The sequence below is a fragment of the Lampris incognitus genome, chromosome 8 (genome assembly GCF_029633865.1).
Source record: "Lampris incognitus isolate fLamInc1 chromosome 8, fLamInc1.hap2, whole genome shotgun sequence".
Taxonomy (NCBI): Eukaryota; Metazoa; Chordata; class Actinopteri; order Lampriformes; family Lampridae; genus Lampris; species Lampris incognitus.
In genome coordinates, this window is record NC_079218.1 from 41689187 (window position 1) to 41760474 (window position 71288).

Genomic DNA, 71288 nt, shown 5'->3' on the forward strand with positions numbered 1-71288 from the left:
GATAGATCAGACGTCACTTCCGGTTCCTATCTCTAGAGCGGGATATGTGACGTGTTTCTGACTGCAAATCGAAGCTGGCCTTACGTTACATTATGCAAACCACTGAATTGGATGACTGTTTTTTTCAAACAGAGAAATCCTCATTATCTCAATGCGCAAACGTTGAGACTTGGAAGAAACAAAATTAGCTGAGTGGCCAAAGATATAAGTTTCTGTTGAAAAGATTCTTTGATGTTTGAATTTTGGCTATTTGGTAACGTCTACTCCAATTGTTTGTGGCAACTTCAGTGACACACGGGGGGGGGGGGGGATTAGTGCAGACTTTTTAGAAGTCTACCGGCTTTTGATGGAGACTGTTCTCTCACAGAATTACACTCACAGTTGCCTCCTAAGACAAAGGATGAGCAATAGGCCTACTCATATTCAGCCTCCCATGTTCTCCATCTTGCTGGGCTCAGACTGGATAGGCCAAAGCGGTAAGCAAAGTGTGTTTCTTCAGGTCAGCATGTATCCAGTTACATTGTGTATAACTACCACATGTATTCAGCTCTCAATAGCCATTTCTGTCCAAAAATAATGATGCAACAAAATAACTGCAACTGATATGGCAAATGATTACCTGCCACAATAAAATAATGAATTGGAACGCTCTAGACAATATGTGCTCGTGTATTAGAAAAACGTGTATTCTTTAATACATTTCATTTTAGTTCTGCTTGAACATCTTGTTCCCTCTGATGAGAAAAAAAAACTAATGAGATATTACGTTTCTGCCATAGAATAATGACAATGAATTAACAGTTTGCTCAAATGTATGCGTGGTATGCGTGTGCGAGCGCAGGATGTACCCGTTTGTGAAATAATAAAAAAAGTATAAGCAAGAGCAAAAATTTCTGTGGCTTATCCTGCCACTTTCTCTGTGGTGTTAAATAGATAAGTTTATTTAAAATCACAGAGAAAGCATCAATAAACAGGAATCTGACTTGTATATTCTTAAAGTCGTACATATTTTAAACAACTCCTAAACACACAATCATAACGAGAATCCAGTAAATTCTACATATGAACCTAAAGGGGATTTCAGAGAGAAAGAGAGAGAAGGGGATAGCTAATAGCAGGGTGAAGTCTTTTAACACCTAATCTGATCCATCCTGTTGTCCTGTTCTGGTGCGGCTGTTATCATTCAGCGTCTATCTATTAAACATTAACCACACACAATCTTCCATTTGGGTGTTTCCACGCCATGTTTTTAGCTCCCTGTCTGTCCAAAACATTCTACTGATTTGAATAACAACAAACAAGCAGTGAGTCGACAAATAACATTCATTTAATGTATACTCCCTTTCATACATGTTCATTTAATGTATACTCCTTTCATACTTCTCCTAATGCAAATAGCTTAATTATTATCTGATTAAATGCCTGTCAGTCTATTTGAGTTTATAACACTGGCGCCGGATGAGTGTGTGGATGGAGCTGCCAGGGAAGAGGAAAAGAGGAGGGCCAAAGAGGAGGTTTATGTATGTGGTGAGGGAAGACATGCAGGTGGCTGGTGTGACAGAGGAAGATGCAGAAGACAGGAAGAAATGGAAACGGATGATTCGCTGTGGCGACCCCTAATGGGGGCAGCCAAAAGTAGTAGTGGTAGTAGTAGTAGTAGTAGCCGGACGAGTGTGTGGATGGAGGGTGGCGTTTGGGTTGTACCACTTTCACGGTTATTGACCTCCTGGAGGGGATTATGCATTTGGTCGTGTGAGTGTTCAGTGGCGGCTCCTGCCAAATCTCTCAAGGGGGGGGGGGGTTGTTGTGATGATGGCTAAGGTAACCCGTTCAATGGGTAAATTAACCTAAGTCAACTAGCTCAATTGACATTGTCACATTGCATATACAATTTGTTTTCTTCTGGTAACCTCACGTAGCAATTCCACCAGTACCCACTAGAGGACAACATAACAAAAGGATTGTTCCTTGGGCTACAATACTGTACAGTGTACAATATTTGTGGACAGCTACATCCAGGAGTTCATTGTAAATGTCTTGAATTATAAAAAAAAATGTTTTGGCTCTACAATGACTGAACAGATATGAGAAATTAACCTACCCTCCAGTTCTCCACAAATATGACTGGTGCTATGTCCCACTTTGAACCTCTAGACCAGGGTTCCCCAATTAGTTTTCCCTAAGGACCAAAATAATGTCATGCATGCCAAGTCAAGGGTCAAAACGTCCGGTGATTTTTTTCCCATTGCGCCAGCAAAAGTTGTTTTATGTGCAGATGTTGTTGTTGGGACCCATGGGCCCGGTCGGGCCCAGCTCGAAAAAAAAACACGGAGCCGCCACCTTGTGGACCCACCACATGTGGAGATGAGCATTGGGGTAGGGTACATTGCAGCCTGGGCGGCAGGCAAAGGAGGGGACCGGGGCGTGCCGACTTCCGGCATTGCAGATTGGTCCTCGAGGAGTGGAATGTCACCTCTCTGGCAGGGGAGGAGCCTGAGCTGGTGCGGGAGGTAGAATGGTAAAAACTAGATATAGTTGGGCTCACCTCCTCACATAGCATGGGCTCTGGTACCAAACTCCTGGAGAGGGGCTGGACTCATTACTTTTCCAGAGTTGGCCAAGGTGACAGGCGCCGGGCAGGCATGTGGATACTCACAAGTCCCTGGTTGAGCACCGCCATATTGGAGTTCTCCCCGGGGAATGAGAGGGTCGCCTCTATACGACTGCGAGTCGCTGAGGGGAAGGCTCTGACTGTTGTGTGTGCTTATGCACCGAACAGCAGTTTGGAGTATCCGCCTTCTTGGAGTCTCTGGGTTGTGTCCTGGATAAAGCTCCGCCTCGGGACTCTATAGTTCTGTTGGGGGACTTCAACGCTCACGTGGGCAACGATGGAGAAACCTGGAGGGGTGTGATTGGGAGGAACAGCCTCCCCGATCAGAACCCAAGCGGTGCCTTGTTATTGGACTTCTGTGCGAGTCATGGATTGGCAATAACAAACACCATGTTTGAACATAAGGTAGTTCATAAGTGTACTTGGTACCAGAACACCTTAGGCCGAAGATGAGCAGAGCTGTCAACTGATCACCACCTGGTGGTGAGTTGGCTCAGATGGCAGAGAAGGCTGCCGGACAGACCTGGCAAACCCAAACGTGTAGTGAGGGTGAAATGGGATCATCTGGCGAAGGCCCCTGTCCATGAGGTCCTCAAGTCCCACCTCCGGAAGAAGTTCACGTGTATCCCAAGATAGGGGACATGGAGTCTGAGTGGGCCATGTTCAAAGCCTCTGTTGCAGATGTGGCAGGCAGGAGCTGTGGTCATAAGGTCATCGGTGCCTGTTGAGGCAGCAACCTAAGAACCCGCTGGTGGACACCGGCGGTGAGGGAAGCCGTCAGGCTGAAGAAGTAGGCCTTTCAGGCTTGGTTGGCCTAGGGGTCTCCTGAAGCAGCAGACAGGTACTGGGAGGCCAGAAGGGCTGCAGCTTTGGCGGTCACAGAAGCAAAAACTCCCACAAGTGGAACAAAGGAAAGTGCCTAGCTAAAGGCTCAGTATGTTCCTACTGTCAAAGACCAAATCACTGGGTGGCTGTGTGTCGCAAATGTGCAGTAAATTCAGTGGGTGTTGAGCCAAGTCTGGATTCGCTAGATGATGAATTTTGCACATAAATCTGACATAGACTGATAGTCCTGGAAAGTATGGAAAAGTAAACTTGGAAATTCTGTCTCAGGAGGTGCAGTTCAGGATCGACACACGTGCCAAATGCAATACACTGACCTTAGACAGATACCAGTTACTCATACACACAGGGGTGCTAAAATGCTCTACCACAGTACTTCGCTCTTATTCCAACCACAAGCTAAAGCCTCGCTGCAGTTGATCTACTGATCAAACACAAGAAAAGTGATGTGATTGCAGAGTTTGAAATTGTGGACATTGCACAGGAAAATGTACTCAGTGGTGATACAGCTGAGGCTTTAGGCCCGATTGTTCATCTGGACTCACTAAAAAACACTACTGAAAAAAACGAATCGAGCAGTACGGATGTCGCCATTCCAACACAGAGTGTATCAGCTTGACTTGATGAGTTCCCAGAACTAACACGCACCACCAGGATCGTCCCAGGTACATACACAATCAAAATTGATCCAGATGCAAAGGGCGGGGTCCATTCTGTCCACCGCCGAGCAGCCGCACTCAGAGAAAAGATAGTGGAGAAACTACATGAGATGGAGAAAGATGGTTGCATCACTAAAGTTGACCAACCTACAGAGTGGGCAAGCTCTATGGTAGCCGCAGTGCATAATGGCAAGATAAGAATCTGCATAGATCCAAGTGATTTAAATAAAGTCATAAAGAAGGAGCACCACCCCATATGCACCATAGAGGAGGTTGTTCCCACAATACCTGGTGCCAAAGTCTTCTCAGTCCATGATGCTAAATCTGGATTTCTTCAGAAAACACTGGATGAAGCATCATCCTTTCTCACGACCTTCAGTACACCAATAGGAAAGAACAGATGGCTGAGACTCCCATTTGGACTAAAATGTGCACCAGAAATGTTCCAATGTATCATGGAGAAAATGCCTCAAGAGCATTGGAGGAACCGTCAGCACGATGGATGATATTCTCACAGCAGCCCCCACAGTGGAGGAGCACGATGCAATCCAACACAGAGTAGTTGAGAGAGCAACGAGCTACAATCTGAGGCTCTGCTTCGACAAATGTCACATTCGTCAAGCAGCAGTGCCATATGTGGGACATCTAATAACAGCAGATGGACTGAAACCAGACCCAGTGAAAGTTGAGGCAGTACGGTGCATGTTGCCGTCAACAGACAAAGACGGTGTCCGCCGCTTTTTGGGCTTTGTAACGTACCTGTCAAAGTTCATACCAAACCTCAGTGAAGAGGATGCTCCACTGCATCAGCTCCTCATGAGCAATGTGGAGTTTGCATGGCAGCCAGCACAGCAGTAACGTGCCATCTAAGAGCCGTAACATGCATTGATGGATTCCAGTTGCCCTGATACCGCTTTTCCATGGTCACAATGTCCTGGTGAAACCATGTTCACCAGGTTCATCACTGACTTCACCAAGATCAGCAGGGAAGAAGTCCAAGTGTGAATGCAGAATATGAATTTTCAATTACATGTTGCACTTCACGGTGGCGCAGTGGTTAGCATGGTCGCCTCACAGCAAGAAGGTTCTGGGTTCGAGCCCCGGGGTAGTCCAACCTTGGGGGTTATCCCAGGTTGTCCTCTGTGTGGAGTTTGCATGTTCTCCCCGTGTCTGTGTGTGTTTCCTCTGGGTGCTCCGGTTTCCTCCCACAGTCAAAAGACATATAGGTGAGGTTAATCGGCCGTACTAAATTGCCCCTAGGTATGAATGTGTGTATGTGTGTGTGTGTGTGTGTGTGTGTGTGTGTGTGTGTGTGTGTGTGTGTGTGTGTGTGTGTGTGTGTGTCGGCCCTGTGTGATGGCCTGGCGGCCTGTCCAGGGTGTCTCCCCACCTGCTGCCCAATGACTGCTGGGATAGGCTCCAGCATCTCTGTAACCCTGAGAGCAGGATAAACATCTCTGGATGGGTGGATGGATGTTGCACTTCATGGTTTTCTATGCTTTAAGCCATCTTGTCAAGCAGCTGAATGTAGTTTGGTGCTCTGTAGCTGCCAGGGAAATTCTGAACATCTTTTTTCTGGCCCCACTGGCAGATCTTCTAACTCCATGTCATTGACGGTCTGTTTGATTTGTAGACCAACAAAAATGCCTACCTTAATCTTAATCAGTTATTCTTGGAAATGTCTGTCTCAAATAGCGAAATCCATCACCTTCTTTGTTCACTGCTTTCACAAAATTTTTCGTCGATCTGAGTTTTATATGAAGCGGAGGTAGAAATATCTTTGTTGGGTCGACAAGTGGTTTATGCACCACACTTTTCTGCCCTGGAACGAAATGTTTATGGAGCGGCCAGGTCATGTAATGGGACTATTTAGCATAGCTATCCCATTCACAAAGGAAAAAACATCACTTTGTATATCCGAGCTGCATTCATAGTAGTTGTGCAAATATCACCGCTAGATCACCACAGATGTTCCAGTCGTAACTGTTGTTCTGCATGTGTTTCAACAACAATTCCACGTTATTGTAGGTTTCTTTCATGTGTGCTGCATAGCCAGTGGGCACTGAAGGGTGGACATTGCCATTGTGTAACAGGACAGCTTTCAGGCTTAACTTTGACGAATCTATAAAAAGATGCCATCGTTGTGGGTCATGCCCACAACCCAAAGCCATGAACAATCCATCAATGCAGAAAACAGAGCAGAAAACAGAGGTTGTCAACCTGCATAAAGAAGTTTGTCAAATGTTCTTGATGTTTCCGAAAGATAGAAATTTTTGTACCTGGTGACAGCAAACCCCCCCATCCTTGTAATCTTGAACCAAGTAAGTCCTGTGTAACCCACTCTTGGTTGACGTAGGTGCTCTAGAATAAACTAGGTTCGTAAGGAGTAAGGTATGAGGTAAGTACAATAACCATGACCACAACTGATTTCAAGGTTACTACTTTTATTTTGCAACCTTGTATGTAAATTATGCAACAACATATATACATGTACAATAAATAGAAAATAATAAACGGGCCCAAAAATAAAATGCTGTGAATGTCTCTTTGTATGAATTTTAAAGTGTCCAAAGTCTTGAGTCGAAGGTGGAATCCGAATCTGACCCGTTGGGATCAGATCTAGTCAAGTCAGTTTTGTCTAAGAGCTCTTGGAATCTGAGAATGTCTCAGGATGACGTGCACGTACGTGTCACTGTGCCACTCAGTCTGACTGGCACAGTCCTACCACAAGGCCGATGGTGGTCAAACTCCTGTTCTAGTAGGTTGATCCGCAATCCTGGAAATCCAATTTGGGTAGCTCGCCATCTATTGAGATTGGGATTGTCCCTGTGGTGGTTCTTGATGGAATCAAAAGACCTGACCTGTACAGAAACAGGTTCAGCTCTTCTCTATTCTGTTTGTTGTACAACACAATCACTCATTCTAAATTCAACAATGTACTGCTGAACACAATACATTCATGTAAGTATTCAATTCAAATACATATTATCAAATTATATAGTAATATCTAATATATAAACTATATTATCTGGGACTATTCAACATACTGCTAAATGGTGATCCATAACCATGCATGGCAACAGTATGGCAACAGTTGGCTACGTTAACCAACATTAGCTAGGTCCAACAACACACACTGAATTAATTTCCGCCTATTTCCGATTGCAGTAATATGCAAATAGTACTATTAAATTCACTCTTTAACCTTCCCAAACGGTTCCAGTTCCAACGTACAACATCTTATAAACATACTACATTAATTACTTATGACATATTTGCACGAAATTAACTTAAAACGATCCACCATACTAACGTGACGATCTAGCAATGAAAAACAGCTAGCGAGCCTAGCTTAGCCTTAGCTTACCGAGTCCCAGCAAGGCACACACAAAAGAAAAGATGAAACCGAGGTTTCCAGCGTCCTTGCGTTCTGCGGTTTATATACTTCGCTTTACTATTGAATACAATACTTTCTAATTCGTTTCTCAATCGTTCTGCTCAACTCTGTTGGCAGAAATTAAACTCGCGTTTATTTCACCAGCAAGCGACACTCTGGTTCAACCGGCTCAAACCGGATCATTCATGTGCAACTAGAAAATGTACTTCCTGCTTTCAAAATAAAAGTCCTTCATTATTTACGAAGGAAAAAACGTCTGAAATCAATAAGTAGCTCAGCTATAATGCAACTGGCATAATATAAAATTAAATCACTCCTCAAATCATATGAAAATATTAACCATAATCTTTAGTCATTAAATTTATTTTGTTTAACCATTCATTCTGTAAACCCAAATACTTCACTGGGTTACACCTGCTTTAGCGTTTGACAAATCTAAGTCCCTGACCGGGTCATTTAATTCTGACTGTGTTATCAGGTGAGGATAACCAGGCATAAAGCATTCAACATCTGGATCAGTGTCATTTCCTTCATCTGGTTCATGCTTCGTGGCATCTTCATCTGCCTTATCTGGGCTCCATGTCTCTGGTGTCTTCGGTACTGGCAAACTGTCATCATGTGGAACTGGTCTCGCAGATTGGGGTATTCAATAGATTTATTATTTTTAGTAGAGAAGCCAGATACATTGGTCAGACAGAAGTAAGAGCCAGTCACGTGATTCTTCTGTTCTCGCCATGTCATTGGGTCTGCAAATGGCACTGACTTCTGAGCACCTCTGAGCCAAGCTCTCAGGTTGACTGCACATGTTGCACAACAAATGTGAGGAGCCCAGGGTTTCTCTTGGTCACCAATTTCACATCCGAAGTAGAGCTCATAGGTTTTCTTAATAAGTGCAGTCATGACGCGTCTTCGGGCCTTAAGCGTATGCTCACCAGAAACAGAATATATTACAGCTGTTGCAACATTGACGAGCCATTTCTGCTGTACTAAATCTTCCTAAAGACAATAAATCATATTGTTGAGTATTCTCACTATGCTGTTGCCTGAAGAACATGTGCATTAACATACTTCCAAACAGCATCTGTAAATGTGAGCAGCTTTTATAACCTGTCTGCCAGCATCTAACCTAAGTATGCCCAAGCATGTCTAAGACAACTTTTGCATAGCACCTACATGCCAAGCATGCCCAAGCATGCTTGGACTGACCAAAACAGCTTTCTCTGTGGGCAATATACTAGTAGACTTAAGATATGACAGGAAATCACAAAAACAGGTTATATCTATAAAATGGTATGGGATAGGAAAATCCATCTATCCATCCATCCATTATCTAAACCGCTTATCCTGCTCAGGGTCATGGGGATGCTGGAGCCTATCCCAGCAATCACTGGGCGGCAGGTGGGGAGACACACTGGACAGGCAGCCAGGCCATCACAGGGCTTACACACACACACACACACACACACACACACACACACACACACACACACACACACACAACACATTCACACCTAGGGATAATTTAGTACGGCCATGATGTTAAACTGATCATCAGTGTAGCATGAAGGAAAATGTTAAGGTGATATTTATGATCAGCAGCCCAAAATCCATAAAATACACCCAAAAGTGTTCAGGAAGCAAAATCTTTGTTGTCCAGTGTTATCTATTCTTGAGCTCCTGGATTTCAGTGCCACTTTCAGCACTGTTGACCATGATATTTTATGGAGAGATTAGAAAAATGGGTCAGCCGGGGTCATCTGGGTAGCATAGCGGTCTATTCCGTTGCCTACCAAAACGGGGCTCTTTGGTTTGAATCGCCATGTTGCGTCCAGTTTGGTTGGGTGTCCCTACAGACACAATTGGCCATGTCTGCAGCCGGGAAGCCGGATGTCGGTATGTGTCCTGGTTGCTGCACTAGAACCTCCTCTGGTCGGCCAGGGAGCCTGTTCGGGGGGGAGGGGGAACTGCGGGGAATAGCGTGATCCTCCCACGCGCTACATCCTCATGGTGAAATTCCTCACTGACAGGTGAAAAGAAGAGGCTGGCGACTCCACGTGTATCAGAGGAGGCATGTGGTAGTATGCAGCCTTCTCTGGGTCGGCAGAGGGGGTGTAGAAGCAGCTGGGACAGCTCGGAAGAGTAGGGTAATTGGCCAAAGAATACAATTGGGGAGAAAAGGGGGGGTGAGTCAGCCCATCTGGCTCGGTTCTGAACTGGTTCAAAGCCTACCTACAGGACAGGCAGTTCTTTTCGTCCATTGGAGACTTTGCCTTGGACAAAGTGGGTATTGTGTGTGCGTGTGTGTGTATACCTCAAGGTTCGATTCTTGGACCATTACTGTTCAATCTCTATGAGCTCCCACTCGCACATGTCATAGAGAAACACAAAATAATTTATCATAATTATGCAGATGATTCACAACTGTCCATACCCCTATCTCCTGATGACTTAGATCCCATACATTTCCTAACTCAGTGCATTGATGATATTAATCTATGGATGTCCGAGAACTTTTTACAACTGAACAAAAACAAAACAGAAATACTAATTTTTTGCTGCAGACTCAGGGACAGGGAATTGCAGCTCATCTCTGTTCTCTGTCTCTGGAGCGCAAAAGTGAAGCTAGAAATCTGGGTGTAATCACAGACGGCGATCTACATTTTAAAAGACATGTCAATTATCTCACAAGATCAGCCTTCTACCATCTTAAAATCATTTCAAAACGAAGGGGCTTTCTATCAAAATCAGACTCTGAGAAATTAATCCATGTATTTATAACAAATAGACTAGACTACTGTAATGGTCTATTCACCAGCCTCCCAAAATCAGTTGTGCGGCAACTACAGTTAATTCACATTGTGGCAGTAAATGTTCTCACTGATCTAAAAAGTATGAGCGCACATTACACCTGCTCTTAGTTCTCTGCATTGGCTCCCCGTCAAAACTAGAATGGATTTTAAAATTCTGTTACGTGTATACAAAGCTCTAAATGGCCTTGCACCTCGCTATATAAAAGACATGCTAATCAAATACAAACCAGCAAGAATTCTCAGGTCCAATGGCAGTGGTCTCGTTCTAACTCTAATCCCTCGTACTACCTCTAAAGCAGGGCAAGCTGCCTTTTGTATTTACACCCCAAGTAGATGGAATGCCCTGCCTGAGGACCTGAGAGAGGCCCCCACACCGAACACTTTTAAAAGTAGGTTTAAAAACCTTGCTTTTCACAACAGCCCGTGGCTAAGTTCTTGGTGTGTGTTTGTGTGTGTGTGTGTGTGTGTGCGCGCGCGCGCAGAACGCCATGTTCAGTAATACTGAAGGCAGCACGTGAGCCAAGGTGAACGAGGGCCGATACAGAGAGACACCGGAAACCATCAATGGTGTTGGTAAGAGTGCTCAACAAATGAGGAGCAGAATATTGAGACAGATGTAGGAAACAAAAACTTTAATACATTGCAGTGCAAGCCTGTTTCGTGCGTCACGCACTCATCAGCTGCCAATGTGGCAAAACAAAACAGAAGAAAACAAAAAAAACAGCAAATAAATACTATGCGGCAAGGCACGGGGCGATGTAGTATTTATTCGCTGTGTTTTGTTTTGTTTTTTTATCTTTGTTATTTGGCCACCCTTGTGATGGCCTGGCGGCCTGCCCGGTGTCTCCCCACCTGCCGCCAAATGGCTGCTGGGATAGGCTCCAGCATACCGCGACCCTGGGAGGATAAGCGGTTCGGATAATGGATGGATGGATGGATGGATGGGTGTTTGGCCACCTTGGCAGTTGATCAGTGCGTGACGCACGATACAGACTTGTACTGCAATGTATTAAAATTATTTCCTACACACACATATATATATACATATATATATATATAGTAGCAAATTCGGGGAGCCAATCACAGCAACTGCCGCAGCCGGGACGCGAACCCGTATCACCCGCACCGCGGGAGACATCGCTAACCGCTGGTTAACGTTGTCGCTTACGGAATGAGAGACACGGGTTCGCGTCCCGGCTGTGGCGACGGTCTCCCAAACTGCCCCCCGAATTTGCTACATTGGTGTCAGAAGTAGGATGGGGAGACGGTAAGGCCATCGGAAGCGTAGGCGCCCAGAGGCGTGAAGGAGCAGATATGCTTAAGCGCGGGGACGCGCTTCCCGAAGGAGGGGGGTAATGTAACGTGCACGGATAAGTAGACACGTTGGCCGCTGGCTGACGGGTCTGACCCTTTAGTCGAGCGGTCAGCGATGTCTCCTGCGGTGCGGGCGATACGGATTCGCGTCTCGGCCGCGGCAGTTCCTGTGGTTGCCTCCCGAATTCGCTACAATATATATATAAATAAAAGACGGCGCAGTGGTTAGCACGGTCGCCTCACAGCAAGAAGGTCCTGGGTTCGAGCCCCGGGGTAGTCTAACCTTAGGGGATCGTCCCGGTTCGTCCTCTGCGTGGACTTCTTATGTTCCTCCCCATGTCTGCGCGGGTTTCCGGTTTCCTCCCACAGTCCAAGACACGTGGGTTAGGTGAATCAGCCGTACTAAATTGTCCCGAGGTGTGTGTGTGATGGCCTGGCGGCCTGTCCATGGGGTCTCCCCACTTGCCGCCCAATGACTGCTGGGATATATATATATATATATATATATATATATATATATATATATATATATATATATATATAGCGAATTCGGGAGGCAACCACAGGAACTGCCGCGGCCGAGATGCGAACCCTTATCGCCCGCACCGCGGGAGACATCGCTAACCACTCGACTAAAGAGTCAGACCCGTCTACGTGTCTACTTATCCATTCAAGTTACAATATGTGTGTGTGTGTGTGTGTGTGTGTGTGTGTGTGTGTCCGCAACACCCCATAGAATAATTGTGATTACTTTATCAAAGCTGTTTATGGATCTTCGACTGGGCAACATGCGCTGGGCGCCGTCTTGCTACCTTACTGACAGTATGCGTGAGCCACCGCCAACTACAAGGAACCAAAACTAATTTGCACGCTCGTACGCACACAAAAAACACAAACAAGTAAAGCATTCGGACGGTTTCCAGTCGGTGGAAGAAAAAAAAACAACACAGACTCCAAGAGGCAAGATATCACAATAAAACCAAAACATTAATGGCATAAGATGGTAGTAATGCTGTCTTGACAGAAGTGAAGCCTATGTGGTTGATGTCCGCCCAAATTCTGGCCCCCCCCCCCCTTTATAAAAGCCGTTCCAGCGCCGTGGGCCGAAGAAACATATTTCCACATCATACATCATCCCTCACAAAGCCTCCACGGGTAGTTTTCTACAACCTCTCCGCTGCTGCGCTTACTGCACCACCACTCCTGTAGCCAGGATCACACAACCACCCATTTATCGGTCGCTTTGTGACGACACCGTAACACAGCCGATTTCCGGGAGAACGCCGAGAGGCACGTGTCGACTTCGAGGCCGAGTCCAGGTTTGATCAGGTGGGACGCGGAGGAGGAGCCTCGGTCTGACTGAAGGAAGAACGACCTCGCTCCTGCGGGACGGAGAGCGCCAGGCAGGCAGGCAGGCAGGCAGGAAGGAAGGAGGGCCCCAGAAGTGTCAGAAAAGTTAGCGCTTGGTTCACCAAAGTTGATGGACGACAGAAACGCGTCTACCTACCGCAATGTCATCACCAACTGGGGTCGTAAAGAAGCGATAGAAGAATCCGGGGCGAAGAGGTAGGTGAAACCAGATCCAGTTTATTCAGTTCCCCTGTCACAGGCCTGTTCAGCCAGCTTGGATGCTGCTGGAATGTGGACTTGTCATTCAGGGTAAGTTAGGGTTATTTGACAAGCGTCTCGTTTTTATGGCCGGGTTTTGAGTCCTGTAAGGCTGAAATGCTTAGTTAAATCAGACAAACAGTATTAAAAAGGTCCCGGGCAGACAGATGCTGACATGCTGACTGCACGCCGACTACACTTTTCCACAGGATGAGAGCAGTTTTCCATGTCATTTCACCCGCGCGCCTTCAGTCTAACAGCCTCCACTTCTACCTTCACATCAAATCCATTTCCTAACCCCAACCCCCGCCACCCCCGCCACCCCCGCTGTCCTGGAATTCTGTTCTGTTCTAATTAAAGCTCAATATAGTCAGCGAATTGTTCTTTAATGCCTCGGAAATTCACTAACTCTCCCTCTGAGCTGCTGAACTTAACCAAGTCTGGGCTTGTCCCCCATCTTCAGGCAGACTTGTATAACATTTATTACATGATTGTGTGCGTGTGCGTGTGTAGGAAAACCACCTGTGGGTTTGTAACCCTCCTCCGAGCTCATGTTGAAATGTCTCTGTTACAGTAAGCAACGGGGATTTAGGATAAATTAAGGACTGTGTGTGTGTGTGTGTGTGTGTGAGAGAGAGAGAGAGAGAGAGAGAGAGAGAAAATCAGAGAATGTGCGCATATGTGTGCCATGTCTTTCTGTTATTGTGTGTATTATTAAACAGAGCACGGAGCAGGAAGAAATGTAGAGTCTCCAGGAGCTGCAGAAGCGGTGTTGTTAATTATAACCAGTTGTGTGTAAGGGCATGCCTCTGTGTGTGTGTGTGTGTGTGTGTGTGTGTGTGTGTGTGTGTGTGTGTGTGTGTGTGTGTGTGTGTGTGTGTGTGTGTGGGTGTGTTACGTCCAGATGGCACAGCAGGAGGAGCCTCTGTATGACTTCCCCGAGCCCGCCCGGTTGTCTCAGAAAACGGGGATAGGGCATCCTAGAGGAGGCTCTCTGAAGAGCGTCAGCGTGTTGGACCGCCTCCTGCTAACAGTTCCTGTATGGCTGCAGCTGTCAATCAACCCTGCCACGGCACTGCACATACTGCAAAGAGAGCCACCTGGGGTTAGAATCCCCCCCACCCCCACCCCACCCCACACACACACACACACACACACACACAGACAAGGAAATACAACCATACTGCACCCACACACAAATGACAAACTAAGACAAACACAGGTGTGGGTATGAGACTGGTGCATGCATAGTGGACCTGTGCACAAACTTATATTCATAGACAGACAAACGAGCAGACACATACGCTTAATCTATCTCTCTTGCCCTCCCTCATTCTCTCTCTCTTTCTCGCTCTCTCTTGGGTGTCTCTCTTTCCCTCATTCACCCTCCCTCTCTCAAACATACACCCTCAGATGTCTTTATGCATGCTCAATAATCCAGGCAAGGAAATCACAGAAAGTTGAATCAGTTCATCTGGACACAACATTTATTGACTTCTTCAGTGTCCGCTGACTGCAGGTGTCCCCACCCTTATAAACAACACAGTGGCGTAACGGCCGAAACCAACGATCGCTTTCATATGCAAACTGAGGTGACCATTAACTAGAGTTGCAATGGCCGTGTGTACTATTCACAGAGGACTGGGGAATAGTTGCAACCCCAGCACTGTAAAATGGTGACAGATGTACCCTTAGCGCCCCCCCCCTCTCAGTTCAGGAATGGTCAATCCCTCTTCACATAGATGGCCTCTGTGACTCCCCGTTCAAACCAGCGTTCAGGAATCAGGAACGCTTTGTCATTTCACTTCATGTACTTGTGTACATGAAGTGAAATGACAAACTTCATGTACTTGTGTACATGAAATGAAACGAAATGCCGTTTCCCCCAGCCCACAGCAGTACAACACAAAGACAAAAACACATCCCAAAACTACAAGAACACACATATCCAAACTAACACATATATCCAAACTAAACAAAAAAATCACTGTCCAAGGGAACGAACACCAGCCAGGGTGACACTCGGAACTGCCGGTCTGCATGGATTAGCAGTTAGCTTAGCCTGCCCCGCTTCCGCGTCCTGTCAGACCGCCCTCGGCGTTTCCTCCTCGGGCGGAGTTCCAGGCAGGGGTTGTGGTCCCCGGGCCCGCTGGATGAAGCAGACCAAACTCTCTCAGCCAATTCAGCGCCAGCTCTCCCAGCCAGACATCCCCTACACCCCTCCCTGCACTCCTCACGACGACATCAAAAAGACCACAGTCAACGCCAGGTGAGGCCGCCACCAGACCGCCCTCGGTGTTATCGAACTGCCGGTCTGCATGGGCTAGCAGTTAGCTTAGCCTGCCCCACTCTCCCAGCCATCAAACAAAAAACAAAACTTAGACACAGATGTGGACAAAGACACTGCATGTTCCTCCCTACCAAGGATGCACACATCCACATTCTTGAAAGAGTGGGTACTTAGAGACAGTACTTAAGGGTTGACTCTCATCAGCCACTGGAGCACAAACTAGGAGTCATCAGGACGCTGTACCACTGAGCTGACAACGTCCCCACCGACACAGCGGCTGGGTAAGGGGAGAAATCCCACATTAAACGGGCCCTGGTTAAGTGTGGTTATCTTAACTGAGCATTTGTAAGTCCCGGGAGGATTGCTGTACTTGCACATCGAGGAAACCAAACAGACGCTCTCACAACACAGAGGAGCTAATGCGTCAGGCCAGGACTCCGCAGTCTACACCCATCGAAAGGCCAGTGGCCACTCTTTCAAGGATGAGGATGTGCACATCCTTGATAGGGAGGAATGCTGGTTTGAACGGGGAGTCAAGGAGGCCATCTATATGAAGAGGGAACAACCATCCCTGAACCGAGGGGGGTGGGGGGTGGGGGGCTAAGCATATCTGTCACCATCCAACCTAGTTTGCCATGCTAGGTCGTTATGCCACTGTATTGTTTATAAGGGTGGGGATACCTGCAGTCAGCTGAGACTGAAGATATCACTTCGATGTATATATGTTTGATGAGCTGTTTCCTGTTGCAGGCGTTCCTGGTGCGCAAGTCTCGCACATCCCAGAGAGATGTGCTGTGTGTTCGTCTGGCAGATGACAGCGTTCCATCCTTCGTCCAGCAGTTCGGCATCCGGGAGGAGCACTCCAGTAAGGCCCTAGCGTCTCCACACACTGACCCTGAGCAGTAGAGAGAGAGAGAGAGAGAGAGAGAGAGAGAGAGAGGACACAGATCAGGAGTGAATCTGCCTTCTTCATGACAGACCTATGGAATAAAAACTATGGGCGACCAAGGATTTTCATGTTGGGCTCAGATTGTTGCATTCACAAAAGGCCCGTTTTATCGTTGCTATAGTTACTGTTATGCTCTCTATCATACGAATGTGATGCGGTATTTCGTCACACCTAGCCACTGCCATGTTCGCCTGGTTGGCATTGCGCTTTATAGACGCTGGACATTAATAATCTTATCAAAGCACTTCTGCAAATTACGTCAGTAGCAGCCCTGATGTGTATGACTTGACAAAGAGCAGGTGAACATATGTTAGCCCATATTAACATATTTGAATTTTTATGGCACCTCATTCTACCAGTCCACCGGTGTTGTAAATTCCAGTACTGACTGGCTTATATAATTATAATAATATTAATAATAATACATTTTATTTGTGGGTTGCCTTTCAGAGCACTCAAGGACACCTGACAGAACACAGTTAAAAAACAAGCAGCACTGTATCAGACAGCATACAATCAAAACAGATAAAATCATCATCTGCACAAAACTCAATGAAGCATGGATCAGCCTGAATATGCCAGTTTGAAAAGGTGCGTTTAGTGATGGGATTTGAAGGTTGAAAGAGAGTCGATGTTGTCAATGTCTTGTGGGAGAGAGTTCCATAGGTGGGGGGCAGAATGACTGAAGGCTCTAGACGGGTGGTAGTCAAGCGGGCCAATGGTGTAGTGAGTTGGAGAGCAGAAGAGGATCTGAGAGTGCGGGAGGGTGTGTGGATATGAAGGAGTTCAGAAAGATATGAAGGAGCTAGGTCATTAAGGACCTTAAATGTGAGGAGCAGGATCTTGAAGTCAATACGGTATTTAACAGGGAGCCAGTGGAGTTGCTGAAGAACAGGAGTGATATGATCTATGGAAGGAGTTCTGGTAATGATACGGGCAGCTGAATTCTGGACCAACTGAAGTTTATGAAGATACTTGAGGGGAAGGCCAAGGAGAACAGAATTGCAGTTGTCAATACGGGATGTAACCAGGGTGTGAATGAGTATGGCGGTGCTGTTAGGTGTAAGTGATGGGTGAAGACGATTAATATTGCGTTGGTGGAAGTATGCAGACCAAGTCACATTGTTGATGTGAGCTTCAACAGATAACATGCTGTCCAAGATGAGTGTCTTTATGTGCCTTTCAGATTGACTCTTACTGATGAGATTGCTGCGATGGCTCCGTTTAGTGGTCCTAAAGTATCAACAGTATGTTCAGAACCCCAGTAAGGGTTAGAGATGGTAAATTTACAATTGCTTATACTCACCACCCACCTCTCCTAATTCTCCCAGCTTTCTGTCTGGAGACGTCTGCCATCGGTTTTCCAGATCTCCCAAGACTCATTGCCTTCTACTGTGTCAGCAGGTAAGAGCTTCACTCTTGTCCTGTTCCTCTTGCCCATTTTCCTTCTCTGTTCGCTCCTCCTTGTCTCTATTTTTTCCCCTTTTTCTTTACCCTTGACCATCCTCATCAAACATCAATCCCATTTATATCTTCTTGTTTGCATTTACTTACACCAGTAGTCCCCATTTCTACTACAATCTTGTCCAAAAAATTGTCTTTGTCTTTCCCTGCATTGATAACTGACAATGTGCATCAGCTCATGGGAGTTGATATGAATGTATGTTTGTGCGTGTCAGAGATGTTTTACCTTTCCCTCTGGAGCTCCCTGAAGCCATTGCGAAGGCAACGTCCCATAAGGAGCTTGAGTCCATCTCACATATGGGAATAGGTAGGTGCACATTTTCTGATCTTCTGTGATCTTCTGTGATCCACATGGGCTCAGGAGATGAACGCAGCCTTTACAACACTGATTGTAATAAGTATGTTATGCAATGTAATGATTCAAGTAATGGCATAGGGCTGGGTGATATGGAAAAAAGTATCATAGGGAATTTGATATGATATTGATATGTATTACAATATTTGCTTTCATTTGCAAAAAGACCTTAATGAAGAATCTAACTTAAGTCCATCACACTGAACTGTTAGGTAATGTAAACTATAATACCAAACCAAAAATAGTTTTCACATAATACTCCCTCAAATATTCCAAACCTCATTTTGTGAGAACAGTTAGGTAATAGATTCGTGTTATCATTAATTTAGTCAACAAAATTGTGTATCAGGATATGACAATATCCAAATTTCATCTCAACACAATACCATTGAAAGATGATGAATGGTAATATTTAACTTATTGTCCCTATCATGAAATATAACTAATTGGTGGTTGACTGAACTTTTTTTTTTTTTTTTTTTTTGCTGTAAAGAGTTTTGGAGTTCCCAGCTGAACTTCCGTGGGCCACGAGAGCCTCCCAAAGTGCAAAAGAATGAGAAGAGGCCAAAACCTTCGGCTGCACACCCACCCATCTCCACCTCAGTGACGAGCTCTGCCAATAAGCTCAATTCGACCGCTGAGCCTGATCAAACCAACCAGCTCCACATGACAGGGGAAACGGATACGGCCACTATCCAGTCAAATCCCATTCCCACCCTGTTCGAGGAGTTCTGTCCAATCAGGACCCGCAGCCCCAGAGAGCTCAACTGTGGCCTCCGCCTGGGTGCGCTTTGCTTCCTCAACCCTCTTTTCCTTCAGTCCCAGAATGCCTTGCACAGGCGGCGCATGTTCAAGGGCAGCATCAAGGTTCGCGTCTCCACTGAGACTTCGAGCTCCCTATCTCCCCCTCTGGCTCCCCCTCCCCCACCACCCCTAATGCCCAAGACCAAAGGGAAGTGTAAAGCAAAGGGACGGGATGAGTCCAAATCAAAGGAAGGTTCCTGTGCCTCCGAGTCTTGCACCCCAGCTGGCTCAGGTCATACCTCTCAAAATGATCCTGCATCCCAGCTTCAACAGCTGCTACAAACCCAAGATGTCCAGGCTGAATCCCAAAGCCTTCACGTCCAGGTTCAACCCCAGCCCTCTCTGCCCCCGTCTCAGATACAGGGGCAGGTGGAACCAGGTCAATTTAAGGCCGTAACAGAGGCAGAGGAGGTTTTAGCTCAGGTGACGACCAAAGCAACAGCGGAGCATCTCCCAGAAAACACAGACTATAAGCAGCCCTCTCCAAGGATCAGTATATCCCACTCTCCTTCCCTATCTCCTTATCTCTCTCCCTCCATCTCGCCAAGAGCGTCTCCCTTGTTATTTCCAAAGGTCTCTTCACACGACTCTCCCAGTGACCCTCTCTCACTCTCACCTTACCAGTCTCCTTCTCCTTCTCCCAAAGTCCCTTTCTCCCTTTCTCCCTTCATCTCACCCTCTACTTCTCCTACGGTTGAGGAGGCCTATCACACACCTAGCACTTTTCTGAGAATGGGATTGAGAAGCAAAGAAGAGGGACGTGGGGGGGAAGGAGGAGGAGAAGAGGATGGCAATGAGACAGACGACGAGGAGGGTGAGGAGGAAACACAGGAGGATGAAGAGGATGAGATGGGTTTGCTGTTACAGCAGATTTATGCCGCTTCTCTAAGCGGCACGGATAGCTGCAGTTCCCTCAGCAGTCTAGAGGAGGCAGTAGAGACCCCACCACCCACACCCCTCATACAGGATCACGGCGGTTTGTCTCCTGGACATCAGTAATGCAGCCTTCAGGATCCATAATGACATCATTAGGGGTAGTGAAACTGATGGGTTGAAACTGGAAAAAGGAAGTGGCAAAGAGTTTTTTCCCCCCCAGGAACCACAGGGTGCATCTCATTACCCCAGAAATGTGTCCTCCATGACCTGGAAATAGATTTCTATGCCCCCATATTGTCTGCTGATACACAATTGTATCCTACTCTTCGAACTACTAGTATGTTTGGTTGTTATCGTACCCAGAATCTGACATCATAACCCAAAAATTAACAACATGATGGGCGAAGTGCCAGCAACTAATGAAACATTCAGCAATAACGTTGCTCTGTTTAGCAGAAGGGATTCATTTTAAAATGTATATAATGTGTCAAACGCAGCTGCCCTTTTACGCTGTGGCTTCATCACCCGTTGGTTTGGATTGCAGGCAATACCATAAAATGTTCTGTAGCTTTTAACTTTCATTTGGTGTACCTTTTAATTAAGATTCATTTTAAAAACAGACAGCTTATATATTGAACAAAACATCAAGCTTTGCTGCTGTACTGTGGGCTTGGGTTGAGTCAGCGTTACGGCGGTGCCACGTCATCAGTAGCTTCTATTTCTGATGATGGAGCAGCATGTTAGCAATTTTCCACAAGGTTCGGCCCCAAATTACCTCTGGTTAGGAGGAGGAGTGGTGTTGTGGGAGGAGAGGAAGAGGGGCAGTGGTGAAGAGTTTTTGGGTGCATCCACAGCGTCTCTGCAAACGGCTGCAGAGAAAGGAATTCCAGACCAGCGTCAAGCATTAATGTGCCGAGATGAACGGGAAAAGTTGGGCAATATGGATTTCTGTTGCAGAAGTCTCGTGTTAAAACACCTAAGGTGTATCTCAGTCCAGCTACATACAAGGTGAAAGTACTGATTAACTTCCAGAATTTGTTTTTTTTAGTAAACTTTGGAGAAGAGTGGCAGCGTTTCAGGACTGCGTCACGTTGTTGGTGGTAAGGGCTTACACTTGGGGTAGAAGTGAAGACAGCTGTTGCTATACTTATACTTTGTCTGTGTGGGGTGAAAAAGAACAGATGCATGACGGCAAACACCCGCTTTTCCCAGACCACAAGAATGTTGCTGTTAGGGGATTTTCTTGGGCTGCCTCATTTATCTGATATTTTTTATGTTACATGGTGAACAATGGGGAAACCACCCTGGGCCAGTACAGAAGGATATAAGAAATAGTTCTGTTATTCAAAACCAAGTTGAATCAGTTCATACGTTTCGACACTCAGCTGAGTGACAAGGCCAGTGGCCACTCTTTCGAGGATGGGGATGTGCACATCAGTGATAGGGAGGAACGCTGGTTTGAACGGGGAGTCAAAGAGGCCATCAATGTGAGGAGGGAACGAGCATCCCTGAACCAGGGGGGGGGGGTAAGAGGAGTACATCTGTCACCATCTTACAATGCTGTGATTGCAACCATTCCCAAATCCTCTGTGAATAGTACACATGGCCATTGTAACTCCAGTTAATGGTCACGCCCATATTTGCATATTGTAGCGAATTCGGGGGGGGCAGTCCGGGAGACCGTCGCCACAGCCGGGACGCGAAGTCGTGTCTCCCGCTCCGCAAGCGACAACGTTAACCAGTCGACTAAAGGGTCCGACCCGTTAGTCAAGGACCAACGTGTCTACTCATCCATGCACGCTACACTACCCCCCCTCTTTCGGGAAGCGCGTCCCCGCGCTTCAGCATATCAACTCCCTCACGCCTCTGGGCGCACGCGCTTCCGATGACCTCACGGTCTCACCATCCCACTTCTGACACCAATGTAGCGAATTCGGGGGGGCTGTCCGGGAACCGCCACAGTCCGGACGCGAACCCGTATCTCCTGCACCGCAAGTGACAACGTTAACCAGTCGACTTAAGGTTAACGTTGTCGCTTGCGGAGCGGGAGACACGGGTTCGCGTCCCGGCTGTGGTGACGGTCTCCCAGACGGCCCCCCGAATTCGCTACAATATGAAACCGATCACTGGTTTCGGTCGTTATGCCACTGTATTGTTTATAAGGGCGGGGGTACCTGCAGTCAGTTTAGACTGAAGAGGTCACTTAGATGAGTGATGGAATGTTTCTGTCAATACACGTTGTGTCCAGATGAACTGATTCAATCTTACCTGGATTATTGAGCATGCATAAAGACGTTATTCAAAACAGTTACTAACCGCTTGAAATAAAGCCTTTGTTTTTGTAAAAGTACAAAACACAGGTGAATTCGACACGGATATGAATTGTTAGTGTATTATTTACTGTCAGTGGAGCAATACCAAGGAATGGCTTTAGTGTCAGATTTCAGAGATTTCATCATATTAGTTTTCTGGTATCTGGTTTAGGCTGCAAATTGCAGGATTATATTGGCGTACAGCCACAGTCACGGAAAGAGTGGGGAATTTTCCATTGAAGGAAAACTTGCAAGATATGGCATCTTGTTACAGATATCTGATGTCATTGATCCACAGATTGTCTCAAAATAACATCATTCGGGGCCAAAATTACATGTTCAGAATAAGTGACCATCTTGAGACTTGCACCAGGTTGGTCACTAATGCAGTGCTGTTTCTCCAGCCCGCTAGAGAAGAGCCTGACCTTACTGACTCTCATGATGTGTATATGTGCTGGAAGTAAGGAAATATCACCGTCACCACAGCACAACTTAAAATGCCTTCTGCTGCCCCATCGTAACAAACAAATGTGATCTCAGTTTCTGTCAGAATTAACACAGCTATCCTCTTCATATTTATACACCATTTACACACACATTTACTGTGGCTTCAGAAAGAGTTCACTATGTGACGTTACATTTAAATGGACTTTTTTTTTAAAATTTCTACCATCTTCCTGAGATCCAGCAATTCATTTTTGCCCTCTCTAGGGGACATTTATTTTTGGTTTGTGATCTCTCACTCCATACATGCTATTACACATTTTACACATTATACATGCTATTGTATTAAGTCCTATACTGTCTGACAGAGGACATGCTGGGCTTTTCAGTGTTTCAATGATGTGACAAACATGGGTGGGACTTTAACAAAATCCTCTTCCTGGTTCTTCAAAACAGCATTCGTCAAAACTAGCACGTTATGGAAAAAAGAAACAGGTGTTGTTATGTAATTTTCAGATTTGTGGGTTGAATAGACTTGATTTGTTCTAGCAAGTGAACATGTCAGCAGTTGTTAGGGGACTTTTCGGGGCTGTGTAACCAAATGTTTTGCAAAAAAACATTTTTTTGGTAACACTTTCTATGAAGCTTGCATCTATAACACCCTACAAGCATCTATAATGCCCTATAAGCATCTATAACGCCCATACTTTCCTATAATGTGTATTACAATGACTAACGGCTATGGCTGAAGACTGAAATAGCACTGAAGTCTCATTATGCATCTCTACAAAACTTCAGCAAAACAAGTTGGCTATGCTGCATTATGACATTTGACAAACAGGCTAATGATGACATTTTGGCAGGAATGAGGAAAAACACATGAGACCAAGGCGAGTTTGATGTTTATTCCTCAACTCCAAAAACCAACTGCAGCAGGAACAACCCTGCACCGGCCAGCCCGGGAACGTAAACCACGCCCCCAGCTCACAGTCCTGCTGGGTGAGAGGCATAGCCCCTGGTGTCCGCCACAACATATTTATAATGCATAAATCCGTTTTAAATTGACAATGTATCATAAAGGTGGTTATGAGGTGTTGTGAGGATGTATACATGGTTATAATGAATCTTACAATGACTTATAGCTACACTTATAGGGCGTTATAGATGCTTATAGGGCGTTATAGATGCAAGCTTCATAGAAAGTGTTACCAAATTTAGTTTTCATGTATGCTGCCTATTTATTTCTGCTGTTTTACATGATTAAAAAGGTATTAGGTGCACTTTCTTGTGAACTCAAATGGCCCAAGAGTGAATCATATGGCTGCAGGTAAAGCATGCGGGCATGGTTGGGAGATTCAGCTGTTGTTGGACCAAACACGTACGTGGGGAAGATGTTTGATCTGAGTGAGTGATGGTAGAGAGACTGCTGGGGACAGCCGAGGAGCATTACCTCAAACTGCTGACCTCCTGGGATTTTCACACTGTACATAAAGTCTCTTACTGAGGACATATAATAAAACAAAAATGAAAATATCTTGACTTTTTGTTTCTGTTTAGATTCGATGATGATGACCCCCCTTTTGCCCAAAAAAATAAAATAAAAATTAAGTTGATGTCTTTCCAGCAATCTTTTTTTCCCCAATTGTACTTGGCCAATTACCCCACTCTTTCGAGCCATCCCGGTCGCTGCTCCGGCCCCTCCGCAGCTCTCCCCGGAGAGCTGCAGACTACCACATGCCTTCTTCTCCGATACATGTGGCACCACCAGCCACCACAGGAGTTTCACCAGGGGGACGTAACACTTGGGAGGATCACGCTATTCCCCCAGCCCCCCCGAACAGGCGCCACGGTCGACCAGAGGCGGTGCTAGTGCAGCGACCAGGACACATACCCACATCCGATTTCCCACCCACAGACACGACCAGTTGTGTCTGTTGGGACACCCGACCAAGCCGGAGGTAACACGGGGATTTGAGCCGGCGATCCCCATGTTGGTAGGCAACAGAAAAGACTGCTACGCCACCCGGACATCCTATTTCTAGTAATCTTTAAAACAAAAACCTGAAAATTACGTAACTGGTATGTACTCACTCCCCTTTGCCCTTTGTATTAACACACTGCACCAAGTGTAGTCCATTTCCTCCAGAGATCAACACTAAATGTGTTCAATCAAATCACCTACATCGATTAAGAATCCATCTATTTTCAATTTCACGATTGCACATTGAATATCGCGCTACGAGGGGCCCAACTGAAATGGCAGATCAGCTCAGTCCTGGTGTCATGAACGACCCCAAATTTCATAAAGAAGTTGTACAAGGGCAAAAAGCCGGGGGAAGGTTTTAAGAAAGATTGCAATGCTTCGAACCTTCCTGAAAGCATCGTAAAGTCTTGTAACAAAATGGAAAAATATGACACAAACCAGATGCTACCACGATCGGACCATCCTACCAAACTGAGCATCCATCCATTATCCAAACCGCTTATCCTGCCCTCGGGGTCGCGGGGATGCTGGAGCCTATCCCAGCAGTCATTGGGTGGCAGGCGGGGAGACACCCTGGACAGGCCACCAGTCCATCACAGGGACAACTGGACAAAAAGGACAATTGTCAAGAGAAATGATCCATTGCCGGATACAATTGGGGAGAAAAAGGAGCGCCTCCTCTGGTCGGTCGGGGCGCCTGTTCAGGGGGGAGGGGGAACTGGGGGGAATAGTGTGATTCTCCCGCATGCAATTGGGGAGAAACAAATCCCCCCCCCAAAAAATAAAAAGTCGACTGAGAACAGGTTAAACTGAAACATCTGGGCTACTTTTGTCATTAAATAGATTTGAAACAGTATCTTTCTAGATCATCAGCGGATTTCTAAGATCTTAAAAAAGTTTAATGCTGTAGATTTGTATACTCCTATGTGCTTCTAATAGAGTCAGACCACCAAGCTCCTATGAAACCATTTTTATTTATGCAGAATCACATCAAGTTTGTCATATACGGAGTTGGTTGATGCCTACCAGAGACAAGTTGTATTATATAGTCAAGTGATAGTAGTGTTCCTTTTTTTTTTCTTCTTACAAACAAATACCTTTTCTCATACCTACAGACCTGCATATATCATCAGCTCAACACAGAATAAAACCGAAAATGTTCATTAACGCTACATCTCAGACAAGTTTTAGTGACTCGCCATCTTGTTAAAAGTCAACCATAACTAGGCAAATTATCGAACAGTTAAGGTTGTCGCTTTCTGGCCAAGTTGGAAAGCTCCAAACAGTTGCAATTTTACCTGAAAAGCTGATTGTAAAAACAATCTCACCAAGTAAAGCAAAAAGTGGTGGGTGATGTTCAGATTGTAAAGATCTGTTTGGCCAGAGAGCAAAAACCAACTGTAGTTGATTAAATACATCTTTTTATTGCAATAATCTTATAATTTTTTACAAGGAAGGCATTACATTTAGGAATACTTCATTAAAAACCATTTCGAAGTGAGAATGCTGATCATTCAGTAGCTATAAGCTTCCTTCACTGGACCTCTGATTCTGTTATTTTTCCAATGCAAACCTGATGCTTGATGAGCTGTTTTCTAATCTGAGTTGTGGCCTGGAAGACCTCAGTTGGTGTTTATGGCAGATCTGTTATAGGCCTAGGGTGCATCTATGGCTTCATTCACACTACAAACTGAAATGCAGTATGTTTTGTTTAATTTAATCAAAAATTAAGGACTCTGATAGACATCTTTTGTGGATACTGATTGTTTTGCGGTTTTTATATGAGTTAAGTGTGGTTAAAAAAATTATTTTGCTTTAACATATGGTTACTTGAAAAAAATTTGATGACATCTGGTGGAACGAGTAAAGCCCGCAGAACAAAACTGCCTTCAGCACCAACAGGGAGCATCTCTTTTGCTCAGCTCCAACAGGTTGGCCTCCAGCTGCTCTGCGTCTTCTTGGAAACGCTCGATGAAGGAGCGAATCAAACCCGCAGCACTGCCCTCATACTCCACCAGCTCTACAGTGTCCCCTGGATATCACACACACACACACACACACACACACACACACACAGAAAAATTACATTTACAGTTTCTTTAAGGAGAAACTGCCATCGGCGGTGTCATCTAGTGTGTATTTGAGTCATGTGACCATCCAGTGGACTGCAGGGGTTGCAGTTTAAGCATGGCTCCTGATTAGACATTTAGTTAAATTAGGGTAAATGGAAAACAGAGTGACGGTTACTTTTTTTTATTGAAGTGAGCAAAGCAACTGAACAAGATAGCCTAATGAACATTCACTTTCTATTTTTTAGGTGCTGAAGCAGTTTCACACTTTTATGTACAAGTACGCGTTACAGCTGAATGAAAGTCACGGAAACACTAAAAGAACAGTTACACTAACTTTACTATCAGGGTAAGCAAAAGAGCAGGAAAAAATCGTGAATGGCGTAAAAAGGACCACTGGGTGATGGTGAATGATTGTTTCCAATTGTGAGCAAGCGTTTTTGAATGTGAGCTGTGAGCAAATAAACGTTCAGTGTGTAACGTGAAGGATTTCATCGCTGATAGATTAGTTTTGTACTTTGCCTGTTTATACCACACACACACACACACACACACACACACACACACACACGACAGACACATACCATTAACTTTGGTGTTGGCCTGGACAAACATCTTCCGAGCTTCTTTCCTCAGCAGCACAGTGTCCCTGAGGCGCAGGAAGTTGTGAGAGCCGCTTTCGTCGACAGCAGAGTAGCCCTCATATAGAGCCCTGCCTCCATCCACATCTGCAGTCGACTTGCAGACCTGTAAAACAGAGCAGGTTGGTAGCATGTTGGTAAAATGTTTTAATTATCATCAGGTAAAAGCATTGTAATCGCACGTTTGTAACACTTGGGTCCTATGGTAAACTATATGGTAAAAGTATGTGGACACCCCTTCTTAATGAGTGGATTTGGCTATTTCTGCCACATCCATTGCTGGTAGATGTATAAAATCAAGGATAAAGTCTTGTCTCTATCAAAAATTGGCAGTAGAATGAGTCATACGGAAGAGCGCAGGGAGGTGCTACAGGTCACTGTCCACTAAGACTAAATGCTTCACAAACAGTTTTTTTCCCCTAGCTATCAGGACTCGTCCCCTCCTCACACACCTTTGGCATGCAGACTATCATTCTGCTAATTGTGGTGTGTAGTATGTTTGTTTCTGTTATTGTGTAACTGTATTGTTCGTGATAGTATGTGGAGTGTCTGCTGTTGTCCATGTATGTATTGTGCTGCAGAGTTTCACGTGTACTGAAAAATTCCCCCAGCCTTAGTCTTGTGGATAATAAAACAATCTATCCATCCATCCATCCATCCATTATCTGAACCACTTATCCTGCTCTCAGGGTCATGGGGATGCTGGAGCCTATCCCAGCAGTCACTGGGAGGCAGGCGGGGAGACACCCTGGACAGGCCGCCAGTCCATCACAGGGCCGAGATACACACACAAACACATTCATATCTAGGGACAATTTAGTATGGCCGATTCACGTGACCTACATGTCTTTGGACTGTGGGAGGAAACTGGAGCCCCTGGAGGAAACCAACGCAGACACGGGGAGAACATGCAAACTCCACAGAGGACAACCCGGCACGACCCACCAAGGTTAGACTACCCTGGGGCTCGAACCCAGGAGCTTATTGTTGTGAGGCGACCGCGCTAACCACTGCGCCACCAAACAATCTAATCTAATCTAATCTAATCTAATCTAATCTAATCTCAGGGACTTTCAACATGTCTCTTGTCATAGGAAGCCACCTTTCCAGTCAGTTGGTCAAATTTCTGCCCTCCTAGATCTGCACTGGTCAACTCTAAGTCTGTTTTTGTGAAGTCAAAACATCTCGGAGCAACCACAGCTCAGCTGTGAAGCAGTAGGTCACACAAGACAACAGAATGGGACCACCGAGTGCTGAGGCATGTAATCGTCTGTCCTCAGTTGATACACTCACTACCGATCCCCAAATGCCTCTGGAAGCAACGTCAGCAAAAGAACTTCATCTGGAGCTTCACGAAATGGGTTTCCATGGCCAAGTAGCCGCACACAATCCTAAAATCACCATGCACAAAGCCAAGCGTTGGCTGGGAGTGGTGTAAAGCACACCATCACTGGACTCTGGAGCAGTGGAAACACGTTCTCTAGAGTGATGAATCACGCTTCACTATCTGGCAGTCTGATGAACCAATCTGGGTTTGGTGGATGTCAGGTGAATGCTATCTGCCCGAATGCATAGGGCCAACTGTAAAGTTTGGTGGAGGAGGAATAATGGTGTCGGGCAGTTTTTCATGGTTTGGGCTAGGGGTGTCACAATATCCCGGTATTAACGATAACCGTAATATTTTTAAAAATTAATATTTATATCATATATCATATCATAATAATACACATGATAATATTGTGTAAATAATCCAGCGCCTCTTAAATCATTTCCGTTTCTTTCTGCTCTTGCTTTGTCTTCTTCCCCCAACGCCACTCAAACACACGGCGATCGGCCAAAGTATGCTGTTATAAATAATAAGAAATATGTCTCTGGCTGTCAGTCTTGTTTTAAGTCTCCTCCACACACCCACCAGTCCTGTCAACCAGTGTTATGGCTCTTATTTACCCGCTTTCGGAAAGACTGGCCCCTTAAGTTCCTTTATGATGAGTCTCACAAATCAATACGGTGACTGACAATGGCGAGTAAAGAGCAGGGAGAAGTTAGACCTCCACTTCGTCAGCCTACCCAGGCCTAAGCGCCACGTTAAGTCTGCCTTTGTTATATATTCGCATGTGTGTCCTCGTGAAAAATCATCTGATAGCTAAACATCTCCCGAGACTCGACAACGGCTTAAAAATCACTCACCATGGTAACATTGAGTCAGCGAAAGCCGGGTGATCATTTGTCTTTTTTTTTTGCCTGTTTTCCTCTTGACTAAAGCTTTGGGGGTTTGTGGATTTCTGTTTGTGAGTTAACTGAACTGCGGTTGGGGAACGCTTCCTTGTTTTGACTTTTGTGTGTTGAATAACGGGAAAATCCCAAAGTGGAGTGTATTTACTTTATAACCTGAACTGAATTATATGGAACTTTTTCTTCTTTCCCTTTTGCTCTAATATAACCTTTGAAAACTGACTGATGGTGTGGTTGAGTTATTTAAATTGAGTGTTTTATTTCCTTGCCTTGCAATTAATTAATTAAATTGTTTTGTAAAAAAAAAGAAAAAGAAAAAAGGTCAGAGGTCACAGCTGTAACAGCATGACACAATGTATCATCTTCTCCAATGTTGGACTGGACATGTTACTTGTACCGTCTTCATTTTCTTTTATTTATTTTTATTATTTTATTCATATTCTTTTATTTATTTTACCTCTTAAGCCACCTATTTGCAGTACTTTTATTGTACTGTTATTGACATACTGTTTTTTGCTGTTGCAATAACCGATTATCTCCGCAAGGATCAATAAAGTTTTATCCCAACCGGCGATATGTGCTGCGCAAATATACCTGCAGTTTGCAGAGGAACCTGTGGATGGCGTCCTTGCCAACAGTGTGGATCTTGCTGCGGTCCAGTGTGATGCGAGCATCAGGCCGGCCGTCTTGTCCGGTCACCTCCTCCAGACCCACCAGACCCTCCCCGGCCTCCAGCAACACCCGCAGGATCACAAAACGAGCCTGCATGTGGGCCTGGGACACAATCGCAGGAAGAAAAACACATACACACACGTGGAATACATCTCCTCTTGACACTCGTTTAAACACATCGAGGTAGACTTACTGCCAGTAATTCAATGAAGAAACACAGACGCACTGAACTAGGACAGTCAGGGTAAAAGAGCTTTACAGTTCAATATATATGCTGACTTGTTTGAAAGGCTCCTTAGCGTTTGTTTAAAAGTATCCTCTATAAGGGAAGGCAATTATTCATGAGTCTTTTGCTGCGAAAAAGTCCAAGTGAGGAGTGAGAGAGAGAAACAGAAAATGAGCGAGATAGAGCCAAAGAGAGAGATTTATTACCTGTCTCCAGCTCTTGGTCTCTGGCGTATAGAATTCCAGACCCAGCAGACCAGCTCTGACCATGTTCAGCCAGTTGATGTACACCACCTCCTCTGCATTCTGGGCCTCATGGCCAAAGATGCTATGAAAGAGACCATAAAACAAGGTCAGACATCAATAGCATGGGGCCCACATGTTTGTTTCTAATGATACAAAAATGTGCAACACATGGCAAAAAGTATTATGACAGTCTAAAAATTAATGAAGAAAAGAGAAAAATTAAAATGACTGCATTTCATGCCACTTTTGAAGATGCACGAGATGTGTTGAGTGAAAAAAAATCTTTCAAGAATAACAATCCCTCATTTTGTACAAGTTTATGTTTGCTTGAGGTAGAAAAGATGTGTGGATTGATAGATAATGTGATGAAGAGTGATGAAAACTGAATTTTCAAATTTCTCCAGCAACAATTCTTTTCAACACCTCCATCAAAAAACTGGAATTTTCCTCTGTTTCAATTTCTGGTATAGATGATAAGGTCTTCTTTCAAACAAGCAAGTTGATTTTAGGGTTTTCCTGGAAAACTGCCTTACAAATACATCAACCAAATCCAGGAATTTAACTATTAATTATGTCAAACTACTTTCAGTCCTGTGATCACCATCTTACCATCAAATACTTGTTTACATTAATCTTGAAAAGTCGTGGGCCAATGATATTCTGATGTGTTCATATTTTTTCATTCAATGCTAGCATTGTATGTACATAATCCAATTACGCCAGCTCCACTCTGTAGCTAGAGACATGGAATAGGAATACTTAGCCTCAAGAATGCAACGCTTTCACTGTCATTGTCACCTCTACTGAAAGGAGTGTGGTTTTCAATGGCTGCATGTAATGCTGTCAAACTCAACATGTCAAACATGGCATTGCTGGGATTGTCTAAGAGCCATTGATCCTTTAAGACCAAAGGCAACCCCAGTAAAATCCCAAGATTTCGTTTCAGCCTGAGAGAGGTAAAGGTCTTGTTCACTAGAAAATTGTGTGTTCTGTTTGAAACCTGTGGAAGGAAATACACCTCATGGCCAATGGAATTTTTAATATTTGAAAAGTTCAAAGTTCAAAATGTTCTCCAAATTGGAAAGCAGAGCCTGAGAGATAACATGAGCGAGTGAGTGCATGTGACTAGCAGTGCATATCATATACCTAAGCACGTCCTCTTTGAGACAGAGGTAGAGGCCGACACACTCGGCACGGCATTCTTCATAGGACGATGCAATGGTGGAGAATTTACTGTCCCAGGTCTCACTCCCCCGATACCAACTAGACACCTTCAGGGGAGAGACAGAGACAGATACACATACTTTAAAGGATCTCTTTTGCACAAGTGAAAATCAGTTTACACAAAAGCATGATATTGTAGCACCAGGTAAGTATGCAAGCACATTACACAAATATACACAAACACACACAAATGCACACACATGTTCTTACCAGTTCTCCAGTCTCTGGATTGGTCACCTTGGTCTGATCAAAGTTGAATTCACCCTTATCATCCTGTAGAGGAAGGTAGAGAGGACAGGGCTCTTAAAGATTACATCAATACTTCTCATGAAACATTTCCCTTGATAAAATACAGGTAAGTGATCTATGCGTGCAAATTGTTGTTAAATCGGCATGAATAGACAAAACTGTTCCAATTTGTTTTGTTAAAGACGATAAATTGCCAATGGTCGCTTCTTAACCATGATGTTCATCATTAACAAAGAAATGCTTTTTTGCAGTGTTAACTTATAACTGGTTTGTAAAAGTTCTTTGGCATTAGTTCTGAGCTAAATAAGCTGCCATCTACACTCAGCACAAAAAGTAAGGAAATTTGTGTTTGGTAGATTATTTCTTTGTTATAACAATACTTCTTGGCAATAAATCTTATATCAAGCACCTGATTGTCAGCACCTGGAGTACCAGAAGCTCAAAACAAGAGTCAATAGCAACAGCAAAATAAGCTGTTTGGCATTGGCAGAGAAGATTTGGCAAATTTTTCATGGGCGCAACCCACATACTCAGCTCTGCTGCTCATCCCACAAATGCATGTTCCTTACAAATGTGGCACCATTTAAAAGGGAAATAAACAGGCTTCCCAATGGTATAAGATTCATTGCCAAGAAGCATTATTACAACAAAGAAATAATCTACCAAACACAAATTTCCTTACTTTTTGTGCTAAGTATAGTTGTCCATATGCCTAGAATAGCTTTATGGTCATTTCCTGATGGTGACATCAGTATCTGTCTGACTGACCTGGACAAACAGTTTGCCGCTACCGTGACCCAACAGCTCATGGAGTCCAACTTGCACCTCAAAGGATGGACCTTTCCATTTTATGTACACATCCTGAAAAACACACAGGGGGAATGTATCAAATTGTAATTATATGGGTAATTATATTACAATAATTTGCAAGTTTGCATGCTAGAGAGTGGTGAATATGTACAATAAGTGGCAGGTGCGCTTCCTCTAATTTGGAGCTGGATGTTCACCTCATGTTCAACGTTTTTGTTTTGGCCAGGCTAACACATTTCAGCTATCACAGCCATAATATTCTGCTTCCGGTGTGGGAAGATGGCGATGCGAATTCACGTTTGTGGCAGCCTCACCCAGTACCGTCCATGCAGTGTTTTCGTTCCACATCTGCATCTAAGTTTGTCTTTGTTTGATGGCTGGGAGAGCTGGCGCTAGAGCTGATGCTGGATCGGCTGGGAGAGCTTGGTCTACTGCGTCCTGTGGGCCCAGGGACGACGGCCCTGCCTGGAGCTGTACCTGAAGAGGTAACACCGAGGGTGGTCTAACAGGACGCAGAAGTGGGGCAGGCTAAGCTAACTGCTAGCCCATGCAGACCAGCAGTTCCGATTACACCAAAGGCGGTCTGGCGGCCGCCTCGCCTGGCGTCGACTGTGTTTTTAGTGTCATTGCGTGGAGTGCAGGGAGGTGTGTTGAAGGTGTCTGGCTGGGACAGCTAGGTCTGCTGCGTCCTGTGGGCCCAGGGACCATGGCCCTGACCGGAGCTGCGTCCGAAGAGGAAACACCGAGGGCGGTCTGACAGGATGCGGAAGTGGGGCAGGCTAAGCTAACTGCTAGCCCATGCAGACCAGCAGTTCCGACAGTCATCATGGCTGGTGTTCGTTCTCCTGGACAGTCATTTTTTTGTTGTTGCTTAGTTTAGATGTATGTGTTAGTTTGGATATACACTACCGTTCAAAAGTTTGGGATCACATTGAAATGTCCATATTTTTGAAGGAAAAGCACTGTACTTTTCAATGAAGATAACTTTAAACTAGTCTTAACTTTAAAGAAATACACTCTATACATTGCTAATGTGGTAAATGACTATTCTAGCTGCAAATGTCTGGTTTTTGGTGCAATATCTACATAGGTGTATAGAGGCCCATTTCAAGCAACTATCACTCCAGTGTTCTAATGGTACAATGTGTTTGCTCATTGGCTCAGAAGGCTAACTGATGATTAGAAAACCCTTGTGCAATCATGTTCACACATCTGAAAACAGTTTAGCTCGTTACAGAAGCTACAAAACTGACCTTCCTTTGAGCAGATTGAGTTTCTGGAGCATCACATTTGTGGGGTCAATTAAACGCTCAAAATGGCCAGAAAAAGAGAACTTTCATCTGAAACTCGACAGTCTATTCTTGTTCTTAGAAATGAAGGCTATTCCATGCGAGAAATTGCTAAGAAATTGAAGATTTCCTACACCGGTGTGTACTACTCCCTTCAGAGGACAGCACAAACAGGCTCTAACCAGAGTAGAAAAAGAAGTGGGAGGCCGCGTTGCACAACTGAGCAAGAAGATAAGTACATTAGAGTCTCTAGTTTGAGAAACAGACGCCTCACAGGTCCCCAACTGGCATCTTCATTAAATAGTACCCGCAAAACACCAGTGTCAACATCTACAGTGAAGAGGCGGCTGCGGGATTCTGGGCTTCAGGGCAGAGTGGCAAAGAAAAAGCCATATCTGAGACTGACCAATAAAAGAAAAAGATTAAGATGGGCAAAAGAACACAGACATTGGACAGAGGAAGACTGGAAAAAAGTGTTGTGGACGGATGAATCCAAGTTTGAGGTGTTTGGATCACAAAGAAGAACGTTTGTGAGACGCAGAACAAATGAAAAGATGCTGGAAGAATGCCTGACGCCATCTGTTAAGCATGGTGGAGGTAATGTGATGGTCTGGGGCTGCTTTGGTGCTGGTAAGGTGGGAGATTTGTACAGGGTAAAAGGGATTCTGAATAAGGAAGGCTATCACTCCATTTTGCAACGCCATGCCATACCCAGTGGACAGCGCTTGATTGGAGCCAATTTCATCCTACAACAGGACAATGACCCTAAACACACCTCCAAATTGTGCAAGAACTATTTAGAGCAGAAGCAGGCAGCTGGTATTCTATCGGTAATGGAGTGGCCAGCGCAGTCACCAGATCTGAACCCCATTGAGCTGTTGTGGGAGCAGCTTGACCGTATGGTACGCAAGAAGTGCCCATCCAACCAATCCAACTTGTGGGAGCTGCTTCTGGAAGCGTGGGGTGCAATTTCTCCAGATTACCTCAACAAATTAACAGCTAGAATGCCAAAGGTCTGCAATGCTGTAATTGCTGCAAATGGAGGATTCTTTGACGAAAGCAAAGTTTGATGTAAAAAAATCTTATTTCAAATACAAATCATTATTTCTAACCTTGTCAATGTCTTGACTCTATTTTCTATTCATTTCACAACATATGGTGGTGAATAAGTGTGACTTTTCATGGAAAACACAAAATTGTTTGGGTGATCCCAAACTTTTGAACGGTAGTGTATGTGTTCTTGTAGTTTTTGGATGTGTTTTTGTCTTTGTGTTGCACTGCTGTGGGCTGGAGGAAACGAGGTTTCGTTTCATTTCATGTGCACAAGTGCATGAAATGAAATGAAATGACAAAGTGTTTCTGTTTCTGATAAAAATGGTGAACACGAGGTGATGTCTTTTTGAAACTTAATTTTATTTCATTCAGTCTGGTGTGCTGCCTCTGCCACTTTTTGTGGTACATTTTTTTCGAGTCAATATGTACGTTTCCAGAAGAGCTGAACATTGAGACAGGAAGTGTATGTTGTACCTTGTCCTCCTCCACCAAAAAGGTGAGTTTGTCCTTTTGAGTGGCATAGGCTACAGCCAACACATTGCCTAGTGACACATTCTTAAATCCCTCCGACTGTCTGATATCATCATCTATACACACACACACACACACACACACATACACACACACACACACACAGACAAACAAACACATGGTTATCACCTGTGAAATAGCACGCAAAAGGTAAAAAAAAGGGCCCAACCCATCAAATTTTGCTGGGGTTTCAATGCATTTGTGTTGCTGTCCCAATACTTGGTCTAAGCATACGTACAGTTGGGGATGTTGATGCCGGCTGGTATTCCGCTCCCGGCGAAGGTGAGCACGTCCAGTGATGTGAAGTCAGGTTTGAGGAATGTGTCCTTCTCAAAGTCCCTTGGCCAGGGCAGCTCAGGGAGTAAAACTTCTGCCGAGCTCACCAGCTTGGCAAAACGCTCACTCATGGCTTTATTCACCACCGCCACGAAGCCTGAGGGGACATGGTGAAATCATGGCGAGAGCTATAATATAATAAAAAAAAAAAAAAAAAACCTCAGATTGTAAAACAATGACTTTACAGTTTCGACAAAACCTTGAGAAATTATCAAACTACCTTTGATAATTTATCTTACCAAGATACCAAGTCATGTAACCATCCCTTAATAAAATGCAATCCGCTATTGAGCCTTCAACGGCAAACAGGGTTACCACTCTTATTAGGAGATCAGTTTCGAGGACTTTTGCTTGGATATGCATGAAATTGTTGCTCACAGAGGGTTATATTATTTGATATCAGAGGAAACTTAAGTCTCGAGTGTGTAACTTTTAGCTAGTCACAGAACATAACCTCTAAACTTTGAGCACTGATGCGCAACGTCAGCGGCTAAAAATATTACTTCACATATGAGATCTCAGCTAAAAAGTAGCTAAAAATGTGAATTCTTAGCAGCTAAAAATGGGTTCTTAACTCAAAATTAGCTAAAAATATGAAAACTCGGTAGGTAAAATTATGATTTTATACACCAACTTTACAATTTTCAATGACCTCAATAATGTTTCCAAAACATTCGATCAATTTCATCATGTTCTGGGTGTTTCCATGACCGAGATGAATTTTTAGGTTTAAGGGAACGTGTGGGAACCCTGGCAATTATTTTTTTTTAGCTCAGCTCTTCTACAGCAAGCTAGAACACGATCAACTATAAAACAGTGCCCATGAAGCTGCAAGAGATGTTATTACTTGCTCAAGGACACTTCAGTAGGGTGGATGCTTGCCATCATGGGAGCGTAAACCTCCGCCTGCTGGTTTTAGAAGTCATTCTTCTAACTCAAAGCCATGGCAATTTCTTTTCTTCTTTTTTTTTGCTCAGCCCTTCTACAGGAAACTAGGAGAACACGATCAACTACAAAACAGCGCCCATGAAGCTGCAAGAGATGTTATTACTTGCTCAAGGACACTTCAGTAGGGTGGATGCTTGCCATCATGGGAGCATAAACCTCCGCCTGCTGGTTTTAGCACAGTCATTCGTCTAACTAAAAGCCACCCTGCTGTCCAGAATTAGTTATTTTAACAGCTTACTGAAAAAAGAAACACCCCCCCAGCAAACCTCATACTGTGACAGTTTGCCACAGTGATACACACATAACTACTTCAGATTAAATCTGCAACTAAAAATGGAAATTACCTTCAAACTCTCCCCTGGAGCCAAAAGGGTCCCTGTAGCTCTCTATGAAACCTATATAGCTAAGAGAGGAGGAGAAAGGGAGAGAAACTGGACATTGAGAGTGAGGAAAGAGAATGATTTACAAGACCCAGACAAGTTAGGAGAGCTGGACAACTGAAGAGAGAGTAACATCTTGAAGCCTTTTATTGATTTTACATTTCCTTATCCGTTCGTCTATGAAGATCACTGGTTTTACAGGCTTTTGTCTTTGGAAGCTGAGTGATATTTTTCCTACAGCACCATTCCTGTGGCGCTGTGGTAATCAAGAGGAAAGGTCAGACAGTCTGGGGTGAGACAATCCTCCCGTATCTGCACCGTCAAACTCGATCCTGGTTTGCACCCACTGAGAAAATCATTCTTCCCATGTCGGCTCTTTTATGAGCATTAGTTGATTGACGAAACGTGTTTGGTGATCTGATGTACCACAACAACAAAGGGAAAACTTGTGGCATTAAATCATGGATCACCCAAGTTGTCCTATTTTGATTTTTTTTTTTAACGTGAACAAATATTCTCACTTCAGCAGCCAATTCTGCAACTCCATCAATTTCTCTGTCACATTCATAAATGTTCATAATACACAATGGAACTTTATAGACACTACTGTTTTTTTTTCATTTCTCTCTGAATTTAAACAAAGGAATTCCTGATACAGGGACACTGTCTCAGTATCAACAGTCCAATAGATGCTGCAAACTTAAAGATCAGGTTTTATCAGTGGTGGGCTATCAGGGCCATCAGGGCCTTCTCTGCTGGCCCTGCCAAAATCAAAATCATAATTTGTTTTCCATAGTTAAATTAATAGTTAATTAGAAGAAGAAGACAATGAAGAAGAAGAAGAGAGTGCAGGCAGGGTTGGAGTGGGTGGAGAAGAGTGCCAGGAGTGATTTGCGACAGAAGGGTACCAGCAAGAGTTAAAGGGAAGGTTTACAAGATGGTAGTGAGACCAGCTATTTTGTATGGTTTGGAGATTGTGGCACTGATGAAAAGACAGGAGGCGGAGCTGGAGGTGGCAGAGTTGAAGATGTTGAGATTTTCATTGGAAGTGATGAAGAAGGACAGGATTAGGAACGAGTATATTAGAGGGACATCTCAGGTTGGACGGTCTGGAGACAAAGCAAGAGAGGCAAAACTGAGATGGCTTGGACATGTGTGGAGGAGAGATGCTGGGTATATTGGGAGAAGGATGCTGACTATGGAGCTGCCAGGCAAGAGGAAAAGAAGAAGGCCAAAGAGAAGGTTTATGGATGTGGTGAGAGAGGACACGCAGGTGGCTGGTGTGACAGAGGAAGATGCAGAGGACAGGAAGAGATGGAAATGGATGGGGAAATGGATGATCCGCTGTGGCGACCCCTAACGGGAGCAGCGAAAAGTAGTAGTAGCAGATAGTTAAATTAATACTTGTTTTCTCCTGGGGCTGAGCAGGGATTTCCTGTCATCTAAACGCATCACAGCTCCTTGCACCAGCGTCAGTTTGTATTGCTAGCATTTCATTGAAGCCCGAAGCTGTAAACTGATGAGAATTTGAGTGACCGTATCATCAGCCAATCAAATTTTGATGTGTAGTGACAGAACACTCCAGGGCCCTGCGATATGTTGGTGCTAGCCTCAGTGTCATCATCAACTTTGAACTTGACCCTTTGGCGGGTTGTGAGCGAACTAAGTACAATGGCCACCGCATTCGCAGCTACTGACGATCTTGTTGCCAAGCTATTTGGTGTTTTTTGTGAAACTGGTAGGATTTTCTGCATTTTGATTTGATTTTGATATACTTTATTCATCCCCATGGGGAATTTATGCTCTGCATTTAACCCATCCTAGCTGTATAGCTAGGAGCAGTGGGTAGCCACTGTGCAACGCCCGGGGACCAACTCCAGTTCACCTTGCAATGTCTTGGTCAGGGGCACAGACAGGGGTATTAACCCTAACATGCATGTCTTTTTGACGGTGGGGGACACCGGAGCACCCGGAGATAACCCACCGCAGACACGGGGCAAACATGCAAACTCCACACAGAGGACGACCTGGGATGACCCCCAAGGTTGGACAACCCCAGGGTTCGAACCCAGGACCTTCTTGCTGTGAGGCAACAGCACTAACCGCTGGGCCACCGTGCCATTTTTTTAACACATTTTCCCAAATGGACTAAATTACTGGATGAATTTTGTGAGAGAAGGCTACCATGTGTCTCTCAAATGAGGTGGAACTTAAACTCCAGGATGGTGTGCACATTTTTCTTATTGAATTGAAGGCGGTACACTGATAATATTGTGTCTACACTTTATTGAAATCGTTGAAGTTGCGTGAGTGACTGTTGAACACCATAACAACTGTGGAAACGTGTTTCTTATCTCTGCCAGGCGGTAGCCTGGAGGGAATTATGCATTTGGTTGTGCATGTGTGTCTCTCTCCGTGGCTAAACTCGTAAACTACTGAACCTATCAGTCTAAAAAATGTTTGTGCACAGTTATGGCTGTATGATCAAGAACCTGTCATGGTCGGGGTGATTAAAAACCTTTGGAAAACGTTTGTTCTCACTATCGCCACTCCCTCTCCTCATTCACTCTATAGATCGCTTGACCAACGCTGCTCTCTGTCGCTGCACACATGCACACTGTTGATTTAGACCAGGCAGCGACAGTGCCCATAATGTATTCGGGTATGGGTGTTGAAAAGTAAACGAGATATCAATGGTATTTCGCAAATCAGCAGATCATTCACTGCTGATTCCAGCACAGCAGAACTGGAGGAACACTGGAAGAACCAAAAACAATGCGCTTTATTCACCTGGCCACCATGTTTGTTTAACAGACATGACGGGGATCAGACACGGATGGGCCATAGACTTCAATGTTAAAACTCCCTTATAAAAATACAATTTCAAGAGTAGGATTAATCACAGCCACAGCTAGAAATCATCTCAGTACAATAAAACGTGCTATGTTTTCTTATCGTTGTTTTATTGCTTGAGAATGAGTCAAAGTCATTTGACTACATTCATTTTATATCATGAAAACCGCGATGTTTAAACACATAACAGCCCCTTCTCCCGGTAGGTGAAAAAACGGGTGGTTTGTCACCAAGTCTGAGCACTGAAGAAGGGGAGATACGCCTTGTGGAGAGCTGCATTCCACCGAGTGCACTCTTCTAGTTGTTTTTGTTTTTGTACCATGTGGCGTGCATGTGCAATCTGGTTGCTGAGTGACATAAAGGAAGATCTGATGGTGATGCTGCAATAGTGCCAAGCGGTGTGCGTTGTGTTTGTTAAAGATCAGCTGTCTTGTTGGTGTTGATCCAGTAGTACACATAATGCGTGATAGGCTATTTTGTATGTGGCTGTGTTGGTTGTATCAACACCAATATGAGAAATTTGTGTGTGTGGGCTGGGGGGGGGCAGTTCATTACTGAAGGCCCCAACTGAAACTCCACGGTACGTTACTTGGTTTTATTGCTAACTTTTTTTTAAGCACTTTTAACTAATTCTTCAAAAATGCTAAGAATGAAGGTGTGTCATTTTGAGAAATGTAAACAAGAACTGGAGATACCCCTGGGTCACAGCTAGGGACATCCGGAGCCGTAATTTTATACCTTGTTGAGAAATACCCATTCAATTTGTGAAATTATAGAAATAAAAAAATTGGCTTTCGGTGTCACCACTGACTTTTACAATCTAGTAAACATGAGCAATGAGATTGTAACCATCTGACACTTGACACAACATAACATTAAGTGTCATGCAGATGACTGAACAATTCTTATTTGTGTACAGGATATACCTGGGTGGGTGTGTCAACATTCTGAATTAAACTCATATGATTGATTTCTCACCTCTCTACAATTGGTCCCTTATCTTTGATCCAATACCGTGAGCCCTCTTTGTGTGCTTCAACAGAACCGAAGGTGAAGCTCCGCTCGTACTCCTCAAGCATCCGTTTCTGGTTCTCATTGGCAGTGTAGGCCTTCCAACCACATGGAGATGAGAATCACACTCAGATGTTTAATAAAAATAGAAGAAGTGTAGCGGTTCAAATTCTCACTGACTTTTTTTGCTGTCGTGGCATACTGCAGATGAACAAAAAGAGGGGCAACATCATCATATCATTCATACTCCTCTTTCTCACCTGTGCCTTTTGGAGGTAGTAGCTAACTTTTTCCATGAGCGCAGCGTAGTCACCCCTCTTCACTGTAAACTCTTTGTCCTCAAAGCTGAAGCTGCCGCAATGCGATTCACCCTCTCCATCAACCACACAGTCTGTAGAGTAATATTTGAACTGTTGGCTCGGGTCCTCAATGGACATGGCATCAACAACATTTTCAAAGAGTAGGGTAAATGCTAGTTTTTTTGCCTGTTTCTGCCTACTCATATTTTGAAAAAGGTGAAAAATAGGGGTGTAGATGAAGAGGACAGCAACATCCTGGAGTCCACATACACTGCTCAAAAAAATAAAGGGAACACATAAGCAATGCAATGTAGCTCCAAGTCAATCACACTTTTGAGATATCAACCTGTCCAGTTAGGAAGCAACACTGATTTGTGAATCAATTTCACCTTTTGGTAAATTGTCTAATTTCCACCAGGTGGAAATTAGACAATTTGCAAGACAACCCCTATAAAAGGAATGGATTTGCAGGTGGTGGCCACAGACCATTTGCCTGTCCTCATCTTTTCTGGCCGATCTTTGGTTAGTTTTTAATTTTGCTAGTGCCCTCACCACTAGAGGTGGCATGAGGCGGTATCTGCAACCTACAGAAGTTGCTCAGGTAGTGCAGCTCATCCAGGATGGCACATCAATGCGTGCTGTGGCAAGAAGATTTGATGTGTCTCCCAGCACAGTGTCCAGAGCATGGAGGAGGTACCAGGAGACAGGCCAGTACACCAGGAGACGTGGAGGGGGCCGCAGGAGGACAACAACCCCGCAGCAGGACCGCTATCTGGTCCTTTGTGCAAGGAGGAACACTGCCGGAGCCCTACAAAACGACCTTCAACAGGCCACTAATGTGCAGGTTTCTGCTCAAACAGTGAGAAACAGAATGCATGAGGATGGTATGAGGGCCCGACGTCCACAATTGGGGCCTGTGCTCACAGCCCAACACCGTGCAGCCCGATTGACCTTTGCCAGAGAACATCTTGGTTGGCAGATTCGCCATTGGCGCCCTGTGCTATTCACAGATGAGAGCAGGTTCACACTGAACACATGTGACAGACATGAGAGAGTCTGGAGACGCTGTGGAGAACGTTCTGCTGCCTGCAACATCCTCCAGCATGACCGGTTTGGCGGTGGGTCAGTGATGGTCTGGGGAGGCATATCCTTGGAGGGCCGCACAGACCTCTACGTGCTAGCCAGAGGTACCATGACTGCCATTAGGTACCGGGATGAGATCCTCAGACCCATTGTCAGACCATATGCTGGTGCAGTGGGCCCTGGGTTCCTGCCCATGCATGACAATGCTCGTCCTCATGTGGCCAGAGTGTGTCAGCAGTTCCTGTATGTCGAGGGCATTGATGCTATGGACTGGCCTGCACGTTCCCCAGACCTGAATCCAATCGAGCACCTCTGGGACATGTCTCGTACCATCCGCCAACGCGATGTCGCACCACAGACTGTCCAGGAGTTGACCGATGCCCTGATCCAGGTCTGGGAGGAGATCCCTCAGGAGACCATCCGTCGTCTCATCAGGAGCATGCCCAGACGTTGTAGGGAGTGCATACAGGCACGTGGAGGCCACACACACTACTGAGCCTCATTTTGAATCGTCTTGAAGAATTTCCACAGAAGTTGGATCAGCCTATGTTCTCATTTTCCACTTTGATTTTGAGTATGATTCTGAATCCAGACCTTAATGGGCTAATGATTTTGATTTCCATTGATCATTCTTAGGTTATTTTGCTCTAAACACGTTCCTCTGTCTAATAAATAAAGATTTTCAGCTGAAATATTTCATTCATCGAGGTCTATATTGTGTTTTTAGGTGTTCCCTTTATTTTTTTGAGCAGTGTATATTGCCTTTGTAATATAGGTCTGTGTCTTTGATAGCCTCATATTGCGTAGGCAATGGGGGGTGGGGGGCGTTTTATCACAGAGGGCATAGATGTGCTCTCAAAGCTGTTGTATGATTTGGTCTCTTTTTTTTTAATTCATCACCATGCTAATTAGGTGTATCATCTTAGGGTCATATCAACACCATTTTAGCTAAAAAAAAAGTAAAAAAAAAAAGGTGTGCTACCTCATTAATATAAGCAACTCCATCCCTATTACACTTCCATCACTGCTATGTGTCATCATATCTGGATGTAGGTCAGTCTATATGTGATGTCCGTCCCATGTTTAATGTGAAACACACACAAATTCGTAAACATAAAGCACATAAAGACTGTAATATCAATGTAATTAAAAAAATTTGCATTCCTTAACCACTATATTAACCTAACACTAACTAAACCAACACTGGCAAAATCAAAAAGATGACACACAAACCTCAACTGCTCACCTTTTTGCACAGCCGATGCCAAGCGCACTTCATAGCACGCTTTGCCTCCATTCTCCTTCTTAAACAGACGAGTGTTGTAAGCAGACAGGTTCTACACAGGAAGATAAGCAGAGCTGAGGGTCAGCAGGGTCGAACTGAAAGGTGAGTGAACAGGATGAATGAAAGAAGTAGTGAGAGAGATGTCCACGCAAGAGAGCAAGGGGTCAGAACCCACACCAGTAGAAACAATAGAGGAACAAGTGAGGGAGCTATTACAATGTAGGACAGACAGCAAAAAGACAAATGAGCAGTTTAATGAATATGCCAAGAAATCAGGGGAGGGAGAGTGAATCTAACATATAATTAGAATCAGCTTTATTGGCCAAGTGTGCCTATGCACATGAGGAATTTGACTCCGGTACACAGCAGCTTCTAGCATTTGCAGATTCACACGGAAAAAAACCCAAAAAAAACAACAAGAAATAAATGGAAGAACAGGACATTGGAGGGATTTTGGGTGCAATACAAATTTACCTTCGAATCGAGGAACTTCTGGGCAAGTTCCGCATCCTTCAGGTGACAGTTTCCTGAGAAATAGGTGGTAATGCCCTTCAAAGAGAACATGAAGGTAGAACATCACATTATCCAACAAAGAACACAACAAATAAATGAGAAGACAAAGGGAAAGTCCGGCAAAGGCAGCAGAAACTATTGAGGCTTTTGACTAAGTCTCCTGAAATAATCAATGAAGGCCTGCCATTCTTAAAACAACAAACCAATGAATATACAATTTCTCATTCCAACTGTCTATGAAAAGGTAACACTGGAGCCAAAAAATATTCATAACATTCCTATGATTCATATTACTCTATCACTGAAAATGTCTGGTCCTTAATAACAAAGTCCAAATTCACAAGTGTGAGCCCTAATCCAAGGATAATCTTCCCGAGACAAGGTTTTGCAAAACCCAGGCCAAGCTTTGACACTTAAGTTAGCACCCTTTTTAAACACTAACCTACCACAGCTCTTACTGTGAATATTTATTTCAATATGGTTGAATGGAGTGCTGAGTTTCCAGTATGTTAGTGGCAAAGCATTGTTGCAAAAGCTTTATTCATCCACTTAAATCACATAATGGTTTTAAATGTTTTCCTAAAGTCACTGTTCTAAAAAGGAGATGTAACTAAAACAACCATTAGGCAGTGATTCAAAAAAAGACTTCAATGGAACTTGGTCACTGTCGACACACTAACGTCAGATAACTCAACTTGGCATGATATACCCAGGCACTCACCTTATCGCCTAACCCCAGCTGCTTCTGTTTGTCTTCCAGGGAGTAGAGGGGACGTGAACAGCTGTCCCACAGTGCTTCCATCTCACTGGGCTGTTCGTGAAATGCCTGGCTACCCCACACTACAGCTTTTAGCTTGTCCTGGGTTGGGCAACACGCACGCATTAACCTCACATGTACAATACATCTAAATGACAACAATACAACACTGACCACTAAGCAATACAATCTAAGCAATACAGTATGAAGTGTTCAGATATAACATGAAAAAACAAGCCCTTTTACCTTAGGTAGATTGGGGATGAACTTTGTGTCCCCAAAAGACTTGTAGTTTCCCATGTTGGCATACAGACCTGCTGCATATACCAAAAAGGCCTACACAACACAAACCCAACACACAAACATAAAAAAATCCCAAGGTAGAAACAAACACACAGTGGTGCATCAAATAATAAGATATGCACTTTCCATTATTTTAGGGTCATTGATGTCATTTTGGACATCTTTACATATCTGAGGATGTGACTTAGTATGGAGAAAGGGAGAAACCTGAAGAGAAGTCCAAAATGAAGACAGAAAATATGGCCAGTTACCTGGTAGTCTTCAGGGCTGACCCCAGCTGCTGTAGCAACCTGTTCCAGCTCAGCAGGCGTTTGCTTTCGGAAGATTCTCTGTAGCAGGACAAAGATGTTTGCAGACTCTGGGGATGTCTGGAGCAGCACTGCAAGGCCCCCATACCTTGGAAGACATGCATGTTTTGTCAGTGTTACATTTCATCAAAAAATATCAGCCATGTAATGTACATAAGTACACAAATGGATATATCAAGGATATTAAACACATAACAAAAGGGGCACTTCTGTTTCAGTAATACTCATTTTTTAATGACGGACACAAGATCGTTCTGATAGCAAGGTAGTATATGTGGAAACAATACAATCAGCATTTTTAACATGTAACTGGTAATTGCAGTTAGTATATAAGTAAATATAGTAAGTATAAATAGTATGCTACTTAAAATATCAAGGTGCATTCTAAGTAATGTGACATTAGTTTGTATTTAAACTTCAATAATCAGGTCATGTTGGAAATCTCAAGACATGCAACATTTTCCATAACTTGGACATGGCAATAGCATTAGCCAACACGTCTTTATGCATGCTCAATAATCCAGGTAAGAAAAATCAAAGAAAGTTGAATCAGTTAATCTGGACACAACGTTTAAACAATGTTTAAACATGCCAACAAGTTATGTTTCAAAAGAAACAGATGCTGAAGTTCTGTTTATACGTCGCCAATGTATCTCTACCATCCTCGTGCTTGTCTTTTGACCTCTTGACATCTAATAAATATGACACAACTGTCTATGTGCTGAAATAAGTACCGTACCAGGCTGCACGTGACAGGTAGTGGGCATACATCTGCTCCCGCCGTGAAAGCAAACGAAACGCCTCACCACAATCGAGTGCAGAGATGCCAATATCATTTGGGAGGTAGTACTGGGAGTCCACCATCTTTTTCCTCTGATTTAGCAGCGGTGAAGACAAACTGAAATAGAAGGGATAGGATGAAAGGAGAACTGAGATGGAAGAGAAAGCAATGGGGAGAAATGAGGGGATGGGTAACATGAATGAGACAGGGGAGAGGAAGGGAGAAGAACGGGATCAAAAGAAAGGACATGCGTAATGAAATGAATAGAGGTATATAGCAGGAGGTGTGTTTGTTAGTGTGTGTTGAGGAGAGATGGGGGGGTAGGGTAGGAGAACAAGAGGTAAGGTTATAGTGTGTGTTGAGGGGAGATGAGGGGGTAGGGTAGGAGAACAAGAGGTAACGTTATGATCCTGTTGACATGCCCATTTTAAAACAGTCTGTGTGGCTGATTCAATTTCCAACAGGACGTGAAGAAAACTCAGCGGTAATTCAGTATATTTACCAGTATTTATAAACTGGCATTTGCTTAACCCTGAACCTTGATCCATCATAGATGCATCATAGCACTGTTTTAAGAGGAAGCTACCACTTTGGCTAGCTATCACTAGTAGAGACTGTCTAACCAGAGTTTAAAATTAGTATTTGATTAAATTATCTGGCAATGTTTGGAGAGCTATCCGCTTTAATCAAATTCAAAATGAACGTGGCTACCGGCAACTTGTTTTAGTACACAGCAATCACGACGCACTGAGCTATTCGGTATTAACAACTAGCTAGCAATTTAAATTAGGGTACCAAACCGGCTAGAGGGTTTGGGGTGTTTCAGCGATGGGTAGGAAAAATGAGACAAATACCACGCATTCTCTTCGTAACTGTGAATATCTATAATTTCCCCAATTTTAAAGGACACAAAAAGTAACATCAACTCACTGCCTTGCCACCTGATTTTCTTTCTGTTTGCCGAACGTCAATTTGCAATCTCACGCTCCACACACTTCCGGTGCTCGTTCGGCGCAAAACCCGCCCTCTAGCCAATCATTGGGCGCTTATTGTAGTTGATTTGAAAACTGTCCAATCACAAACTACTTGAGTCAAGCCCTTACCTCAACTCCAAATCTGTAAGGGCACGCAAGTCGTGAAACCGCTCGGCGAACCGACCGTAAAGCAGTGGATATGCTTGCGGATTAGACTAACAGACTATATAGACTGTAATACACATGATGGCTGTACGGAAAATTACCATTTGCGCTTTTTATGCTCTGTACAGGACGAGGTGGCCGAGTGGTTAAGGCGATGGATTGCTAATCCATTGTGCTCTGCACGCGTGGGTTCGAATCCCATCCTCGTCGTCATACTTTTCCAAAAACGGACCGACCGAAACATTTCAGACACTAGAAAAACCACGCTGCAGCCACGTGAGGTGTCGTCGACTTGTGGTAAATGGTGGCCAGAGCGGAAATCCTACGAACCACGGCGCTGATGTTACTATGAAAGAACCTCGCGATAGAACGCAGCGTCAAACCCCCCTATGCTCAGTGAACAAGCCACTCCGAATCGCGTCGAGAACGTCTAGGCTTTTCTACTTGCCAAGGAACAGAACACGTAGTCGACAAGGTCTTGTGTTTAATGACCATTCTATTCTGTCTGTGTTAAACTTGTTCCACATGCACATCTCACATACAGATACAGAAACGCTGTTCTTTATTCTTCTCTTTCCCTTTTGTTTAGAATTTGTGTCGTGACATTTATTGTATAAGAAATCACACAGTTGTTCATTAGTTTATTGGTTTTATTGAAATCCAAAAACATTGTCAGAGAGGGAATATATTTACAGGGGTGCGCAACACAAAGTAGAAAAAATTTTTTGTAGACCTGTTAAGTTTTCCTCAGCAAATGCCCCAGTTAGCCAGCAGTTTATCCAATGGTGGTTTTACTGGCTGTTCCTCCACCACTACCAAAATTTAACAGACATCTGGGGGTTCATCACGTGTGTGTGGGGGTGCGTGCACGTGTTTTTGTTTGTTTGTTTGTTTGTTTATTCTCGTTTCATGCTTGGGGCTTAGTGTCCCTCCCCTCAGGGGGCGTAGTGGGGAGGATCCAGCGGTAGCAGTCCGAGAAGCTTTGGCTTTTGTCTACAGCACAGCTAGTACAGTAGACAATTCCCAAAGCAAGCATCACCACGAGGAACACACATAGAGGAACCAGCAGAGCCACCAGCAGCCAGCTCTTGTCATGTTTCCGTTTTCCGGCAGTGGACTCAGCCCCTTCTTCCTCAGTACCACCGATATACCCTGTACCAGTCTCCCCATCCGTTTCAGCCTCACCAGACACAGACTCAGTCCCTGTTTCCGCCCCAGCCTTAACTGCAATATTAGTATTTGACCCAGACCCATTTGCAGTATCAATATCTGCTCTGGTTACAGCCTTTGACCCAGCTCCACCCCCAACCTCTCTGGTCCCTGTCTTAGCCTCAGCCTCATTATCTAACTGGTTGCCAGTGCTGTCATGTTGTATCGGGGGTGGGTCTGTGTGATGTTGTCTGGGTGAGAGGGCATCCCATTGGTTCAAATGATCGTCCGACCAAGGAGGGGGAGCAATGTCAGGGGTAAGTTTACCAGGGGGCTCCGTCAGCCAATCAGTGTCAAAGTCAGGGTCTGGTTCAAAGTTGGGGTCAGGGGTGAATGAGGTGGACCAGGGAATGTCGTGGTTAGAGTTTGAATCAGAGTTAGGGTGGGAGTATGGGTTGTCGTTGGGATTTGAGTCAAAGTCAGGGTCATTGACGATGTCGGTGGGGTCAGGGGTCAGAGTGGAATACTCTTCATCCTCGGGGGAAGGCTGACAAGATAGTCCATCTGACTGCAGGTGATATCCATAGTCACAGTAACACTGGTACCCTCCCACGTAGTTGAGGCACTGCTGCTGACAGGGCGACTCACCGACACACTCGTCAATGTCAACACACTCACCTCCACTTCCACGCTCATTACCGGGGTGACACAGACACGTGAAGGAGCCCACTGTGTTCTCACAGCTGCCCTCACAGCTGCCCTCATCAAGGCACTCATCCACATCCACACACTCGCCATCGTTGTCGGGTTGGTAACCGGGGTCACAGGCGCAGTGGAAGGTTCCCGGGGTGTTGACGCAGAGCTGCGGGCATGGCTGCTGTCGACATTCATCTACGTCTGAGCATCCCCGCCCATCCGGACCCACCTGATAGCCAGGGGGGCAGGTGCATCGCACGCCTCGAGGCGTTTCCATGCAATTGTACTCGCACCCTGCTGCCACACAGGCCTGGCTGATCTGTGGCTCTTCGGTCGGGGTGGAAGAGTAGGGAGAGTCAGTTTGGCTCAGGGGATCGGGCTTACAGCTGTACCCATCCTCCTCTAACGTAAAACCCTCAGAACAGTAGCAGTAATAGTCTGAGTCTGTGTTCTGGCAGTGCTGCTCACATCCGTGGTCTGTGCTGCACCAGTCTTGGGTGTGGGGGGTCGTGTCAGATGAACAGAAGGGGGCATCTCTGGACCAGCCCACTGTGCCATCTTCTCTCTCTATGCACAACACAGACTGCTCAGCAGGACCGTCTGGCTCTGAATCATCCCCAGGGCAGGGGAGAGTAGCTATCGATCCAAAGGGGACATGGGTCAGCAAGGTGGTGACCAGGTGAAACGGGGTGGTGTAAATAGCCAGACCTCCGCCCTCATCCTCCAGAGGTGGACACATTGCTCTGTAGTTGTACTGGCAGACGTATCCGTCCAGCCCCAGACCGCATGAGCCATCCAGCCAGCGGAAATTGTCGTTACTCTTCCGTGCACTCTCGGAGGCATGCACTGTCATGGCCACGCAGCGGGGAGCCGCGCATGACCCTGGAACGTCATCACGGAGCCAGTTGGTATACTGGCCATCCAGATCTCCTGTTAGGAAATGAAAAACAAGGTCATAGGTCAGTCACAACCTCCTTTTTCACTCATTCGGCCTTTGTATTTTTTGCAAGTACTGCTCTGTGTACTTTCCCTGTGTACTTTCATTGTTTTGTTGTTAATAATTGTTCATAATCTATTTTTGCTGACCTGACAGAATGAGAGCCACATGCTAAATAACCAGCAGTTAACCCTCATCATCCCTGCCAATTTTGGATTTTAACGCCAATTCCAGTGAACTCAAACCATATGCAATGAAGATTCCTTTATGTAAAAAGGGGAACAAATTCCCCAAATTAGCTGATAATGTGTTTGGTTGGGAACTTGCATATACTTGGCCCCCAGTGGTTCATGCTGGGGGCCTATTGTATTGGGTCAGAGTAGGTTAATGTTAAAATCAGGTTCAGGGGCTAATATTCAGGTCATGGAGGGGATTGAGTTTCTTCTGTCTGCCCTGCTCTGTCCCTGTAAAACGAAGGGGTTAATGCGTTATCCATCCATTCATTGCAGAACCCAGGAGGTCGGCCTGGGTGGTGGCCGAGGTCTGGGGGAAAGGTTAGGGGCGGAGGAGGCCATTTCCTATTTACTGTATGTATGGCTTTATTTTATGGTAGTATGGAGCATAATGCTAACAAATACTGAAGAAGAAGAAAAAAAAAATCAACTCTCTTGTTAGTTATTATGGATTATAGAAGTTGCCAGAAGTTATTTGAGAGTGGCCCTTTTCAAGTTGCATATGCACAAGATAAATCTAGGATAAATCTAGGAAAGTTTAGTTAAATTAAGACAAGCTACACACCACAAGGAATGGTTTTATAATGTCAGTTCATTTTTCATTATCTGTTTATTTATTAACTAATGAATCAAACTTTATTGAGGTTTATCTTAGATTAAGTCATACCACTGAATTTCATAAGATTGGGTGGAAAAATCATGTTTCCTGTCATTATTTTGTGAATTTTTTTGGGGGGGGGATTTGGAGTGCTATGATTTTGAAAAAAACTGACAAGGTAGGAAGTGCTACTCCTTTACTGGGAACTCCTGAGCCACGTCTGCTTCCTTTCTTCGGCCTGACTAGTTTCAGTTCAGTTTATATGGTTTACTAGAAAATGATTAAAATGCCATTCTTTGAGTTATGTTTAAAGGGCATGCTAGGCGATAAAGGGCTAAGTGAGTTTCAGAGCATTAGGGCAAGTTTATGGTCAAAGAGCAAAGGTTAGATGGAGACTGTGCCTGTGACCCAGACGAATCCTCGGAGGGGTCGTGTGGAGGAACACTGGCGCGGTGGTCGGTGCAATCCGATCCAGAGGCGAAGCCGAACTCTGCTCCCCTGCGGCTCCACAGACGACAGTAGCTCGTGGACCACACCCGCCGCCTGGTCGTCATGCATTGTTGCCAAGGTTCCACCACGCTCCCGGCAGCTGCGGCCCGCCTCCCGGAAGGTTCTCCTCTGGAGGAAGACGGCGTAGCATCCCTCCTGGTGGCAGAGTGCATCCCTCTCAGTGGTTTCAGCCCTGGCTGCTGGCTGCTCACCCTCCGTCTCCCCAAGCCTCTGGCCTTGGCTTCCAGGAGCCAGACAGATGGTGAGCAGCCACAGAGCACACAGGAGACTCATAGTGCTGCTGCTGCTGCTGCTGCTGCTGCGTAGCCCTCTCATCCTCCACCGACGCATGAGGACTCAACTAGACCAACATTCAAATGAATGTAACTCACTAACCTTCTTGGAACAAAGTTAACTGTGGCTAGTTGTTGGCAAACCTTGTCTGACCTGCAAGGCGATCCCGTACCGCCTGGTCTAAATCTACCCGCTTTGATTTACTTTTCCAAAATAAAACTTGCAGACTCACCTTTTTATACTTTTGATTTCCTTTCATGCATTTGTAAAAATAAACAAAGAAAAACAAGACTTATTGTGCCTCAGCTAGACTTACCACCACAAACTAAATTAAAGACAGCTATAGATCAAGCCCTCAGACCAGTATCCCTGCAGTACTGAATCAATCAACTTTTATTCATCAGCACCTCAGCTAATAGCTGGATTAAATCTACTAAACCACACTTTAAGTACTGCTGTAAAAAAAACTGCAGTAAAACTCAGCAGACTAACAAAATCTAGCAGGAATCAGTGCAGCCAAAATTAACTTTAAAAATCCAACTGAGTCCAGTAAGGACCAGTGAAGTCCAGTAAGGCATTAGTATGGTCCAAATAAAGTGTCACAGACTTCAATGCAGTCCACAGCCAGTTCAGCTTAGTCCAGTAGTGTTCATTGGAATCCAGTGGAGCCCAGCAACTGTCGCCTGAGTTCAGCTTGGGAAACCCTCCCTCACCTATCTGGTCTCTCCTATCTTGGTCTCTCTCTGTCCTCTGCAGTGTTGGCTTTCTAACTGAACCCCTGAAAGAGAGAGAGAGAGAGCGAGAGAGAGAGAGAGCAAGAGAGAGGGGGGAGGGGGAGGGGGGAGGAACGAGTGGGGTGTGGGCTACGTAGAGGAAAAAGAATTGTGTGTTTCTCGAAGAGGGGGCTGGTGATGTGTGCGAGTGTAAGAGAGGAGGATGTGTGTGTGGGGGGGGGGTGAAGCTGAATTGAAAACCCTCAGAGAGTTATGAAAACCATACGACACCACTCCGTCCCCCCCATTTTGCCTGTGGCTGCATGTGCACCCAGATACACGCAATACACACACACAGACACACGCAACATGCTACACATCATCCACAGGAATGGAAAGTGTTTGTCAGCCTAGTTAGAGAAAGAGACAGTCCTGCCTCCATCTCTCTTTCTTTTTCTCCATCTCTTTTTTCTTTCTCTCTCTCTCTCTCTCGCCCTCTATCTGACTCAAACACACTCTTTCAGTCTGTCTATCTATTTGTCTTATTCTCACTCTCTTGAGTCTCTCTTTTTTTCTCTCTCACAAAGTCTCACAATCCCACCGACCTCAGTCTCAACTCCGCACACTCTCTTTTTCTGCCTCTCTCTACCAATTCCATTCCATTCCATCAGGCCAGCCGGCCATTTTCATGGTCCAATGGAAACATTTGTCTATGAAATAGGAATACCTGCGCAGCTTCAAAACTCTGTTTGGAAGTATTGTGTATGTATGTGTATGCATATGTGTATGTTTGAGTGTGTGGATGCATGTTTGTGTTAATTGTTATGCTGTCACACTATGACATCATATGCATACAAATGTGTGTGTGTGTGTGTGTGTGTGTGTGTGTGTGTGTGTGTGTGTGTGTGTGTATGCACCTACTACTCAGGGCATCTGGAGGAGAGGAAACAGGAAATGCCAGATGTGCATCAGCCTGACCTTTCAACTCAGAAGACTGGGGAGTAGGGGAAGAGTGTGGGATATACCTTCACCACTGGTAAACAATCCACCAACAAAGAAGGCTATCTCTAGACAACAGTCGCCCGCTGGGTCTGGATTTTCCAGTGAAAAGTATGATCTTTTCCTTTGCTTGTAATGATGCAGTGAGCAAAGCCAAAAAAAAATTAAATGCAGTTACTGTTGGCAGTTCTGGTGTTCAAGCCCAGATGGGAATATTGTAGATTTAAGACTGCCGGGGGACAAAGAACTATTTGGAGTAAATAAATTGAAGTCAACTATGCACAAGATGGGCGAGAGCCTGACTTGTTTAATAATCCAAGTGGCGTGAGAGAAAGTACATATATCGACAACTAATGTATTCTCATCAAGTCTGTTCTTATAGAACCGCTAGCAGACGTGTTTAAACCATGGTATGACACAATACAGCTAACACAATTAGTACAGCTTAATTTCCATGCAACACTCTGCAAACTATTCATTCTGCAACTTATTGCACATTTTTAGAATAGAATAGAACTTTGTCATTGTACAAGTACAACGAAATCTGAAAGTGCAATTCTTATCAGGGCAAAGATCAGTATAGAAAGGATTAAAAACATAAAACACACACACACGTTCATTTCTACATTCTACTGGGCACCAACATAATGCACAAAAAGTCAGGAATCAAGACTTGGCAGCATTTAGTGCGGTTGTGGCTCGGGGGACAGAAGCTGTTCTTTAGTCCGTTTGTCCAAGCTCTTATTGTCCTGTAACGTTTTTTTAAGTTTGGTACTAAGGGCCCTATAGATGAAAACAGCTTCGCACAAGACTCAAAATGAGAGAGCAGGGTTTTATTTGTTCTGTATTCTTTCAGCCAACTCCAGGTGTCAGCACATCCGCTGCTTTTCCAACACTAACAGAATACTGAGATCTGAAAGTCCTGCAGACTACGTGTTGAAAAAAAAAGCCGTCGTGGGTCTGGGGCAGTTTGGCAGATGCATGTGTTCTATCGGTTTATAGCAGATGAGTCCTCTGGCTGTGGCGTATTGACTTTGGCAGACAGAGTATATACAGACCAGCTATTCAGTAGTCTTTTCCAGTTATGTAAGAACCGCCACTGCGAGGAAAATCAAGCTGTGCCGAACGCTGTAGCGCCGTGGGTCGGAACAAAGACAAAGAACAAATGTGAAACCTCGAGATCCCAGAGAACCAACAGAACCAGTGGGGCCTGCGGGGGTTGTTCCCCAACTTATCCCTTCTTTCTCATCCTCATTCTCCTCCTCCCTTTGTTTTTCTTATTACACCCCCCCGCTCCATCTGTACTCTGCCTATCTTTGACATCCTCACACAGTCTCCACCGGTCCAGTTGTCACTCCCTATCTTCCAGCCTCGTCTGTCTCTTTTTTAATCATTCCCTTCCCTACCCCTCCTCTCTTCCCTCTTCTCTCTATCCTCCCTCCTTTCTCTCCGCTCTACTCTGTTATTTCGGCTCACAAATCACAGACCCCCCCCCCCCCTCCAGAACTAAGCTGTTTCCTGCAACTTTTCGCCTTGGTCTGTTTGCGCTATCACTCCGTTGTGCGATTTGGCCCCTCCCCCTACTCAGACAGCCACGCCCCCCCAGAGACACATTCCACCTCTGTAATTGATAGAACAGACACAGTTCTCTCCCTCCTTCTCTCTTTTCTCTCCCCCCTCTCGTGCACTCTGTCCCCCCACCTCACATTAATCTATTTACAGTACCTCCTGGATGCTCTATCTCCTAACCCAAAAACCTGTAATGGAACAGACAGATTTCGTGATTTTATATTCGACACTCCGTCCGCTGAATTGCAGCCTCCTAATTGGTAGCCTACTCTCTGCCTCATTGACCCCTGGCTATTAGCGACTTATCCTCGATGACTCACTTACATTCTTAGCCCTGTCAAACTTTCCAGAAGTCTGATATTCGACCCTAAACCTTCTTGATTGCACCCCAATCCCAGTTCTTCTGCTTCTCAATATTTGCATGCTGCTGCTAGTTATCAGTGGCATGTCATGGGCTATGGACGCCACTGACCTACTCAGGCCAGCCAGAACAATGGCATCCAAGTGATGGGGAGATGGATCAGAATAAGTGTCGTGGATGCAGGAACAGTACCCCCCGAGGCGTTGTTTGACTTAAATAGAGTCCTGATTTTTTTTTCTTCTCTTCCGCTGCCTGGATGTTTCAAACAAAGGCATTTTGTCGGCCACCTCATCCTGCCATACCAAACGTTCACATCATCAACATGGAAACTCAGTTGCGTGCCATTGGCATGTTGTGATGACATGGTTAAGTGCAGGTCTACGACATTCAGGTTTATGGAAACGTTTGGTTTGGTCCGATACATCTGAGCTGTATCAGATAGACTACAACACGTAAGTTGGTCAGATTTGCCAACCACTAACAGCCACTAAAGTCACACACACAGACACACACACAAAAAAAACACACACATAGACTGTCTCTCTCGCTCTTGCCCCCTCTCTCTCCCTCTCCCCCTCCCTCTCTCTCTCTCTCTCTCTCTCTCTCTCTCTCTCTCTCTCTCTCTCTCTCTCTCTCAAACACACACACACACTGAAGCAATTAGCTGCGGCCTTGTGGTCAAATAATGGGGGGAGGGCATTCCTGGTAATTTCTGTGGAGTGGAGGAAAAAGAGGATACTTTTATCCACCTCTTCAACAAAGTCCATATGTTTCATCTCCTCGTGGCATACATAAACATCCTTCCTCCACACCCTGACTGTCAGCAAGTACCTCGCCGCAAACATCTGACCAGACATGTGACTCGAGGCTCTCTGTCAAATTCTACAGTGTGGAGGAGAGAAGTTCCTATCGATGGCATTTTACAAGACAGGAAACAGTTAAGAAAAGAGTTGAGACACAGCAGTTGCTAGTGCCCAATCCTGCACCGTGGCCTTTGTTAAATAGCCCAAGTTTCTGTGTCAGCTAGCCTTCAGCACGCCAGCCGTCTCACGTTATGTGTCATGCTGTGGGACTACTGGATGGGACAGGTCAGGCCAAAACACCCCTCCAGAGTTTTCCCTCCCACAGGGCTCCTGATTAAAATAATCAAAAGAGGGCGTCCGGGTAGCGTAGCGGTCTATTCCGTTGCCTACCAACACAGGGATCTCCGGTTCGAATCCCCGTGTTACCTCCGGCTTGGTCGGGCGTCCCTACAGACGCAATTGACCGTATCTGCGGGTGGGAAGCCGGATGTGGGTATGTGTCAAGGTCGCTGCACTAGCGCCTCCTCTGGTCGGTTGGGGCGCCTGTTCAGGGGAATAGCGTGATCCTCCTCCTCACTGTCAGGTGAAAAGAAGCGGCTGGCGACTCCACATGTGTCAGAGGAGGCATGGGGTAGTCTGTAGCCTTCCCCAGACCGGCAGAGGGGGTGGAGCAGTGACCGGCACGGCTCGGAAGGGTGGGGTAATTGGCCGGATACAATTGGGGAGTAAAATGGGGGGGGGGGGGTGTCCCAAAAATAAATAAATAAATCATCAATGGAAATATTAATTTCTTTGAAGTATGATTAAACAATTTTTTACTTCCTTAATGGGTGGGCATCATCCATCCTTCCATTATCCGAACCGCTTATCCTGCTCTCAGGGTCGCAGGGATACTGGAGCCTATCCCAGCAGTAACTGGGCGGCAGGGGCAGGCATCATCCCAGACCATATTCGTTGCCAACGCCACAGTATGAGAGATGGAGATGTTAAACAATCCATACTGGTAGAAAAAATAAAGTGAACCGTGCCCACCTAAGATTAACATAGTCCTACAAACTGGTGTAGAAATTCAAGTTAGTGATGAGCATTTAGCAAAGTTAAGAACCTGAATCTAAATCACAGTGACCAAACCATCTGTCAGTAAACCAACTGGACCAAACGTTTTGTGTTTTTCAACACTTTTTTTTTGTTTTTGCACTGGACAGACAGTAAGTGAGAAACAGACAGTAAGTGATATAGTTGGAGGATGCTGTATCTATGCATGGCTTGGTCCACACATATGCAGTATATGACATATAGAAACACAGTTTTGAAGACTACTGAAACTTTTAGGCACTCACTGAAAATCCTGCTAAACCGAAACTGCTGAGAATGAGAGAGAGAGAGAGCGACAGAGAGAGAGAGAGAGGCAGAGACAGAGAGCTGGGAGAGGATAATTTTTGACAGATTATTCATTTACCAGATGATGGCCTCAGCTTTTCCATAGATCATAGCCACACACAAACACGCACGCACGCACACACGCACGCACGCACGCACACACACACACACACACTACACTGCAGGAAAGATATGAGGGAAACCACAAAGAACTGCAAGACTACAGACTGTGAAACCCATGGTGTGTGCATGTGTTTGTGCCTTGTGTGTGCAACTTTACATTTTCTGTGCTTCCACTGAATGTGTTGTGTTTGTAATGCTTTGTGTGTGTGTGTCTATGCGTGTGCAGTTAGTTGTGTAATGGTAAATGCATTAACAGTAGGAAGAGATGGAGAAGAGCTGGCACTCCACATGAAAGTAACGGGAATCCGCCCTGAGAGAGACAAAGAGACAGGCTTCTGATATGTAGGACCTCAGGGGTAACCTACACACTCTACTCACCCCCCCCCCACAACTCACCCCTCCCTCACTCATCCTCCGTTTTTCCATGCAAACCATGCATCTTATACCCTTATGTGCAATACCCTCATTCCCTGCACAAACACACAAACACACACACACATACGCATGTGCACGCAGACTTTGTCAGCATTTCCATCTGCTGCAGCTTAAAAAAAAACCCAAAAAAACAAAAACCCAAATAATGACACCAGCACCATAAAACAACACAGCAGTTCAGAAGAAAAATTGGATGCAACTTTGATGAATAAAACTCGGCAATTTTCCAGCCCTAATGCTCACAGCCGCTGCAAACCAAAAAATGTGCAAGAAGGTGAAAATGCGAGCTTTGCCTCGATCTTTCTCTCTACTTCTTTTTTCCCCGTTTTCCCTTTTCTCCCAGTTGCAACTTGAACGGGGGCAGAACCCCGCCTGGAAGGTAGAGGAGTGTTTTTGTAGACAGAGCTGATGGTTTGAAACTTAAGGATGAGCCCAAAAAAAACCTCGGTCTGTTAAAATAAAGGAGTAATAATGTTCTTTTATTCACAACTGCTGTTGACTTTGAACAAAGCCCTTAATCCCCCGGCAGCTCAGAGGCCAACTGCTGAAGCCCGATTTGGTTAATCCTAAATATAACCTTGTGTAAATGTACAGTGTGGCTGAGAAAACGCGTGTCGCTCAGCCAACATTTCCTGTATAAATGAAGATGTAAAAAAAAAAAAGAAAGAAAAAAAGAAACCCAGTCCCATCCCTTTAAACCTAACCCTTCTGACCTTTCCCTCACAACTCGGCTGGTTAGTTGAAACCAGGGTTTTTATTCCACTTATCAGCCCTGTGGGACTATGAAAGTTCACTTTCTGTCTTTTTCCAAAATCACTTTGGTTAAACCCGAGAGACACACAAACCCTTCTCCCTCTTGGTGACCTCTAACCCTGACCCGCCTGTCTGTCACCCCAGCATCTCTGGTGCTATACGACTGGACCCCAGAGAGACACAAACATCACGCCGGCTGCAGAGGTTGCTATTGGCCTTAGTGAGACTGGCCACCCCTGGAAGTGATCAGTGGACTTGACCTAGCTGCAAGCTTCTTATGGGGAATTGTTGCTCTTTTGCCTTGAAAGATAATTGAGTTTGTTTACAAACTGGCCGACACTGACAAAGCAGACAAGCAAAGGAAGATATCCCACCTTGAACAGGCCCTGGTTAAGTATGGTTAACCTAACTGGCCATTTGTCAAAGCCAGGAAGACGCCCAAACAGTGCACCAGTCGATCGAAAGAGGAGAAGGACAACAGCGGTCTAAAGTGTAAACCAGTGGTGATTCCCTGTGTGGCGGGAAGTGTCGGAACAGTTGAGACGCGTATATTCCAAACACCACATCTCAGTTGCTTTCAAACCCCGAAACACGCTGCGTCAAAAATTGTTGCACCCCAAGGACCAGGTCCCATGACACAAACAGAGCAATATAGTGTATGCTGTTAAGTGCCAGGAGGATTGCCATGAATTATACATCGGGGAAACCAAACAAACGCCGGCGAAGAGGATGGAACAACACAGAAGAGCTACCTCATCAGGCCAGGACTCCACATTCTACCTACACCTACATCTACATGTACATCTACAGTGGCCACTCTTCCAAGGATGAGGATGTGCACATCCTTGATAGGGAGGAATGCTGGTTTGAATGGGGAGTCAAAGAGGCCATCTGTGAAGAGGGAATGACCATCCCTGAACCGGGGGGGGGGGGGGTTGGCTAACAGTAGGCGCACGCATCTTCTCAGAAGACGTTTTAAGTAGCTTAATAGTTATGTGGTTTTGATGGCTTCATCAGAACACGACCTCTGGCACGCACTGGAGCGGTTTGCAGTTGAGTGTGAAACGGCTGGGATGAGAGTCAGCACCTCCAAGTCTGAGGCCATGGTTCTCTACCGGAAAAAGGTGGATTGCTCCCTTCAGGCTGGGGATGAGTTGTTGCCTCAAATGAAGGAGTTCAAGTGAACTCGTGAACAAGACCCACGAGTGAGGGTAGGATGGAGTGGGAAATTGACAGGCGGATTGGTGCAGTAATGCAGACATTGTACCGAATGGTTGTGGTGAAGAAGGAGCTGAGCCGGAAGGCAAAGCTCTCAATTTACCAGTCAATCTTTGTTCCAACGGTCACCTATGGTCATGAGCTTTGGGTAGTGACTGAAAGAGTGAGATCGCGGATACAAGTGGCTGAAATGAGTTTCCTCCGTAGGGTGTCTGGGCTCAGCCTTAGAGATAGGGTGAGGAGCTCGGACATCCGGAGGCAGCTTGGAGTAGAGCCGCTGCTTCTTCGCATCGAAAGGAGCCAGTTGAGATGGTTCGGGCATCTGATTAGGATGCCTCCTGGGCGCCTTCCTTTGGAGGTTTACAGGGCACGGCAAACTGGGAGGAGACCTCGGGGTAGACCCAAAACTCACTGGAGGGACTACATGTCCAGTCTGGCCTGGGAACGCCTTGGGATCCCCCAGGAGGAGCTGGAGTGCCCTACTTAGCTTGCTGCCACCGCGACCCGGCGCCGGAAAAGCGGCTGATGAATGAATGAATGTTTTAAGTAGAAGGGCTGCCAACTAAAACGTAAAGTATTGTGGTGAGCCGGCGTGGAAGAATGAGTCGGGAGACAGAGATTTCTTTTTAATCGCAACTCCCGTGCCCCATATGTTGCACCCCTGTACAGGGGAATAATAAAGGAAAAACACAAGACATGATGTCGCTTCAGTCACGTCCAGCGTTGTAATGTATTAAAAAAAAAAAAAAATTTCCCAACATTAAAATCAGCAACGGTTATAGCGACTGTTATATCAGAATATTACTCAGAAAAATAAACATTGTACTGGCAACACTATATATCTTTACAATGGCTTAAATCAGGATTGACAAACTGTACATTCAAATGGGAGCAAATTGTATCATCCCAATACTCTCACATTTTACATCTGCTATAAAATGTAAATGAAAATGAAAATAAATAAATAAACTGATATCTTTAAAAAAAGAAAGCTATTAACATCACTATTTTACCCATCCAAATGCAAATATAACAACAGGGCAACACGTTTTATCACCAAACATATCCTTATTAAATACCAAACATTGCACACAAACATCACAAATACACCTCTAAAACAATGGCGCTCGCGCCACACGGCGCAGGTGGCTAGCAAGAAAGCTACGGTGAGTGTAACGTTCAGGTATAAGTAAGCTTATTAGCTCTCAAAGTTACTGCAGACACCAATAACTTACTTCCTACTTATGTCCTAAAATACCGAAAACATAAATGTGTCACGAAACGTGATACAATCACTTTTCTTACCTGTAAAGGGGAATAATAAAGGAAAAACACGAGATACGACGTCGCTTCAGTCACGCCCAGCGTTGTAATGGACGAACGAAGGCCACGTGCTCCCCTCTACCGATAGCTCAGACACAAGCAATCAAGAACCGATCCGTGATTAGCGGAACACTCTCAAAGAAATAAACTTTGAAGAAAATAATACAGTAGAAAACAATATAAAACAGTAATCAGGGATATTTTCCCAAAATAACATCAGAAATTAGTTATTTTTAAACACAGATTATCCTTTTTAGTTTATAACTCTATGCTTATTTGCCTGGGAGACCAGCGTAGTAGATTACCGACCACTTGACCAGCAGATCACAATGGATTTCACCTTAATCAGTTTTTACCTTTGAAATGAATTATGTTTTCTTTTTAACCACGTACTGTCACAAATTAAGCATTCTTTTGCTTACTGTTCTTAGCATATTCACAAACATTTTTAGCATTTTAACGGCACTTTTATATTTCAACGGCACATTTATAACAATCACACATACACCGCACGACCCCGGGGGTGATCTTTTAGTCACACCGTCCAGAACAGACCAGAATTGACAACAACGTAACGCCCCCCCACCCCCCACCCCACCGCACAAGTGGCGAAATCAGTCCCAGTCATGGTCCTACAGTCAGTTACAGTAAACGGTCTCCTTCTTGGTCTGAGTCGAACCTCCAAAACAACAACAACACAAGAGTAACCACAACATGAACACCACATCGTTAAAACATAATTTTACATCTAACATTAACAGACCCATCAGCCATTGCGCTCCCCCAGCGCAGAACCGCCGACAGTCAGAGCGACCGCTACAGTATGACGTCATTGTTTTGTTTGTAAGGCGCGTGTGTAGCCGATTTGGAACGGAGTGTTTACTCACTTTATTATTAAAAATGTACATTCCACGCAGCCCTAGCCCACTGTTTCAAATAAAGGTATGTTTTATTTTTTTGCATTTGCACCTTAGGAAAAGTTACGCATGGGTCTAAGATGTTACACAGCTATAACTACCACTACTGGGGGGGGGGCGCTGCACCCACAACTAGGGAGGGCTGCCGCCCTCCCGCCCCCCCCTAGTTGTGGGTGCAGCCCCCAGCCCCCCCTCCCACGCTAATGGCTACATCTTTTGCCATCTTATAATGCTGTGATTGCAACCATTCCTCAGTCCTCTGTGAATAGTACACATTGGCATTGTTACTCTAGTTAATGGTCACGGCAATTTGCATATGCAACAGATTGTTGGCTTTGGTTGTGACGCAACTGTATTGCTTATAAGGGTGGGGATACCACATGAGTGATGAAAGGTTTCTCCCACTAAACGTTGTGTCCAAATGAACAGATTCAACTTTCTGGGATTTCCTTACCTGGGGTATTGAAGATGCATCACGTTTACAAACTGGGTCTTATGATATAATTGTACTCACCAGCTTCATTTTGGAAGTTTTGGATGTGGGATCACTGAAGACAGCTTTACAACAGCGTCTTATGGGGCAAGTGAATACAAATCTCAAGTTATCAATGGCTACAACTCCCTACTACGTATAGGCTGGTCATTCCGGCAAATTTGACCAATAAGTAGCTCAGTAATGCAATTGACCTTTGGAAATATCAAGTAATAGCTTTTAACTTGCACTTTTGTTTTCACATCCTGACTATGTGGCTTACATAATTGGGTTAAATTAGACTTCTTTTTTTTTTTAAATATGTCTGATGCTTGTGTTCAGGTGCCTTGCAAACTGCATGCCATTGTAAAGCTGAGTCCATCAGTGGTCCCATATCCAAAATCTGCACACTGAAATGCCCCCAAAAACCAATTTATTCAGCAACATTTTGATCAATCAGCTCTTCTTCAGGCCTGGTTGATCAAAATGCTGCTGAATAAATTAGTTTTTGGGAGCATTTCAATGTGCAGACATTATTCCTTTGTTTTTAGTTTTGCCATTTTTGTCTAGCACAGGCAGGGTGGAGTGGGTGGAGAAGAGTGCCAGGAGTGATTTGCGACAGAAGGGTACCAACAAGAGTTAAAGGGAAGGTTTACAAGACGGTAGTGAGACCAGTTTTGGAGATTGTGGCACTGACAAAAAGACAGGAGGCGGAACTGGAGGTGGCAAAGTTGAAGATGTTGAGATTTTCATTGGAAGTGATGAAGGACAGGATTAGGAACGAGTATGTTCGAGGGACAGCTCAGGTTGGACGGCCTGGAGACAAAGCAAGAGAGGTAAGATTGAGATGGTTTGGACATGTGCGGAGGAGAGATGCTGGGTATATTGGGAGAAGGATGCTGAATATGGAGATGCCAGGGAAGAGGAAAGAGGAAGGCCAAAGAGGAGGTTTATGGATGTGGTGAGAGAGGACATGCAGGTGGCTGGTGTGACAGAGGAAGCTGCAGAGAACAGGAAGAGATGGAAATGGATGATCTGCTGTGGCAACCCCTAAAGGGAGCAGCCGAAAGTAGTAGTAGTAGTCTTGCACTGTAATAAAGTTTTCTGGATGTGCAAACACTTGGTTCCTCTACCCATGGGTAGAGGACGGCATGGTGGCCCAGTGGTTAGCACTGTTGCTGCACAGCGAGAAGGTCCTAGGTTGAACCCCAGGCCGTCCCAGGCCCTTTCGGGGTGGAGTTTGCATGTTCTCCCATGTCTGCATGGGTTTCCTCCCACCATCAAAAAGACATGCATGTTAGGGTTAATACTCCTGTCTGTGCCCCTGAGCAAGGCAGTGGAAAAAAGAACTGGAGTTGGTCCCCGGGCGCTGCAGCTGCCCATTGCTCCTGTACAATAGGATGGGTTAAATGCCCAGAACACATTTCGTTCTAACATATACAATGACAGAAACAAAGTCGCTTTCTTTCTTTCGTCTTTCTTCATATCTAAAATCTCCACAATGAATCGGACGAGTTAAATAGTACTGTACCCGATATTTACAATGGCAAAAACTACAAAAAATAAGACCTAGGTTGTAAAAAAGCTGGAATAATCCATTAACTGCTCTAACACACCATGCACTCATTTCCATGCGACCATTTGCATGGCACATGAATGAACGGCGTTGTGTGACCACCCAGGGGAGACAGGGGACAAGAACTTAACCTTGGCTGGTGTTAATGGAGCACCGTGAGGTATCCATCACTGGCGATAGACACGTATATCGGTGTGGAATACTGCTCGGCCACAGGCAGTTGTTTTGCAAGAAACTAACATGTCATCTCATTAAATTTAGCCTTCGGGTTCAGCCCTTCACCTCCATCCCTGGACCTCCCCTCCCTGACCATCTCCATTGACCCACAGCGACTCCATGCCTTCCACTATAACCACCTACCCTTCCTCACTCCTCCATTCCTAACCTCCTCCCCTCAACTTTGCCGCCTTATATTCCCAGGGACCCTGGGGACAAACCAACATCTCCAAAGTCCCTCCTCCTCCTCTGTCTCACTTTTTCTTTTCTGTCTTCCTGTTCTCCTCTCCTTACCTCTTCATCTATCCTGCTCTTTATTTGTCCCCTTTTCTATCAGCCAAGAGCTGGAGGCTTGGCAGTGGTTTTCCCTCAGCTGGCTCAGACCGTCTTGCTTTCTCTCTCTCCACGTCTGACTTTCTTATCCATATTTGTCTGTGATGTCCCTCCATTTAGCTGTCTGTTTTCTTCGCCAGTTCCCTGTGTCGGTAAGCTTACGTCTATATGTCAGCCCGTCTCTCTCTCTCTCTCTCTCTCTCTCTCTTTTCCAACACGCATTCTCCTCTCTCATTTATCTCTCCCCCCCCCCCCTTTCAGGCAGCAAAGGTTGTTCTGGAGTTGGATTTCAATGCAGCAGGAAATATTTTCAGCCATGCAGGAAATGTCTGCTGAAAAAGAACTGCTAGAATCCTTCTCTTCTTGTATACACAGAACCCCCCCCCACACACACACACACCAGACACACACCAGACACACGCATGCGCACGCACACGCACGCACGCACACACACACACACACACACACACACACACACACACACACACACACACACACACACACACACACAGCCTTTTTAAAAATACTTTTTATTTGAAGCCACAACAATAAACCAACCCCACAATAAATGGGTGAAGCTTAAAAAGCATTTAAGTTCCTCCATCTTATCCTCTCTCTCTCTCTCTCTTCTCACTGAACAGTGTCAGACAGGCAGGGGAGCACGAGCGACCAACAGCACCACAGAAGAAGGGGTCTGTCCAAGGGAGGGGCTGTTCAAAAACAGCAGCGCCCCCTATTTGGTATGAAAAGAGAACTGCAGGCTGCTAAGAAGGTTAGAGGGCAGGTCCGACAGGCCATGACTGAACAGGAGGAGCAGGATTAACCTCACAATATGACTCAGAAAAGGAGAAAGAGGGCAGCGGGGGGCTTTTTCTCTTGGCTGCTTCTATCTCCAAACCAGTGTCTACCAAAGCCCAACATAGAAAGCATTAAAGTGAGATGTAGTTAGGAGGATTAACTGGTATTTAGAATCTTTAAATAGGTAAAAATAACACTGGTGTATTTCAGAAGACATGCACACTCAGCTCAGTCACTTAGCCAATCACTCAGTCATTGACTCAATCACTCATTTTTAATCCTCCAATGTCGCTCTCCCTCACTCACTGGTTCACTGTTGGGGCCAACCACGGCGGTGAACAGAAAGTGGCTCTCCCGTAAAGAGGAAAAGACTACTCACAATTCTTTCACCTTGACATTGGGTCTAGCTTAACTAAATGGTTCTACATCAAGGTTTTAGTTAACCCCAACAAAGAGATAGGGGAAACGTTTTTTTCCTCAATAATCTACTACTACTACTACTACTGTCGGCTGCTCCCGTTAGGGGTCGCCACAGCGGATCATCAGTTTCCCTCTCTTCCTGTCCTCTGCATCTTCCTCTGTCACACCAGCCACCTGCATGTCTTCCCTCACCACATCCATAAACCTCCTCTTTGGTCTTCCTCTTTTCCTCTTGCCTGGTAGCTCCATCTTCAGCATCCTTCTCCCAATATACCCAGCATCTCTCCTCCGCACATGTCCAAACCATCTCAATTGTCGCTCTCTTCCTTTGTCTCCAAACCGTCCAACCTGAGCTGTCCCTCTAATATACTTGTTCGTAATCTTGTCCTTCTTTGTCACTGCCAATGAAAATCTTAGCATCTTCAACTCTGCCACCTCCAGCTCCGCCTCCTGTCTTTTTGTCAGTGCCACTGTCTCCAAACCATATAACATAGCTGGTCTCACTACCATCTTGTATACCTTCCCTTTAACTCTCGCTGATACCTTCCTGTCCCAAAACACTCCTGGCACTCTTCTCCACCCACTCCACCCTGCCTGCACTCTTTTCTTCACCTCTCTTCCACCCTCCCCGTTACTTTGAACAGTTGACCCCAAGTATTTAAACTCCTACACCTTCGTAACATCTACTCCTTCCATCCTCATCATCCCACTGTCCTCCCTCTCATTCACGCATATGTATTCCGTCTTACTCCTACTGACTTTCATTCCTCTTCTCTCCAGTGCATACCTCCACCTCTCCAGGCTCTCCTCAACCTGCACCCTACTCTCTCTAAAGATCACAATGTCATCCGCAAACATCATCGTCCATGGAGACTCCTGCTTGATCTCGTCCATCAACCTGTCCATCACCATTGCAAACAAGAAAGGGCTCAGAGCCAAGTCCTTGATGTAATCCCACCTCCACCTTGAACCCACCTTTCATTCCAACTGCACACCTCACCACTGTCACACGTCCCTCATACACATCCTGCACCACTCCTACATACTTCCCTGCCACTCCCGACTTCCTCATACAATACCACACCTCCTCTCTCGGCACCCTGTCATATGCTTTCTCTAAATCCACAAACATACAATGTAACTCCTTCTGGCCTTCTCTATACTTCTCTATCAACATTCTCAAAGCAAACATCGCATCTGTGGTGCTCTTTCGTGGCATGAAACCATACTGCAGTTTGCTAATCATCACCTCTCCTCTTAACCTAGCTTCTATTTTTCTTTCCCATATCTTCATGCTGTGGCTGATCAACTTTATACCTCCGTAGTTGCTACAGTTCTGCACATCACCCTTATTCTTGAAAATCGGTACCAGTATGCTTCCTCTCCACTCCTCAGGCATCCTCTCACGTTCCAAGATTGTGTTAAACAATCTAGTTAAAAACTCCACTGCCATCTCTCCTAAACATCTCCATGCCGCCACATGTATGTATATAGACCAAGCAGCTTTCAACTCATCCTCTTCATAGCTACCCTCACTTCCTCCTTGCTAATCCACTACACTTCCTGATTTACTATCCCCACATCATCGAACTCTCTCTCTCATTTTTTTCCATTCATCAGCCTGTAAAAGTACTCCTTCCACCTTCTCAACACACTCTCCTTGCTTGTCAGCACATTTCCATCTTTATTCTTGATCACCCTAACCTGCTGCACATCCTTCCCAGCTCAGTCCCTCTGTCTAGCCAATCGGCACAAGTCCTTTTCTCCTTCCTTAGTGTCTATGTCGCGACCGAGGGCTACTTCCCACGCCACAATAACCAGATCCACCCAATACACAGGCAATATGCAAGAACACTAATAAATTATTACAAAGTTTATTCATACAAGTCACAAATAACACAGGGCTGTAACTAAGCAGGCCGCTGTAATAGGGCACCACCAGAGGGCAGTCACATTCCCACTGACAGGCTCAGACTAAAGAACCAAACCCTCCCCCATACAACACATTACGTTAAAACCCACAGCAATAAATAGGTAATAAAAACACGGCAATCATCATTACACAGGCCACATCTTAAGTTAAAACATCAATCTGGAAACAGCAAATTCATCCCACTTACACAGCAGTGCATCTACTCCACACCACAAGGGGGGGTGGGGGAAGTAATCAACCCAATATCAGCAGGTGGCAACAAACACACTCTTGCAGTTCCCGCCACGCTAATAACAGCCCCGTGCAATATAAAATCAGTCCGTACTGGTCGGCAACCTCTGCCGACCAGTACTAAAGTCCAATGTACTGGCCACAACAAAAAGGAGGAGGGTCAACCCACTGTCCAGAAGGCTAATAGCAGCTACAGAGTCCACAGTCACCCGATCTAGGCTGGTGAGGTCACGTTCCAGGGCGTAAATGGAATGGTGCCGTCTCGATCAGGCCGAACACACCCAGCCGGCACTTCAGTGTGAGTGTAGTCGCTCGAGGCTCTGCCCCCAGCTACAGAGGAAGCACAACAACAGGGCTCAGCTTCATGGCCTCACCGAGCAGAGGACGAAAACTAGCAATGGGACAACACCAACAGAATGGAAATACAACTTCCCTTCATCTGGACAAGTCGAGAGCGTTGTACACAGAATGGATCACCCGTCGCTCGTCTCCTCGTTCCACTTCCCGGATGTAGCGCACGTCTGATGAACACCAGTCTCCTCGGCAGTAGGTTAGCTTGTGTTGCAATCGCTCTCTCGGCGCAGGTCCCCCCACTGTCGTCCGTCCGGCTTCCGCATCACAGCTCCCCGCCGGTCTCCTCCATCATACGGCTCCTTTGATGAAGGGAAGCAACCTATCCCGGCCCAGTGTTCACTCACTCAAGCTTGCAATCAATCAGTCATTAGAGCCATTGCAAGTAGTCCTTAACACAGGCGTGTGTCCATTCTCAGTTACAAGAAAGTCTCTCACAACGAATCCGCAAGCACAGATAGACCCCCGCAACATATAAAACCCACTCATAAGAGTCACATTACAATAATAATAACCACAACTTATATTCACATAATTAACTATGAGCCAGGAGACTTGACATTTCCCTCCCCCCTTTAACAATGGTCGTCCCGACCATCATACTAATGCCCAAACCTTACAGGAGGCACCCCGAAGGTTACTCTTTCGGAGCGCCTGGGTCTCGGCACAAAACCCTCAACTTCTGCCTCATCTGCAGATTCGGCTAAAGACTCTTCTCCTCCCCGCCCCACTAGGTCAGTTTCAGGTACACCTGCCCCTACCTGGTCTTGGAGGTTTTGGAAAGGACCTGGGTGCCTTGGGCTAAAATTGGAAATTGACAGGCCAAAACCCCACCTCCTCCTGTGGAGTCTCCCTCCCCTGGTCTTCCTCTTCCCAGCTCATGGTCCAGACACCTGGACAGGGACGCAAATTGTTGCGGCGGATTGTACGTGTGGGCCCGTCCTTGCCTCCAGGGCAAATCACATAAACAGGCTGCTCTGGGTTAAGCTGGGAGACCACCACGAAAGGCTTCAGCACCCAGTAAGGCCCCAACTTCCCCCTGGCCCTCCGCCTAAAGTTCTTGCAGAGCACCCTTTCCCCAGGTGACAGGGGAAGGGCCTTGGCCCTCTGATTGTAGTGACGCTGATCCCACTCCTGCTGCCGTCTGGTATGTCCTTGTACCTGTCGGTAGGCTGCCACTAGCTGCTTCTGGTGATGAATCACCCAATCCCCCACAGGGCCCTGTCGTTGAGGTGGGGAGATACCCTGGGCCATGTCAACTGGCAACCTGGCATGCCTCCCATAGAGGACATAGAAGGGGGCGAGGCCTGTCGAGCTGTGCGGCGTGTTGTTGTATGCCTGCAAGAAATATGGCAGCTGGTCAACCCAATGCGCTTGGCCCTCCTGGTCTAAGGTGTTCAACAGCCCCAGGAGGGTGTGATTAAACCGTTCACAGGCCCCGTTGCCCTGTGGGTGGTATGGGGTCGTGCGGCTCTTGGTGCATCCATACACTTGGCAGAGTTCTTTCATGAGCCGAGATTCAAACGCACCCCCCCCCGATCTGTCAGGATGCATTCAGGGCAGCCTAACAGTTGGATAACATGCTGCCAAAGTGCCTTCACGGTGGTCTGGGCTGTCTGGTCCCTTGTGGGGATGGCCACTGCGTATCTAGAAAACAGGTCTGTTACTACCAGTATATATGGATATACATAATTGCCCCGCCCCAATGACAGATAGTCCAAAGCCAAAATTTCAAAAGGGTATTGACTCACCACCGGTTGCAGGGGGGTCCTAACCTCCTGTCCTGCACGTCCCAGCACACACTGCCGGCACTCGGCTGACCATTTCCCAGAGTCTCGAGCCATGCCATCCCAGTAGACCCGTCCTCTGAGAGCCTGCACCATTCTCTGGCCCCGTGCATCGCCAAAGGCCTGGTGGTAGGACTCCCACACCTTCTGCTGTTCAGAGTTGTCCAGTTATGGGGTCCCGGCTTGCCCAGACAAGGATGCCCTCACGCAGTTGTAGGCGCTCC

General features: G+C 45.4%; 4 protein-coding genes and 1 non-coding gene across 7 annotated transcripts in view; 2 read left to right on the forward strand and 3 right to left on the reverse strand.

Annotated features, from left to right (window-relative positions):
* The window catches only part of rbm14a (RNA binding motif protein 14a), a 14765-nt gene extending 14749 nt beyond the window's left edge, over positions 1-16 (reverse strand). The window contains exon 1 of the mRNA XM_056284754.1: positions 1-16. This exon is cut by the window's left edge and continues 18 nt beyond it. The gene's annotated coding sequence lies outside the window, so the exon portion shown is untranslated.
* A 13032-nt stretch (positions 17-13048) lies between these two features.
* Positions 13049-21659, forward strand: rin1a (Ras and Rab interactor 1a). The gene is made up of 6 exons (XM_056285462.1): positions 13049-13200; positions 14147-14347; positions 16283-16397; positions 17813-17885; positions 18161-18252; positions 18794-21659. Exons 2-6 carry the CDS (start codon positions 14147-14149, stop codon positions 20101-20103), a joined length of 1791 nt encoding a protein of 596 aa, XP_056141437.1. The 5' UTR covers positions 13049-13200; the 3' UTR covers positions 20104-21659.
* Positions 21660-25675: 4016 nt separating this feature from the next.
* Positions 25676-48251, reverse strand: dpp3 (dipeptidyl-peptidase 3). Of its 3 annotated transcripts, none has more exons than XM_056284798.1 (19): positions 48059-48251; positions 46777-46935; positions 45981-46125; positions 45673-45762; positions 45391-45528; positions 44631-44705; positions 44118-44208; positions 41750-41880; positions 41457-41587; positions 37590-37648; positions 36200-36394; positions 35905-36017; positions 33047-33139; positions 32240-32302; positions 31952-32076; positions 30767-30887; positions 30257-30436; positions 27374-27536; positions 25676-26752 (listed from the first exon to the last, which is right to left on the reverse strand). In XM_056284798.1, exons 1-19 carry the CDS (start codon positions 48199-48201, stop codon positions 26610-26612), a joined length of 2358 nt encoding a protein of 785 aa, XP_056140773.1. In that variant the 5' UTR covers positions 48202-48251; the 3' UTR covers positions 25676-26609. The 3 variants fall into 3 exon arrangements, with proteins under 3 accessions (XP_056140773.1, XP_056140774.1, XP_056140775.1); XM_056284799.1 differs by lacking the exon at positions 48059-48251 and adding an exon at positions 47749-47804 and having other exon boundaries at positions 46777-46966; XM_056284800.1 differs by lacking the exon at positions 48059-48251 and adding an exon at positions 47749-47775.
* trnas-gcu (transfer RNA serine (anticodon GCU)) lies at positions 48086-48167 on the forward strand. Its single transcript has one exon. It is a non-coding gene; the product is annotated as a tRNA-Ser (tRNA).
* Positions 48252-48827: 576 nt separating the features above from the next.
* On the reverse strand, positions 48828-52450 carry LOC130117172 (endosialin-like). Its single transcript, XM_056285333.1, has 2 exons — positions 51972-52450; positions 48828-50732 (listed from the first exon to the last, which is right to left on the reverse strand). The coding sequence occupies exons 1-2, from the start codon at positions 52408-52410 to the stop codon at positions 48865-48867; spliced, it is 2307 nt and encodes a 768-aa protein (XP_056141308.1). The 5' UTR covers positions 52411-52450; the 3' UTR covers positions 48828-48864.
* Positions 52451-71288: the final 18838 nt, after the last annotated feature.

Bases quoted from the DNA above. Each gene is read 5' to 3' on its own strand.
- rin1a (XM_056285462.1), top strand. From the start codon at position 14,147: ATGGCACAGCAGGAGGAGCCTCTGTATGACTTCCCCGAGCCCGCCCGG. The intron at 14,348-16,282 runs GTTAGAATCCCC...TTCCTGTTGCAG, and splicing joins TGCAAAGAGAGCCACCTGGG to GCGTTCCTGGTGCGCAAGTC. The intron at 18,253-18,793 runs GTAGGTGCACAT...TTTGCTGTAAAG, and splicing joins CATCTCACATATGGGAATAG to AGTTTTGGAGTTCCCAGCTG.
- dpp3 (XM_056284798.1), bottom strand. From the start codon at position 48,201: ATGTTTCGGTCGGTCCGTTTTTGGAAAAGTATGACGACGAGGATGGGA. The intron at 44,209-44,630 runs GTAAATTTGTAT...CTTCCTGTGTAG, and splicing joins AGAAGTTCCTCGATTCGAAG to AACCTGTCTGCTTACAACAC. The intron at 32,303-33,046 runs GTCAGTCAGACA...CTTCCTCTACAG, and splicing joins GCGGCAAACTGTTTGTCCAG to GATGATAAGGGTGAATTCAA.
- LOC130117172 (XM_056285333.1), bottom strand. From the start codon at position 52,410: ATGCGTCGGTGGAGGATGAGAGGGCTACGCAGCAGCAGCAGCAGCAGC. The intron at 50,733-51,971 runs GCACAGTCTCCA...ATTTCCTAACAG, and splicing joins AGGATTCGTCTGGGTCACAG to GAGATCTGGATGGCCAGTAT.